This window comes from Aulostomus chinensis, chromosome 13, assembly GCF_037954235.1.
Source record: "Aulostomus chinensis isolate RoL2024-O1b breed Wild chromosome 13, RoL_Achi_v1.0, whole genome shotgun sequence".
Lineage (NCBI taxonomy): Eukaryota > Metazoa > Chordata > Actinopteri > Syngnathiformes > Aulostomidae > Aulostomus > Aulostomus chinensis.
In genome coordinates, this window is record NC_141332.1 from 25,222,898 (window position 1) to 25,294,986 (window position 72,089).

At 43.6% G+C, this 72,089-nt stretch overlaps 1 protein-coding gene across 3 annotated transcripts; it reads right to left on the reverse strand.

Moving 5' to 3' along the window:
- Positions 1 to 9,267: 9,267 nt before the first annotated feature.
- On the reverse strand, positions 9,268 to 46,912 carry ankrd50 (ankyrin repeat domain 50). 3 transcript variants are annotated; one of them, XM_086222286.1, is made up of 5 exons: positions 46,560 to 46,912; positions 43,873 to 44,995; positions 31,004 to 31,236; positions 11,885 to 15,429; positions 9,268 to 11,764 (listed from the first exon to the last, which is right to left on the reverse strand). In XM_086222286.1, the coding sequence occupies exons 2-4, from the start codon at positions 44,376 to 44,378 to the stop codon at positions 11,888 to 11,890; spliced, it is 4,281 nt and encodes a 1,426-aa protein (XP_086078412.1). In that variant the 5' UTR covers positions 44,379 to 44,995; positions 46,560 to 46,912; the 3' UTR covers positions 9,268 to 11,764; positions 11,885 to 11,887. The 3 variants fall into 3 exon arrangements, with proteins under 3 accessions (XP_086078412.1, XP_086078411.1, XP_086078410.1); XM_086222285.1 differs by having other exon boundaries at positions 9,268 to 15,429; positions 43,873 to 44,463; positions 44,682 to 44,995; positions 46,560 to 46,911; XM_086222284.1 differs by having other exon boundaries at positions 9,268 to 15,429; positions 46,560 to 46,911.
- Between the last annotated feature and the right edge of the window lie 25,177 nt (positions 46,913 to 72,089).

The following is a 72,089-nucleotide window of genomic DNA, read 5'->3' on the forward strand; positions in this document are numbered from 1 at the left end:
AATGACCAAGCCAAGAAGAGCCAGCGACAGAAAAGGCCAGAGAGAGGACAAATCCTGAAGAATAAGGGAGGATGGGGCTTTGCAAGGGCCAAAGAGAGATGAGAACAGACTCCAGGAGAGAGATAAATCAAAATGAAGTTATACTGGGTCACTGGAAACACAGATAGAGTTGCAGATAGAGCAGAAACAATGGCATGAAGAAACAAAAAGACACTGTAAGTAAGAAAAAACTGAAGAGAGAGACAGACAGACAGACAGGTAATGAGAGGTTGCTGGAAGGAGAAGGCGAGACTTTGCCAACTATGTGAAATTTCCTCAACAACCGTCGATAATAGCTCGACATAATAAGCCGATATAGAAGCTCAGCACCAATAAAACAGGCTGCCAGTGTGCGCTCTCTCAGAACAATGCTGTGTTTAAAGCAGCGTGGAATCCCTCTGGATGTGTTATATATCTGTCTAAAGCTGGGGGGGCTCAGAGGATGCAGGTGAAACAGTGACTGCGTTTACATGCATTCCTTATTCTGATTAATATTCTGGTTCAGCTAATATTCAGAATAAACGTTAGTTAGCATATTCTTACTGAACTATCACTGCAAGCTACAGACGCAATGAGCCTCGTCCTCTTCCAGGTGGTCACTCAGCAGCCACCCTAAACTTCTGGTTCACATAAACTATATTAAACACATTCATGAACAAAAATATGGACATAGCAGCCTCATAATTCCCATCACGGCCAAAGGCTTGAAAATGTTCGCTCGCCGACTGAACACAGACGAAAAGTAACCTTCTGTTAGGGGTCAGTTTTATTACATGACCCAGTTTTCTGGTTAATACGGGAATATGCCAGCTGCCTTATTCTAAATTGAATAATCAGAATATGAGCTTAACCGCAGGAGTTGTCACGACGCGTCGTACGAAATGTTGTCTTCATACAGGAATGCAGCGTCATGGACGCCATGTGGAACAGGCTATGTGATCTGACCGTAGAGAAGCAGTCGTTCTGGGGGTATTTTACTGTTGCTGCTACTTTCCAATAGTCAGAAGCTAACAAGCGTCTCAGGACAGACTATTTTCATAGCTGATCTACTCTGAAGTTTCAGAGTTTGCATGTCGTTTCAACCACGCCCATTTAAAATACAAATCTAGTGGAACAAACTCGCGTTTCTCAGGTGCAAGAAAATCAGAGAATGCATGAAACAAACACCTCAGAGACCTACGAGAGTGCAATATAGGCCGGTTAAAATAAAGTACATTGAGTTCCAATTATTGTTCTTTTCCTTCTGTGCAATAAGAATTCTCGCTTAAAAATAGAATGGATGACCGAGTATAGCAGCACTGGGGTTCATAGTGAAAAAGGCTCGATAAGAACGCGGCATTAAATGAACATCTTTGTGTTACATATGTTTTAGTGATATTTAAAACAGCAATATTAGGGTCCTCAGTTCAGTGTTATACTCCCACAGCATTATCAGACTTAAAAATGGAGGTGTTTTAAAGAGGATGTAAATTAGTGCCTCAGAACAGAAGATAACTTCTTCTTTAAATGTATTTATGCGTTCAAATCCTGGCGCCGGTACTCAGCCGAACATGTCCGCTGACGGGAGATTTGGCTGTGTTACGTAAGAGGCTGCTGATGTAGCGCTGAGCCCTTCGCCTCAGGCAGAGATGAAGAGCGGAGTCCAGGGATCTGGTGGTCTCACTCCGTTCTCATCAAACCTCTTTTCTACCTTAACAAACTCGTAGTCTTCGTCAGATTTCACACAGGTCCCGCTGGAGCTCATACAGCTGTTTCCACATCTGCCCTCACACTCCCCAGCACCTGGAAGAATACTTTGATTTCTAAAACGTGAGGAGTTTACCTTTAATTAGGGCTCTGGTTGATTAAAGTCGGATGCAGGTGATTCGGCCGACATCCAACACAGATGCTTAACAGACTGCTGTTAGGATGCGAACGTCTCATGAATCTGAGAGCCACTCGTCAATCACAAGGTAAAGCCTGGCCTGTTTTATTGTCTGTTTACTCTCAGTGGAGCCATCATTTGAGCCCCAATGAGCATCATGCCGTATACCAGGGACCATCAGCTCATTAGGAAAAAAGGTTTATTGAATATAGTAAATCTAACAATCACCTCCCTCTCACCAGGGTCTGCTCACCATTGCTTGCAGCTTCAATCAGGACCACAGAGCGAGCGCCAGGGGCCCAGGGTTGGCCCGGCACGGGTCTGTGCTCTCAGAGTTCCTTCTAGTTTAATATTTGAAGAGTTGCAACGTTAAAAAATTGAAGGATTGAGTTCATGTAGCTTGGAAGAAGAAGAGAAAATGAAGGCCAGAATGAGTTACCAGACTTTCATTTCTTTTTCTTCGATGGAGACGGCAGAGAGCGTCACTGGAGAACGCCAGAAACTGTTGTTCCATTTCTATCAGGTTCACATAAATCTTGCCTGGAGTGATGAAGTTCGCATTCACACTTAAATCTCTCATTGCTTGTGCTCTCAGGGCTTCTCACTACAGTCACGGTTGTTGCAGTGTCAGCTGAGGTTTTCATCAGTCAACACTAACACATGTTCAGCACTTCTCTTTCCATCTTAATCGCGCACGTTGAACTGCCAGCCGTCACTGATAAAATCCTTCAAAGATTAATAACCACTCTTGTTGGGAGGAAGCTTGTTATTGGGGTTTTTTTTGAATTTGTGCTATTAGTTGTCTTTTTACATTTCCACATATATAAACCAATGAAAAGTGTCCTTATGACTAACTCGACTGCATCTTTAAACAGCGTAACTCCGCCTACATCAACCACCACACACACGCACGCACCCACACACACACACCCACACACACACACACACACACACACACAAAGCTGAAGTTAAACAACTCTGACTGAATTCAACTTTGGTAAAGCTTCAAACTAAGAGGCAGAGTGGAGTTTCGGGAGTTTCTGGCAACTTCACCAACTTCCAAGGCGCCTGGAGAATGACAGACAACTTGGAGAGGTCAAAGCACTACTTTATGAGGCCGAGGCGTTCGGGCCAGAGGCCTTCATCAGCATCATGCTTGCGTCCTCAAAATTGATCTTTTGACCAAGTGGAACTATCGCTGTCCCCGTAAACATCTTTCCCTCCTCTGTCTGGAGCCAAATGTGGAACTCCAGTGGGGGGGTGAATTTGAAAAATCACATCTCACAAAATGCGAGATGCGCAAAATGGCAAAATGTGTTTGCGTGGTTAAAACAATTTCAAAAAGTTCCTGAAAAGCTGCATCTCGTAAAATTCCAGGTTTGTAAGTTCAAGTGGTCCAGTGGAAAGAAAGCAAATGGGTTGTTTTAGTCTCAGCAGAAATCTTCCGGCCTGTGGAGCTGCAGCCTTCTCCTCGTGTTGAGCTCAGGTGCTTTTATTGTTCTTGGCTTCAGCCGCAGTGATTAATGATGCATCGAGTGACCGTCCACTCCACCCAGCTCAACAGTGTTACAGTGTTTTGTCTTTACATGGACAGATGGGGGGAGGTTCTTATCTTGCTCTGTGTTTAGTGAAAGTGGAACACCTGCGTGCATGCTGGGCCACTGTGTTGAGCTTCAAAGAAAAAAAAGGGTTTTCCACAGAGAGCTGATGAAAGCTTTTCATCCAGGCTTCTTGATGAGGGACTGTAGGGATTATGTAAACAGGCAACAAAGAGGAATACAGTATGTATAATCCCTCATTCCCCAGCTTTGTTTGCTGTAGTGTTGTCGAGCGGACATCACCCTCAAAGCTATCTGTTTTTAAAGCGTAGGCTTCTCAGCAGAATTGAGTTGATGCTGCACCGCTGCAGATAGGAGGAAGCAGCATTCCTGAATGCACACTCATTCACTCCGGCTGATAGATCTAAGAGCCGTGGATGAAAACAAATGATGAGAAGAGACGGTTTGAATGTTTGGGTCCTGACAGGCTCGAGAATACCCCGTCTCCACCTGCTGACACAAATCCAGACTAGAACGGCCGGGTTCAACTCAAGTGCTCTGTTTGAACTGTTGCCAGTAAAGTCTATAAAGTTCAGCAGGCTGGCTGTCACCACAGCATCTGAAACCAACTTAGTGATTACTGCTTGTTGGTATTGTGGCAGTCCCAAAGATTCATTAACCAGGATTTACTGCCCCATAGCACCGAGTGATCATAATACATCTGCAGCAGGAGGATGGGGTCACTGACTGCTTCATGAGGCTTGGCGTTTGCAGGCTTTCAAGCGCACTTTGGAGGTTAGAGCGAAAGGTACAGATGTAACCACGGTACTTTGAAGTACGGCTAGTGTTGCGCAGCAGTTGGGATCCCCACACCCTCACGTATTTGAAACACAGTTAAACCCACTTTAAAACGTCAGTTGGTCCCTTTTCAGATGCCAGCAGATGAGTTTTTTTTGGTGTTTTTCTTATCAATACCTTCATGACTGCCATGCTTTCCCCAAAGAAATGACTGGTAACCATAAGCTGCTGCAGCGACCCGCCACAAGTCTCCATAGTTCATTTGCAAAGGCTAGTATATCATTCGTATCCTTTTTGGGGCCTTGTAAGGGCCATACCCACGAGGCCTCCTCTCCCCCAGACACGGAAACCTCTACCTTGGCTTGCACGGACAGAAGGGGGGAGGCCCCCCAGACAAGGTCCCTGAGGTGTAAAGGAGAGGCCGCACTCATGACCTGCACATCAGACAGAGCTGTAGCCTGTCTGAATGATGGCTGAAGGCCGGGCTGCTTCTGGGCGGTGGGAGAGAGCTGTTACGGGCTGAAGGGGGGCCAACAGCTGGGACGTGCCAAGCTGGGAGCTTGGGGTCTGGGAGCTCGGGTCTGGTGGAGGAATGACTGGTGAGTGTGGTTTAAGTATAGGTTTGCTGATAGGGAACAGCTGGGGGTAATGAGAGTGACTAGCAACACCTGGAAGTTATCCACGTGAGAATGAGGTCACGAGGACGCAGGAGAGTCACGAGCTCTGGGTGATGAACACCGTGGAGTGGAGCTAGTTAGGCACTGATCATGAATCTCTTCTCTGTGCCAATGACTTTGAGAGAAGAGATGAAATTTGACAGAGAGATTTTGATCTTGGTTTTCCTGAGATGTCACTCGCTGCACCCCATCTTCTCGCACTAGAGGCTTTACTTTCAGGGCTGTGTTTCTGAGCATGTTTGTCAGGCAGAAGCAGGGCTGGAAAAGGATTCTGTGCAGCCTCTCGTGGATGAGAGTCAAAGCTTCAAGGGCTGAGAGGGTACCAGCAATTAGTTGTTCGACAGGAAATTGTTTAGATTTTTAAATTGATCTTAATACACAGCAAGACAGGGGAAATAAAGTGGCGTCCTGGTGTTAAATTGCTAAGACAACCACAGTGATTCTGATTTTATTCCAGCTGGGACCATTTGCATGCATTCAATGTTAATCTTCCCTCATTTCCTTTCACTCCCTATAGGCCTGCTCTTACTGTAGACTGACAATGGCTCGAACACAAAGAAAAAAAAAGGGGGGGGGGCAAAATCCGCAACTGCTTTTTCATGCAAAAATGCTCAATGTTTGGAGTCGGCCAGATGGAGAGGGTATTTTCCAACGCTACAGCATTTTTAGTAGAAAATTCCCTCCTTGTTACTTTTTTTTCTGCACAGTTATTCCATTAGAGCCACAGTGGAAGGATGTGCTGTGGTAGTGGCATGTTGGTTGTTTCCTGAACAAAATGCTGGCAATAAACCTGCGTGTGACTGCCAGCACTGATCTCCTCCAGTCGGCTAACTCAAGTATATTGGCTGTGGACGTTTATTTTATGCCGTAGAACAAAACGTACCACAGACCTTATTTCAGACGTCAATGCAAGACCGACATTGACAACAATGCCTGATGATTGCTGCGGGTTTTAGGACTGCAGCTCTACATCATCGACAGAAGAACAGAAAGAAGAATAAGACTTCAGTCGACTCATTGTTAATCTTACAATGCAACACTTCAAGACCGGAGCAGTGGACGTATTTAATAGCCCATCAAGGTCATTGGACCACCAAGAATCTCCATTTAAAATACTTAAATTGCAGCAGTTTCGTCTCGCTGATTGTCATGTAATTGATGTAAATTCAGAGAAAAAAAATTCAGCTCTGTCAACGTTTGAACAATGCCCCTACACTGGCACCTCATTTGAACCCCGGCATGATAAAGGGCTTTGCATGGCTGCACTTGTGTCATTATAAAAAAACGGATAGGCAGATTTAAATATCCCTTTGTAAAATCCCTGTGTGAGCCTGCCACTTGGCTGCTTCCTCGCCAAAGCACTGGTGGCATCGGTCCACAGAAGTTGACTATTTATGGTTGTACGGACGCCAGCTTCCCAGAACACCAATTAGCATTTGAAACTGTCTCGCTCATGCAATTTAACCGTGGGGGTTGAAGAATGGGTCTATTTAGCGAAATTATATGTTATAATAGCTTATCCACAGTTGAATTACAAAATCAAATGCATCACAACACCTGCCTGATATGTTAAAATTCAGTAACATAATAATAATAATAAGAAGAAGAAGAAGAAGAAGAAGAGGAATAAAAAAATAGAGTATCTACTGTTGTTGCCAGTCAATAACAACTGTAAAATCAAGAATGGGATCTACAAAGAATAGCATGAAATGGCTCCTGAGAAAACATTCAGGTTTCCTTTATGTTTGCTCAGTGATCGCACAGATTTGTTCCACTGGACTGAGGTTTTTAATGACTGACAAAAACCCTGGCATGTTTGGAAAAAAACAGTTCTTACAATGTAGGTTTACAAGGGCTTAGTATTTTAGTTCTGAAAAGAGAATATTGTGTGCAGTGTTTTGGTTTTGGTTTCTGCAGGAAGTTAATTTGTTTCCAGAATGTTCTTTTAGAAGGTCGGATAAAATTCTGTTGCAGGATTCTAAAAATAGAGGTTGAGGCAGCCAACTGTTCAATAACTTCCACAAAACATTTAGCAAATGTTTATTTTTTAAGAATAAGATGCTCATGATGTTTTATTCCATAGACAGAAATGTTAAAATGTACATGTCATTCTTGCGCCACGCTGTGGCACAGTCAGATTTTCAGCGTTCGTCGCATTCTCGTAAAGTTGATTCTTCCTGGGAAAGTCGGGAAGACTATTCTTCACAATTACACAAATCCCCAGCGTTGCTGCGCTGAGCCGGCTAGGAACATCAGCGGCGTACTTTTGTTGAGAACTTACAGTTGTTCCTGCTAGCTTGACCTCAAATGTTCTAATCAAAGAAATCTTGTGCTGAAAGGTTTTGCTGGAATGAAAATGAGCTCGTCTATTGCTCCCAGTGGCTGATAGATGAAGGCCATTGGTTAAAAGTCACTTCTGGAACAAGTTGGCCACAACTGCCTGTCGCCATGTTGTGTGGAATTGTGTTAGCGCAGTATCCAAAACAAGGGCATGGGTGGAGAAGAACCAGATGTGGCCACTGGCAGATTCTTCACGAGGAAGCAAGCTTGGACAGAGCAGCGTACATGACATCAGCACCAGATGGTTAACTTATTAACACCCACCCTCTCAAACATACAGAGGCTGTCCTGAGCTCCGATTTAGCTGTTCTGATACACACCAAGCCCAATGTGACGACGGTCTTCCACAGCTGACGCTGAAGATGTATAGGAGGCCGGGCTTATTCACAGGGGCGACCAAGGAATCCGTTATGACATCAGAAGTATGGGATATTTTATCAAACATGTATTAAAACTTTAAAAACCCTCTTGATACTGCCTCCTCCAGTTTTCTTGCAGCGCGCTTTTGTCTGACATGAACCGAGTGAACTGCTAGGGAAGGGGGGGGGGGGGGGCAGTATTAACACACTAGTCAGCTGGATCCATGTGTTGTGATGCTGGCGGTGTCCTGGTTTGGCCCAGCACCATGAAGCAGGGCTGGAAAGAGGATTGTTGCATGACTGAAACATGACTCAACTACAAATAGAACTACTGTTAAAAAAAAAAAAATACTAGAGTCAAAGTTAAAGTTTTAAGTTCAGTTTATACCACAATTAATCAAACGATGCAGCATTAGAAGAACGAGCTTCTGCTTGTGTATTATTGATATGGCTGGCTACCATGGACGTGACCGTCATAATCTTGAACTATGAAATTTAACGATGTTGTCGAATTAAATCATTTTCCAACAGCGTCTCAGTACAGTTCGGTTCCTTCTGTCCCTGAATGGAAGCCCATGCTGGTCAGTGGTCACCTCTCCAAATCTTTGCATGCTGCAACTGTTTGTTTTTTCATCTTCATCTTTTTCATTGGCCCGTTTGCAATCAGCTTATAGTGTTATTGGCTACAAAAATGCAGATGAAAGGTTTGGATTTGCGCCCACATATAGACAGCCTGGGACCCTGACGGATCCGCTGGCTCGTAGCGTCGGTGGACCCGGTATTGTTTGGCATCATTTGGCTACATTGTTGGCTTACTTTGTAGCAATGTGATTAAGAAGTGAAGTCGAATACATAGTTTAATGCTTAATTAGGTAGAATTAGGGTTGAATAAATTTAATAATTATTATAAAAATATTCAACAAATGCATGTACCTCCCCAAAAGAGAGACATAACTTGAGCAGCTGTAGTGGTTTACATCCCAGACATTCGCCATCCAGCACTGACGTGAGCAAAAACTGCACAACTTCAGTGGATAACAAAAGGCCTCTGGACTCATCAGTTACACAACAGCTGTGTTTCTGTTCAAGTAAACTTTGAAAATGTTGCGCAAAGAAGCATCTGAGGGCGCCACTGGTTTAGGCTAAATCAGCTCTGGCTACGCGAGGCATATTTAAGTCAGAGGACGGCAGCGTAGGCAACGTTCCACGACTAGCAGAGAAGAAGTTGTTGTTTTCTGTGTTTTTGATTTGTCGTCCTCATGAAACATTTTAATGCTATACTTCGAAATGCGTTGACAGACACAAGGCTCATGTGACCGGGACAGGAGTTGACCTCTGTGAGCCTAATCACTAACTTTCTTTGAGAGACCAGGCCGTATAAATCAAAATCTGTTAGTTACTGCAAATATCAGTGCCTATAAAAGCTTCTCTGCACCAAATGGTACATCAGTCAACCTTGAGTACTGCAGCTCTGGAACTAGGAATAGACTTAAAGTGAATAACCGTGTAAAAGGTAACACGCCAGATATTAAAACAAGTCTAATAAGTATAGCGCAAATGCAGTGCGTCCCAATGTTTGCGACTGATTTGTGCCACGTCACACCTCCTGTTAGTATTCAGAAATAAGCTCCTTCAAATAAAGTTGCAAACTGTTAATTTTCCAGCAGTAAAGCAAATATGTTTATTAAGCATTTTAATATACATCAGAAAATTCCACTTCATATAATACAGGAATTCTTTTTTTTTTTTTTTAAATGAAAGTCGAATGTACATCGTAAGCTATTTACAATCCAACCACTGACAGTCAAATCAAAGGTGACAGACAAAAACACAGTTGAGACAAACCAGATAACCGCTTAATAAGACTATACAGTATGTTTTCCAACTTTTAGGAGACCCGATTCTGCCTTGAATCCTTCTTTTGACCCTTCATGGTATTCCTTTGAGCTACTGTTGTACTGTCGAGCTGAGAGCTTTCACTTGGGCTTAGAAGTGTTTGTACATGCGATATGTTTCTACTCCCCCAGATCCCTCTTCTTGGCAAAAAATAGCTCACTGTTAACATTAAGGAAAGTCTGCAAAAATATGACACAGCCTGTAAATGCTAACGCAGCTCCACGCACTTCATGAGAAACAGATGTTTTCGTTCCCTCACAGTTGAGCACCTCCTCCCCCCACTCTCCTGCCGGTTTGAGACAACTGATGTGTTCAGCTTATCACAGAGAGGAGGTGCCACGGGTTGTGTTGTTTCAACTTTGGCTTTTTAATTCTGAATTCTCTGACAATGTCACAAGCAGCTACAAGTCGTCCTCGCGGTGGAACCCTTTTTTGAGCCGTTTTTACGTCATACCCCTGAAAAATCCTGCAGGAATTACAGAAAATTAACCACTCGACAACAAGTAAAGTACAGAGCCCTGGAGTGGCCAGACAGAAGATATCGCTTGAGACCACCAGCTAGAACTGGTTCCCTCAGTTTAATTCATTTGTGGCCATGAGATCCCTCCATTTGGTTATTTTGTATGCACAAGATAGTACTTGTTCCCACACTTTAGTTATTTTGCAGCAACAACCGATAACATGCTCCCTCAATTCGATTATTTTGTGGCCATGAGATCACTTGTTCCCTTAATTTTTATTATTTTGAGGCTATGATATAACCTGTTCCCTTAATTCAGTTATTTTGAGGCCACAAGATAGATCTCCCCTCTCCAATGTAGTTATTTTGAGGCCACGAATTATAACTTGTTCCCTCAGTTTAATTTATAGGCTGCCACCAGAAATAACCTGCTGAAAAAAAACAAACCCAAAAAACAAGGGAGGGAACAATGACTCATCGCCTCAAAATAACTAAATCATGGGAAAAAGTGTATATATATATTACACACACATATATACGTATGGCTTTTCTCTCTCTCTCTACAACCACAAATACTTTTATCTTTTCATGGCCACTCCAGGCCTCCATACAAATCAAAGCTTGGATCTTGTTACTTGCATTGCAGTAGATTATACATGTAACTCCACAGACAAATGCATTTTTTTTTTGAAGTCACTGCTTTCACTTGAAATTGCTGCATATAGCACCAAACTTTTGCTGACGGTACACAATGGATATATTTAAATATTTCTTTTTTTTAATGCACACACAAAAACAAAACACACAAACAAATGAAAAAAAAAAATCCCATAGGGACAAAATGTTTTTTTTTCCCCATTTTCAATGAACCTCCCTCTTTCTTACGTATTTGTAATCATACACAAAGCCAACAAAATTGGGAGTCCAAAATAACTGCAGGCAACTTCTGAACACAGCACCATGATAGAGCGTAATGCAACACAAAGTGCAGCAAAAGTGGCTTTCTTCCAAAAATAAATATACTTGTATATACTGGTGAAGTAAATTGCCATAGCTATTAACATATTACACACAACATAGGTTTAGCACACTGGTCAAGGTGAACAGATTATTTGGGGTTTCTAGAAAGGCAGACTATCAATGCGCTTCAACTCACACCATGGCGTCAGTCACTGTTATGTCCTCGGTTTGTCACAATGTACTCAGTGGTACATTGCTGTCAGTGTGAATAAGGAAGTCAGGACAAACAATATAAAATCATAAAAAAAAGCATTGGTATGTTTCTCTCAATTACTTTGATAAAAATGGATGGGATACAAAGTAAATAGAACAAATGCATGTCTGTCATTTTACTCTTAAAAGTGCATACACTGTTTTATTAAATAGCATTATATTAAATTAAAATGATAGTTTGCATGAATACATGAAGAAGGCTGTAACAGATGTAGGCACGTTGAGTATCAGTTCACAAAAGCCTTAGGCAGCAATCAGCAATCTTCCCTAGGCATTATTTTGGGATCTCCCACTGATGAGAACATGTATTTTTTTTGTACGCAGATGAAAACCATTGCTTTGGCACATTCCCCTTTTATGTCTGCATGACGAATGGCATTCAAGACATCTGACATAGTATAGGAATTATTTCGCTGAAAGTTTTTTTCTGGGAGGAAAAGAGTCTACTTATCCAGAATGAGGCATTCTTCATGCAAGTCTGATTAAATCCAACTAACGAGGGTTCTGTTGAGTGCAATCCAGTAACAACCGAAAGTCTGTATGGTCCTCTGTGCTAGGCGCTGCAAATGAACAGAATAAGTGTGCTGTCAGTCTGACCTTACTTTCAACTTGGAGACAAATGCTATTTGCATCTCAACAAGAGCACATACTGAAGGGTTATTTTGAGAAGTATCTCTTACCACCTACAACGGAGTCTCCTTTTTGTAGTTAAACCCAGGATCAGATCCCTCAATCTGCAGTTTCAGGGCTTGTTTAAGGCTTAACTCGGTTTCCCCTATGGGATAGTTCTCAAGAACATCCTGGTGGCCTCTGCTCTGCACAGTCCGAGGAACTGATACCCTACCCAGAAAAACCTGGTTACCCTGTAGATGATAGTTGGGGTTGGTCATGATGCCATTCCTCTTCTTCTCAGAACAGCTCTGCTGCTGGATGAAGAACTGGTCTTGGCTTTGCCCCTTTTCCAGCTGAATCGAACCACCAATCATAATCTTACAATGGGGATCCTTCACTGCAATGTTAGCTACCGATTTATTGAGGGCGATCCTCTTGTCGAACTGGGTCATCTCATACTCCAGAACCTGACCTTGGGTTGACGAACTGTTCTTCATTTTTTTCTTGTCTCCCGGTGCCCCTTTGCTGTTTGATGTCCCATTCCCAGTCTTCGTTCCCTTTGTCGACTTGAGACCGGGTTTCAACAGAGACCAGTCAAAGTCACTGGAGGGAGATGGTGGCTGCTGACCCACTGATTTAGTCGTAGAGGAAGGGGACACAATAGACTGCCTGCTCCGGCTGCGAGGCAGTGAGTGCTGTTGGATTTGTTCTGTGAATGTGAGACCATGAAAGCTATCGATAGGCACCGTCTGTGCAGTGGCTGTGGAGGACGTGGTCCTCAAGGAGGAATTCTTTGAACTCTTGAGGGAATTATTTGACAGGGAGGATTTCTGTCTATCCACTGTGGAATCTGGAGATTCTGATGGAGAACTAAATGCATGAACAGGCCCGTTGGTTAGACCACGTCCAGCTGACTGCGCGTCTCCTACACCAGTGCTGCCAGAACTGCTTGATTTAATGGTGAGGGACTGCATTTTACCTGTCACAGCCAATGGTGTTTTTTCCTCCATGGTGTGAACTGGGGATGGATTGCAGCCATTTAGAGTTGTTGCGCCATACTTTTCCAGAAGTTTTATGATCATTGAATGCCCACCTTTTGCCGCCACTCTCATAGCTGTGCGTCCAAACTGGTCAGCGTGGTTGGGGTCAGCACCATTTTCAAGAAGTATCTGCACAACATCGATGTGACCCTCCTGAGCAGCTATGCCTAGTGCTGTTGCTCCCTGGTTGCACGTATGATCAACATGTGTGCCGTTCTCTATCAAAAACTGCACGACTTTTGTGTGGCCTTGCCATGCAGCCGACTGGAGGGCAGATCGCTTCTCATTGTCACAGGCATTCACATCAGCATGATAGTTGATCAGCAGTCTCACCATTTCAACATGCCCTTGCCAGCAGGACACATGCAGGGCCGTTCTGCCCTCAGTGTCACTTGCTTCCACATTTGCTCCATTTTCAAGGAAATACTCTGTCATGGCAAGCTGATTTTCAAGTGCCAATATGTAGAGTGTTGGGCGTCCGTCTGCATCTTTGTAATCGATATCAGCGCCATGGCTCAGCAGCAGTTCAACAATATCCCTGTGGCCTTCAAGTGCAGCCACCCTGAGAGCATTCCTCCCATCGTATCCCCTCTGGTCAATGCATGACTTGTTGTCAAGAAGAATTTGAACACAATCGTAATGTCCCTCTTGTGCAGCCAATATCAGCTGTATTCTACCATCATTGTCTACCTCTGTGCAACGAGCACCTTGCTCAATGAGGGCATCACACACTTGCCGATGGCCCTCAAATGCAGCCATGTGTAACGGGGTCCAGCCTGCATCATCCCTGTGATTCTCATCCAAACCTCTGTCCAGCAGAGTTCTGACCACTTCTACATTACCCTGAGCAGATGCAATGCTCAGCACAGTTCTCCCCTCACTGTCAATGCTATCAACAGCAGCCCCCCAGAAGAGTAAGGTGTTGACAACAGAGGCATGGCCCATTGATGCCGCAGCAAGAAGAGGGGTGCGACCGTTATTGTCTGTGTGATCCACATCAGCGCCACCTTCCAAAAGTAGATCAACTACATCGACATGTCCTTCATAGCCAGCCACAAGGAGAGGGGTCATGCAGTCTTTGTCACAGTGGTCAACCTCTGCTCCCCTGTCAATGAGGAGGCTCACAACGGAAGCATGGCCTTTACTCGCAGGTACACAGAGAGCAGCGACTGAGAGGGCTGTCCTACCATCCACGTCTTCATGATTAACTTCTGCCCCGTGGTCCAAGAGGTGCTCAACAATCTCTCGGTGCCCCATGTACGCAGCAGCAATGAGAGCTGTTCTTCCTTCATTGTCTGCCTTGTTGACCTCAGCACCATGCTGAAGAAGGTTCAACACTATGTCCTCATGCCCTCCCCAAGCAGCAGCTCTCAAGGCAGTTCTGCCATCAGCATCTGCACAGTCCACTTTGGCACCAGCATAAAGCAGAGCAGATACAACCTCTGAATGACCGCCCCAGGCTGCTGAGCGGAGGGCAGTCCATCCATCATGATCTGTGTGGTTTATGTTGGCCTCACAGCCAATTAGACAGTTGACCACTTTGGTATGGCCCTGCCTGGCAGCAAGAGTAAGTGCCGTCTGTCCGTGGTTGTCTTCTAGCTCCATGTTTGCGCCTCTAGATATGAGCAAGTTGACCACATCAAGGTTTCCACTGTATGCTGCGTTGGACAACAGAGTTCGCCCACTTGAGTCACACTGGTTCACAGAAGCCCCGTTGTCAAGTAATGTCCGTATTGAATCTTCCCTTTCCAGGGCCTGCTGCACAATACATGAAGCATGGTCATCTTCATTGTTAACGTGAGCTCCAGCTTTGACCAGAAGTTGAAGAACCTCCTGCTCTCTTGGTATTGAGGTGGTCAAAGAGTCTTTAGCAGGAGTTCCATTCCAGACCATCCAAAGAGCCAGATTAAATGGCTCAATCTGCAGATTAGAATTTACAAGGTGTAGTGCAAATTCCTGCACTTCAAGTGGTTTGAGCTGCTTTGCCCGGCATGTGTAACTCATTGCCAACATTCTATGTCCTTCTGCTGCATTACACAAGTACTTTTGTGTGCAATGCTTTACATCCAGAAGCCACTCAGCGAAACTGTAGTGAAAAAGGATTTTGGTACTCCCAAGACCATCAACTAACAATTTGGAGAGAATGTCCATCTTCTTCTGAAATTCCTCCATTGTCAGCGTCATGTTTTTGGTCCAGACTGCATGGTACAGTTCCTTGACCGTGAGTGGTCTGCATGTTGCCAGGATTACATTAAGGATGGGCTGGACTTTGGCAAACTGTTTTCTGACAAAGAGTCTCTGGCAGAGCCACAGGTAGAGGCCGTTGAGGGTGCCAGGGATGTCACGGATCTCACGGAGCATGATGAAGCTCTCGACCACACCATCCAGCACACGCTCCAGGTAGAGAAAGCAGCCGCTGCTTTTGATGTGGAGTTGGTTGAGCATCTCAGCAGTTTCCTTGGTGAGGTGCTGTCTCAGGGCCTCCTCCTGGTCCAGCCTATGGAGGATGTACTGTTGTACATCCTTGACAATGTAGGCCTTGCGCAGATCATCCAGGCTGATTTTGCGGAATCCTGGAAAAAAGGAAAGAAAAAAATAAAGGACATTAGATGATGGGATTTCAGGATATAATAGCAAATGGTTCTGTTTGACTTTCAAAAATAACATGGTGATTATTAGGGTTCTGCAATACTAATAAAACAAGATATCACTATTTTTCCCCGTTAAAGATACTGTATCAATTTTCCAGCCCTTGGTATTGAAAAGGTACTGTAACAAAATATATTGTGATAAAATTGTACACATGGCCCATGCATGTTACAGCAGCTCTATTTCAGTGTGTTCAATAACAGAGCACTTCACAATCCAATAAATCTGAATGTAAATTCCGAATGTCCACTGAGTTATCAATATAATGTGATGAACATATTACAAGACTACTTGTGTAGTATAGAGCAAGTCGTATTTTAAGCCACATTTTCAGTAAATTATGAGTATTGAAATATGTACTGTATCCCAATATATTGACAGAATCGTACTGTGACAAATTTCATATAGTTGTGTTATTACACATAAGTATATGTCAAGTTGATGTCAAGTATAAACTTGAAAATAGATTGCTGTAATTGCAAAAGAACATTATTCATGCTAAGTAAGCTACTTTTTCCTACGGTGAGTCTGTGATTGAAATCATGCACAGCATTTATCCAATCATCTTCTACTTTTTTATAATTAGGTTAAGCCGCTCTTTAATGTCCTCGGGCATAGGATAATTAACAGCCAAGACGTGTTGTCAAAATAAAACCTTTCAGAGGAATTGAGAGCATAACCCGTCTGTCTGCTGGCAGCAGATGTGATCCGTAGGAGTTTGCCGAGTTCAGCCTTTGAAGCACTGAGGAAAACAAATTCAAGGCAATTGGCACTCTATTATTGTGTCTGAAGCAGAGGTAATTTCAACTGTACTAATGAAACAATGCTGAAAATCAGTATATCTGCATGGAGTGTACCTTCCCAAATACAATGAAACATGACAACCCAATTTGCAAAACAACAAAGGCAGAAAAAATATTCCCCTGATGATATAAAAACTTGCCAAGACATGTAATTCCTTTTAACTAAATGCCCATTTGTTAGGTCAGTCAACCAACCCATTCCATCTAACAGTTATTAGAGCTTAAAGACCATGAGCAAAGCTGTGGTCGGGGCTGAAGATGTACTACAATCAACATGGAGGACAGCAAGGAAGACATCCTTTCCTTGCCCGTGGCACATCAATGGCCTGTAAAACATCTCTCTGCTGCCTCACTTATTTTCACGCTTCATGCTTCCAGCATGGACCTTCAGGAAGCCTTCTGCAAAAATTATCACAGTAAGTCCTAATGAATATATGGGAGGGATTTCTTCCAGAGAAGAGGGATGATGGCTAAATAATGGCCTCACCTAATGTGCAGACAGTGAACTTCTCCTACGTTGAATAAATCTGTTCGTAATGTGTGTAGTCTGGAGCCTCCAGGCAAGGAATGCATACTTTTGTGTACAATTCCCATGGTCCTCAGGGCTACTCCGGCAGGGGGGAAAAAGTCAGTTACTTACATACTGCATTTCTAAAGGAGCAACAGGCCTTGTATAATGAGAAACAGTGCATTTTGCTTCCTTAAAAGGTGCAGGTTTAATTTCCTGTCTTATTGTTGACTATGAAAATCTACACAATTCAGCACCAGAGCAGTTATCTGTAACTTTGATTGCTTTCATTATATAACACAAGTCATGCCTGTGTAGAACATGAATCAGACTGTCACCAACCCTGAGGCAGTGCTCTCTTCATCTGGCTGCTATTGTGTGGGTAGAAAAGGCTGTGCAATCTTACTCCACACAAGGACCAGTGGAACCACACCTGGAAGCCTGATAACAAACATGAGGAGTTTAACAAGCAGTTCCCAAGCAGGTACTGAAAGTTTGGACAAGGGATCCTGGCAAACAGAAGGAGGGATGTGTTTCCTTTATCATCTGCTTCTGTGTTTGTCTAAGATAAGCACACATTAATGAACGGTGGCTCACAATAATCTTTTACTTGTTCCTTGAGACTGTTGTTGTATGTCAAACTTTGATAAAAGCAGTTCACACCACAGCTGATTATGTTCTACATGGTAGACAATAACAGTCAGACAAACTGACCTATTTTACCTTCAGTCAATCACGCTGTCAAATCCAATTTTACCCTTCATTCTTGGGCAGTGTTCAGCTGTTCTTTTTATTTTCAAATCAGCTCGGAACTTGAAGTTTTGGATTGTGCAATAAGGCAGGCCTGCTTCTTCGGTCAGTCAGCAGTAAAGACGTAATTAGTAAGAATGCATAAAAACATCCCACACAGAAAAAAGGTCTCCCAAAATTTTTTTTTTTTTTTTTGCATGGTCACCATTGCTGCATTTTGAGCTTAGCAACGCCCACATCAACACTGATTGGCTTACAGAGACAACAACCAGTCAGAGCATGTATTTTCTTCTGCAGCAGAATGATAACAGGTTGGGCCACACAAACAGAGCGTGGAGGGACGGACGTGAAAAAAACTGACAGGCATGTATTGTGTTTACAAGCTAAGATACATTAGTTCTCAAGCTTGAAAAAAAAAAGGAACCTCTCTGGCTCTGCGCCACCTCAAACCCTCTTTTCTTCCTCCATGACTGTGTGGCTACGAGGCTGCTGGCTTGAATTTATTCATGCTGAGGAAAGTGTGATCAGTGACAACTCCAGATTATACACAGACAACTGCTTCAGCAGCTACAAGATGAGCTTTGTCTCTCTCTGATGGAAACCACGATGGCGTCAGTGCCATCATCATCTACGGTATGACACCCTCTGGATACGCCCACTTTCCATTGTTCCAAAGTTTATTCCCTGCCTTTCTCTCCTGTTTCACTCAGACATGCATCACAATGCAGAAGATTGACACTCTTGTCCTTTAAAAAATACCTGGAATTAATTATTTCATGGCAAGAATGGCTATCTCTGCTAAACAGCAAGTCATTCTGGTGTTCCCTGTGATAGGAATCACAAGGGCAGAGTTTAGACACACAATCACAGTGACATGAGAAAACCAACCTCTTGATCAGAAGAAAAAACATCTTCCAATTCTGTGACTATTTGCGTCTTTAATGTAATTTAACGTATAACAAAGCAGCAATTGTGTGAGCAGTTTAGATGAAGTATCCCTCCGCAGCGTAACACTGTTATTTCCCCTTTAAATTACAACAACTCAATGACCCTAACCCACTTTCAGTCTGTCATTGTTCGACTGCACTGTGCATTTTCCTCCCTCCCTTCACCCTCTTTTCTGTGGCTGCTTGACCTTTTGTTCCAGCTCCCACTCCAGTCCTGCAGGAGTCAATCATATCACCAGGGCTAGATGCACGGGAAGATACTGGAACCACATCGAAGGCGCTCAAGCGTTGCCATCTGAGAGTACTAAACCATTAGAGACTGTATATTTCCAAGCTTAATTCCAAAAAAGCACGAGAGATTACTCATTTGGAACTGTAATGGGCCATTATATGAGTCTGGGCACTATTCCCTCCAGTTATATATCAAAAGATGCAGGAATACTTGAAGTACCACATGATCCTGAGGTGCACTCCGGTTCTCCTGCTCCTCTGGCTCAAACGGAAACCATCTAGGATCAGCTCTCCGCCCGTCATGCTACCGTGAAAGGATCACTCGCTCGTCCTCTCTGCACTCCCGCTCGCCTTTTGTCACGACTTCTCGGGTTGTTGATGTTCTTTTGTTGAGTTTGAAGAACCTGACTAGATGGTGTACGAGTTTACTTTTAGGCTCATTTTGAACTATGAACTCATGTTGATGGATGCACTTGTGCCACTGATGTCATGACGCCATTTGCTTTGGCATAGTTACGCATTTCTTGTTTGCAGCAGCTAATAGTGTTGAATGAGCACAACGCCTCACGCACGGCAGAGCCTGTGCACCACAACTTTGCGCCAGCTGAGCTAGCTACCTCTGGTTGGCTCTCCGCTTACAAACGTGAAGAGAAACTTTAACCACCTCCCCTTCAGACTTTCCAAATGGTTTCCGTGAAAATGGATTAAATTGTCAGGGTGAAACAAACCGTTTTATAACAGTTGTGTGATGTTCAAAACAACTTAGCCACTGTTTTTAACAATGTTAGTCTATTAGAAAAAAGTCTTTTGAGGCCCTAATGTGTCACAAGACGATTAAGGGAAAATGAGTCAAATGTTTTTTTTTTTGTTTTTTTTTACTGGAGAAGAAAAGATAGGGATTTTTATGTTATAATATTCAGATGCTGATGTTTTATTTTGTGTTTTACATGTATCAAGAAATAAATGAACGATTACCAAAGGGACACGAGATTAAAGCTGGGAAAATATATTTTAATTTTACGGGGTCTCCATTTTTGGTTTATAGATAGACCATACGCCTGATGTGGTCCCCTGTCTCTGGGACTTTCTGGGTCTCTGACGTCACAGACTGTTCGGCCTCCTCTTTCTGGTTGGACCCGATCCTTCTTTGGACATTCTGGAGTGGCTCCAGCTGGGACAGGAAACCCACTGAGACGGAGGAAGAGGCCATTAAAGGGTGAGAACAAGGACCAAAAATACTTCAGAGGACCAAAAAGAAAACAACACATTTTCAGCTCATGATTCAGCGAACCTGTAATACTTTGCCTTGATGTTGATTTTCAACTCTCTGAGGGAAAAATAACAGCGAAGATGTTACTGGAACAAAAGAAAAGGGCTCCTGTGCTGCTGGTGATAAACTCCTACATTCCACAGTAAATGACACGCCAACAACGAGGATTCAGTCATTTGGGGAAGGCATGAGAGGGAGGAGGAACCAAAGCCGCTGCCCAAATGACTTTCTTAAAACAATGTCAATCTGTGTAAGACAGAGACAGAAAAGAAAACACCAAAAACAACACTTTCTTTGAGCCGCCGCATGTGGTGGGAGATGACTTGAAGTTTCCACTTTAGTCATCAGCAGACATCACTTAATAAGGCTTGGATGTCAGCTGTGAAGTCATGGCATTATTACTACCCTGCTCCTGCAGATAAAGCACTAAAGCAACCGCAGCGGGACGAGTCATCCAGCCTGGATTTGATGACTGTGGTGTAACAAGAACTACTATTGATGCAGAGCAAGAATGCAAGAACTTCCATTACTACAAATGCCATAAAGCCTTCCATCAAACCATTGTCTCTCTTTCCAAACCCAACAGTCACAAAGCTTTTGCACCATTTGAAGCGGACTAAATGTAGCTGAGTATTTATGAGATTGACGATTCCAGACCCAACAATAGATTACTAAACAAGCAACAAATGACACATTCATGTGGGTGAGGGATGCAGCTCCAGAGCGCGGGCCTCTGAGCCAGCTGCTGCTCGTTACTGAACTGGATACCGGCCACAAGAGACAGAGCCCGTGTACAAAAGAGGGACTGTTTGCCTTCTAGATTAATTTTTCAGATGACAAATGAGGGAGCACGTGCGTCAAGAAACTAGTGGTGCGAGCCCATCAAGCGGGACTCTTAAGAATGGCAGCTCCTCAGATTCAGCGCATTCTTCGCGAGACTCCCTCGTAGGTTATCGGATTCCGTAAAGAAAACAGAAACTCAAGCCTCGCTGCTCTCTTCTCGAGCTCTTCAGTAAACCCGCGCTTGACAAACGTCTGTTCGACAGCTGCAGTGATCCTGGCTCTGAGAAACACCAGCGCGCCAACCTCCTAAACACAAGTATGTGGAAGAGGGTCAGCTCCAACCGTCTGCAGACAACAGTTCTTTGAAAAGTGTGCTGAACTCTTCTTTTCTACTCAAACGGGTAATTAGAGGCGATATTTCATCTGGGATTATTCACAAGTGAGAAAAACTCAGACAAGCACAAATCAGATATTTTATGCATATCAATCCTGAAAACTTGAAACTGAGCCAATTCTCCTTTTTCCACCCTGCTGCTACCACACATAACATCTCCTCTCTCTGACGGCAGCTTCATTCATACACACACACACACACACACACACCACTGCATGATCACGGAAAAGAGAAGAGACACAAACAATCCCATATGCAACAAAGAACAAAAGATGTTGACACCACAAATTTAAGTTAACGAAGCACCCGAAGGACACGCCAAAACTCTGTAAAGATTTAAGGGAGGTTGGTGACAGCTCCCATTTCAGCATCACTGAAGCATTAAACAAGATGGCCCAGTAAACTGTTGTTGAGACGTTGTTAGCCTGACAGACATTTGTGATGCTCAAAGCTAATCCCCCTCGGAGCCTTCAGACCTGCACAATCTCACACCGCAGACGCCGACTGTGGTCAAGACACAAATGAGCCTGGATGCTGTTGTGCTGAACACACAATTCCTGGCTCATTAGGTGCTTATTTTGAAGGCCTGGTCAGATGAGGAAAATATAAATTTCTTAATAAAGTGTGACGTTGCCCTTCGTTGAATTTCTGTTTAGATACAGAGCATCGCGTTAGAAAAAAAGGTCGGCGTGAAGCTTGGTCAGTGTTGATCAGAAACATCAGCCTGTTTGAGCTGCGGGAGAAGTTGTTGTTGTGAAACCTTGCACATGTACAGTAGAAGTACTACAGGCCACAAAAAGGTTTGAGAACTTCCTCTGGAGCCACGTCAGCTCGCTTTGAAGGGTTTCATCAGACTGGTGACTCCATGAATGCAGTTTGTCTGTCCCGTTGACCAATCAAAGTGCAGTCATGACTTAAACTAGTAGAGTCTGGTCTTGTTGGCGCACACATCTGCCAGGAAGTGTTACAAAGGTGGTTGCCGGGTGATTTGAATACAAACTTTCAACAACTAAATTGTACAAAGAAAATCTGCGAGAGAAAATTGCATATAAGACTACATTTTCTGTCTACTGTAATCTTCCTGCAACACTCAGCGGCCACCAGGTGAGACAGCGCAACGATGACTTTAACAATTAATCCACGTTGCGCTGGAGGCCAAGCGCGTGAAAACACCCTTGCCCTAACATGTTTCTTGCTGAACATCAAAACGGCGTGAGAAAGGGTTTCCAGTCAAACCTGTTGTGGTGCAACTGAATAGAACCAAGGAGGTAAGGGGTGGGGCACGGGGGGGTGAGACTGAGGTAGACTCAACAGCCTACCTCAGTCTCACCTACCAGCACTAAAGTGAAAGGTGCTTCTGTCATATGATCATCTACGCTGAGCGCAGGGGCGATGACTAATTTGATTCTATGAAGAAGCGGATTGTTCTTGTGATTGTTGAATGACAGAAGCTCATTAAGACCAGAGGAGACGCGGAGGTATACGGCGGTGCACCTGGTCTGCCGTCATCAGTGTATCCTCTAATGGATATCTACTCCAAGACTTGTCACTATAAATCACGCGGCCAGCTGCACACACGACTGGAAGTTTCATCCAAGTGAAAAATTGAAATTAAATCCTGCAATAACCGAGTGTTTCGACTCTCCCCCGTACTCCGAGTACGCACACCAAACATGCCAGACATCAACACTAGCAGCCACATTCAGGACGTTTATATAGTGCTGTATTCATGAGATGAGCCCTATTTTTTTCCCTACTCTGATTTGCAAATTTAAATTATTTTATACCCTGAAAACATTCATGATTCAACATACCATGAAGCACTCAAAAACTGAGAAATTTACAAGACATTTTAAAATGTTCCTTTGCAACAAGACCCTCAACAACCTTAGGGGAAATGAAAAAGTATAATAATAAGAGCAATAATAAGTAAGTATATTAATCATCACCCCCTGAACCAAACAACAAGACAGAGACCGACCCTTTCCACCCACTACCATTGACTGTGCTAAGCTAACTAGCGGTTGGCTGGTTTCAGTGGGTCTGTTTGTCCTCCTCTTCTGTTGCAACACAACAATGATGTTAGCTTTGTTTACTGATAGGCAAAGGTCAAGGTGGTGGAAATATTTCAAAGCGCCCCCCCCCCCCCCAACTACTACCTAACTACTTCAAATGGGGTGATGAGTTTGATGAGTCCCCCCCTCCCAGATCACATTTCCACACATTTGTTCATTATTGCACTTGCTGACCTCCCGCCGACCTTATTTAGCCACATGCTTCGGTCTAGCATGTCAGCCACGTTTTATTAGCCATCCATTCACACAGACCATTATCTGCTATCAAAATGCAGGGCCAGGAAGGTCTGGAACCATTTTGGGGCTTCACAGGGGAAATGTCCAGGCAACAGATTGAGCATTAAGGAAAGCTGTGGCAGTTTGCTGTGGAATCAGGTACTTGAAAAGTTATCCTTGGCATGTAGGTTAAGAGGCAGAGTGGAATGAAAGAAAGAAAGAAAGAAAGAAAGTAAGAAAAAAAAGAGATCTTTACTTTGGAACCGTTTACCACAGCAGCAAAAAGCAGGGAAGAATGTGAAAGGAATTCCACTGCAGTTACGCCAACTAAAGTCAAATTAAGACACAATTAAAACACCCTTCAATTAAAGCAAAAACTGACACGTCTAACTTTGTACCACAGACTTGAAATAATAAAAGTCTATAAAAATGTGGCAGGGGCATGTCACATACCAGAGGGCATCGGTTCAGGAGGAAATCATGCTTGTCTGCCATGTTCTGAATCCTGTCACAGCAGTGCAGCACCCAAGGTGCTAGAGATATGTACACAGTAGACCTGTAATTTGCCCAGCTGTCAGACTGCATGCTGGTAAATTACAGTATTCAGGGAGGATTACGGTCTTCAGCTCATCAGAAGTGAGGCTCAACATGCAGCCTCACAGACGACATCTCGTACATGAATATGCACAAAAATGGTGCAGAAGTTTAAGCCGATTTCAAGAGAGGGGTCCAGGCCATTAATAAAAGTACTGTTGGTGAAGCATCAGGGCTTTGAAACAACCAATAGTGAAAACAAAAGAGGACAGCAAAATTAATTTTCTGCAACAAAGTGCCTTCGATCAGCTTTTCTCTTCAATACCGAAAAGCCATTTTGTCACTTAATCCCTCAAAACATTCAAATTCATCCGTTGCTTTCCTCCATCCAAACTACAATCAAAGAGATGCCACAAAGTGTCATTTACAGGCGCTTCAGGAAGCAGAGCCATCTTTGTTTCTCTTCAGGGAGCATTCCATGGTCCCGGGGAAATAAACCACCCCGGCTGCTTTACGACTGTTTGGGTTGTCAGCGAGCCAGAAGATCCCACAGGTCCCACAGTTGTTGAAAGAGACTGCATATGAATAAATAAATAAATAGAATAACACAAATACAGGGAGATGTAAAGAGTTTTTTTGACCTTTCGCTGTGACCGAAGGTGTCCTGTCTGAGATTCGCCCCACGGGCCTCGGGACAAAGAGCTGCTTTGAGAGTAAGAGGAGGGCATACGCTTAAACTGGCCTGCTCTTTTTCTTTGTGATCACTGGTGGTAAATCAGTTCTGTCTCTTGGCAGCTTGGGCAAAGAAAGCCCCATTCATGGCGGGCACAGCGAGGTGGAAGATGTGGTCTAGAGCATTCCCAGGGTGGGCTAACCTCTCTCCAGTGGGACGCAATGGCAGGAAAGAAAAACACAGACCCACCCCAGAGCCACATCATGTCCTGACAGAGCAGCTTTTATGATACAATAGCTGCAGAATATGTAGTGACTTATCTGTGACTTATCACAGTCATGACTGATGATCTAGAAACCGCGGCATGAGGAAGCAGTCTAATTACTTCTGGGTCAAAAAGCTCCAAACATGTGCAAATGTGTCATCTTAGGAATTAAATGAATGGCCGCTTCCATCAAGACGCCTCGCGGGATGAGAGACTGAGTCAGCAACACAAGTATCTTAATTACAGCTGTGATCCAGTACTGAGAGGGGCTGCTTTGAGCTGCTCTCTGCATTTGTTCAAACTTGGACTCCTCTCATCACTGGGAGAGCGCATCCCGACGCCAAGGAGGACAGATGGATACAGAATATCTACGCATCATCGATATCCATCCATCCATATTCCTCCCCGATCCAGAGTGTGATTGGTACATCTGCAGGGTCTTCATACTCATTCTACAAGTGAGCCGCCACATTCGTGTGCACTTGCTGTAGGTCAAATATTGCATCTCAAGGTCTTGGAGCTGTTCTCTTTTTGATAAAGGGTTTTTTAGTCTCGTCATTCTGGGGAAACTAAAGGCCATTTTCTCAAGATGCCAAATAAATTAAATCAGCACCTCAAGAAAACAAGCTAATGAACTCAAGAAACTGAAATCTGGTTGTCTCAGGACAACCGAAGCCAGCATATCAAATTAATATCAAGGCCCAATTCAAAGGAAAATTACAAAATAGCAAAAGAGGAGAAATAGGCGAGTACATCTCTTCCTGCTAGTTCTAAACAAAAACTACATGAACAGAGTCAGAGTTTGGACTCACTAGTCAACAAAACTTTAATCCAACCTCCCTGAACAAGATTAATTCCCATGCAGCGCTCCATGCAGTGCTCCACACTACCTCTAGGGGAAGCGCCTACAAAAATCAGCAGCTTACGCACGCTTGCAAGCATCCAAACAAAGTTGTGCAGATGGAAGTCATTACAGTTGAGTGACGCCTCCATGAGATAAGAGGATCACACACTAGGCTGGATCGAATGCTTGGAGGGGCTCATGATTCACACGAGTCTTTGGTTTTAATGAGGCTAATGATGAGACCCATGGAATTAAGAGACATTTCTGGAAAACAATAGAAGCCTCCAAAATAAGTACAACTTCTATCAAACATGTTAATAATTTACATTAAATCGGGCTCAATCAGTCAGAATAAAGGATCATCACCTCCGCTGAAAATGATTAGACGCTGAGGTTCATGAGGAAAAATGTCTGAAAGCTCAACCCCGCCTCCATCCCGCCCTCTCTTTCCCCTTCCATGGTTCTGCCGGAGGCCTTGTTTAACTGGCACACATTCTTCCCAGCTCCCGACCAAAATCGCTGCCTAAGTGTTTCCACTCCGCTTCCCCTATCACGGCCTTACAGTAGCACACAGAGGTGGCAAGCGCAGGAAGAGCAACGTTTTCCCCGTAGCTCTGCAGTCACCTGGGGCGCTGCAACAGAGCGGCTCTATTTCAGTTTGCAGCCCTTATTTAAATCTACAGATTGAATCAGTCTAGGTCCAAGTTAATAAAGGGAACGCTGAGGCCTAATCAAACCTGAGTGATCGTATAACGAGGGTCAGCCAGAGAGAGAAAAATGCGTGTTCCATACAAACAGAACAATCTTTGTGAGGCCTCGGCTGAGCGGATGTGAATGAGGCTTTCTGCTGCACAAGTCAGAAAGCTTCCTCCTTCCTGCTCGGTCTCAGAGGTGTTGAAAACTTCCCAGAGAACATTCCAGCGTGGGACAGACACAATGAATAACAATTTAGCAAGAAGAGGAATTCAGACTTGTACTCCTGAGGGGAAGACATCTCTTTTAGAAAAGGAAAAAAAAAAAGGTATTACAGCTGATGCAGATACTATGTGTCAGACTTAAGTGAATTACGCCAAAAAAAAATCTAAGGCAGCGGGAACTTTTCTTTTTTTTTTTTTTTCCTCAACGGATCTTGAACTCTCCACAAATATATCTTGGAAGCTTCCGAGGCCTGGTGCAGCCTGCAAAACAGTCCTGGTTAAAGGTCATTCCTCAAACTTTATCAACTCTATATTCACAAAACCACAAAGTTCACATCAACTCAGACCAGATTTTACTGGGAAACCCACACAACCTCCATCCCTGAAGAAACGGGCCACTCGTACAAAATAGGACTTGGCTTAGCACAGAGCATGAAAGTGGAGTCACTTGGCAGCAGGTCATTGCCATCTCGGACTTGTAAACAATATGGAGGATATTTTTAGTGGACACTTGGCTTTAATGTGATACTCTGGAGCTCCTTGGTCTATTTTAGGTCCAGTGCTGCATGAATAAAGAGTATTCTCACAGCTGTATTCCCGATACAAGCTAATGGAGCACCCAGTAAGAGTGTGTGTGCGCATGACCACATCCGTCTACGAGCGAGACAAAAACCCGAGACTCGCTAAAGAATTGGCAGCGTTGAACTAAAAGCGGAAGACTGAATCTAGACAAAACAAAGACGCTGCTAAAAGCATCACAGAGGAAAAAGGTCAAGGCTCATTGTGGGTCTGCAGACTCATCTCAATGAACAAACTCAATAGCAGCCAATGAAACGCTGCAACACAAAGCATTAAATCTGGAGCAGCATGCTCACACAAACACGGGCAGCTCCAGAAGAAATCCTAAACAGCGTACTGTACGTCCTCCACCGCTTTCAAATGATGGCATCACATCTGATACAAGAGTTTGGCTTCGTTCAAAAGCAGAATGGTGTTTTGGCCGTTCTCCTCCGTTCAGAAGGAGGCTCGTCTTTTAAAACCGCTCGCTGGGCGACTGGAATATGAGCCTGACACAAACGCTTGGCCACCGTCAGAGAGGCTCTAAAGAGGAGAAGCAATGAGAGGCAGTCAGAGAGAAAGGAAGAAGAGAACTGCTGTTTATCACATTATTCCAAGATGAAACTCCCTTTTAAACCAGAACGCACACAGAATTAACAAGAGGGGCCCTATGTTAAGCAGCTCCAGCATCGAAAACTTAAAATAAAAAAATAAATAAATACGCTTTTTTAGTTTCATCAAACATCAAATATTGTACTGCAGATGTCAATGATAAAGGCTTATTCTAGTCAACATGTCTGAAGTTACAGATGAGTCGGTCCGCTGAAAAAATGTAGGCCGATGTAAATGGAATATGGCAATTAAGAGAAATTACTTGAAATCTGAAAATCAATAGGGTTCACGCTAGTAACAAGCTAGCAACCGCACCTTGGATTACTACTTTTACTGTTGAGTGACATAATATAGATGATAAGGAGGATTTGTATCAATATCATGAATGACAGGGGAGCCCGATGATGCAATATGGTAATGCAAATTGCTGCCGAAAGGAAATCAATCAACCAATCGATCAATCAAGTTATATTCATAAAGCCAGAAAACAGGAATCAGAATGCGGCTCGATGGGGCTTTCCAATCCGAACACAGCCCCACTTCCTCTCGGTGTGTGTCCGTGCTGTCAGTTGGCTCAGACTGGATGAAGCTGCTGTGAGGAAGCTCTCTACCAGGTGACGACGACGACGATGATCCAGACTCTCCAGGCCTGGATGTTCCACTAAAGTGGAGGCTGGCAAGACTTTGCCTCTATGAGACCAGCAGCTTGCATCACAGTTGGTTTGCTGAATTAGTGCCCCCCCCATCAGAGCTGCACTCATCTAAACAACACTTACGCCGACACCTACAGTTAAAGATGACCCACACTGCAAACCATCATTACAACCTACTTTCCAGCTGTAATGTTGATTTAAGCTGTAAACACATGATAAGTGCAGGCAGGTGCTGTGATAATGCGGACATTGACCTGCCTCCTGAAATTACCCATAATCCATCAGCAACTGGCATGAAGAGAGCAATGAACTGACTGACCAGACAACTAACAGATCAATGCCACCTTCCTTAGGCGGCATTCACACAATTTTTTTTGTACTTTGAATATTAAAAGTCTTCCTGTTTTACACAGAGGAAGACAGGGAAGAGTATAAAAGTATTAAATAAGAAAACAACATAAAAAGGTACCACACTGACGTGATCTATGAACCTGGATCAGCTGCATATTAACAGAAATGTTCAATATTTGCTGCTTCCTGTAACTAATCTGTGAAAAGTACGACTAGACTAGGACCACAGGTGCTGTCGTTCTGTTTGCCGGATGAATCAGAGGTGGCTCTAAGTGAGACATGGAGATATGAGAGAACTCAGGTTGAGGGACAAGCAGAAAGATTTGCTAACTCATCCGAAACCAGATCTGGATCTGATAACGCCATATTGACAAAGGGATGCACTCTCCCACAGCCCTTCAAGCTTGACGCCACGATGACACTAACAGCTATTCATCATATCAATGTTTCTTTTAGAAAAGGTGTAAATGAATGACTTGTTTGGGATCCTAAAGGCTGCAGTCAGGTTTACTTTAAAGGATTATTTTTCATTTCATTTTACGTTCATGCTTTCATTGTCATGTCTTCAGAGCTCAGGATTGACACGTGAGGCCATATTTGAGTAGATCTTGGTAACTTGATAGTATAAATGCCATTCATGGTGTTGAGGGGCGTACATTGTCTTATACTGATTGCAAACCAGGTCTTCAAATTCAGTTAAAATTTGTGGTACATCTGTGCGATGGTCCAACTAGCTCCTGATTCTGTGCCGTAGGGAAAAAAACAACAACACAACTTTGCAAAATGATAATATATTCCACAATTTGTATGAATATTACAACAGTTCCATTGTACTACACTGGCCCAGGTTCTGCAGTGGAATGTGAAGGAACAAAACAAATGTGTAACTCCTGTAGCCTTGAACCTGACCGTTTGCATCTCCTGAGTGTGGTTCAGCTCAGAGACGGCCGCTCAGACTGCTGCGATGTTACATAACGCTTTAACAGGAAAGCAGAGGGCATGACAAGCTCCCACACTGAGTGGTTTTGGAAAGGCAGAGGTACACACAGTGCAGTGCGAGCCTGCAGAGGAGACTTCCTCCCACACACTTGCTTCTTGATTAATGCTTTGCCAGCTCATCACCACCAAGTAGGCTGCTGGCCTGACAGGGAGATAATAGCAGCTGGTATGGCACAGTGTCACGGGGCATCAAGAAGCGCTGCAGCTCACACAGAGGTCTGCAGTGATGAGCCTAATCTCTGTGGGCATGTCGTGATGCTGGAGAGTCATCGCCTCTGTAGTATTGGAACAGACTTGACAGGAAAGGAACCACACTGCACACTTTGTTTGTGTTTTCAAGTTAAATGTGTTGTCTTAAAGAAAGACGCCAACCTTTTGGGAAGCGCGCATATTTTGCCGTCCTCCGCAGAGCCAGACAACAAGATGGATCCCCTTCTCTTCTTTGTGCTGCACTAGCTGAGACCCACACAGACCAGCTGGCTGCTAGTTAGCTTAGCATAATGAATGGTCATGGATGAGCTCAGTCAAAAGTCAACAAATGCACTTTTCTCCTGATCAGTATATAAAAAAACCAGGGGTTGTGTATAACTGTAGTCACGAAACAACATTTTAAAATGTGAGACACCATAATTTTAGCATCAGATACAAAGCCAGAACTATTTAAACAACAACTAGAGCAACTGCTGCTGAGAGAGACGGCTACCAGTGGAAGAGAGGATGAGGAGGATGACTTCTGGACAAAACAGCATCTTTAACGATCTACTTTTTTACATCGGTATGCTAACACTTCCCATCCACTACCTTTCACTTTGCTAAGCTAACTAGCAGTCTGTGGGTCTAAGCTCCCTAATGAAGTATAGAGAGGGGAACCGAATCTACTTGTCAGGCTCCAGGGAAAATGGACCAAAAGTTAACATGTTCCTTTAGGACAGAAAATTAACTGCCAGTGAGTGACATACGCAAAGAGCTTAACTGACAACAACAAATGTTTATGTCACTCAGTTCTGTCGTTTACAATATTGCAACCATTTAATCGGTAAATATTCAACATCTTTCTTTGATACATGAGACCTTAGCTCTCACACGATAGCTGAGGAGCAGAGCAGGAAATCTACCTGTGAAGAGTTTGGTGATGGCCTTGTTCTGTCGGCGTGCAGAGCAGATGAGTAAAAGCCACGGAGGCAGGAACTCATGATGGCTGGCCAGGAGCTCTGCGATGGTCCTGGGGGAGCCAGGGGAGGACCTCTGCTCCCCCTCACCCAGCTGACAGCCCTCGTCGATGGAGTCCACGAGCAGGAAGAGAGCCTGCGGAGGAGGCTTCACGCTCAGGAGGGGCAGAAGGACACATCTGCGAGGAGGAGGGACAGAGACATGCATCTTAGAACTGACTGACACAGCCTTTTCATTTTTGTCCGACATGAGAATATAATCTCACAGATTACACTGAAAGGAAATTAGCTTGTTTTGGCCAACCAAAAGTTTCAAACCAAAAAATAGTTCTTTTAAATAAATAGTCTTCATCCAAACCAGGAAAGGCATGAATCTGCCTCTAACCAAAGGGACTCCTGTTATTAGATTGATAAAACACAGTTTATTGGTTCTAAACTGTAAGAGTGAAGCAAGCTAGCTATCAGCCAGCTTAGCATGTTAGTTAATTGAATTTAAAGAGCCGTTTAAGCTTGTCCGGTTTATTGTATGTGCTTCATTAACTAATCATGTCATGGTATGTGATAGTGCCCAATTACCTTAAAGGCAGGGATAATTACACGTTAACAAATCCCAATCAAAGGCGTTTAGGAGAAGACAGCGTTCCTGTTGTCCTCCTCGGGAGGCCACAGGTTTACCTGAGGATAAATCTGCTGCTTACACTTGGTTTGCCACTAAAGTGACAAACAGTCTCAGGAGGGATTTTCTTGAAGTGAACTAATCCCTGTTCATCAGTTTTAACGGGAAGAAAGAGTGGGCGTTCAAATACGTCTCTCCGTCTGACCCAAACTGCATCAATTATCAGACTCACAGCAAATTATTTGACATCTTGAGCAGTCATTTATAATTCAGCGGGCCTTTTTGTTTGATAAAAAACTTTGCCCATGAGCTAAATGTTCAGCCTTGAGATCATATCAAAAGATGTGGCGCAAAGGGAGCGAAGCACTCTTGCTTCAACGTTAATATTGATGTCCTTGTGTGAACAGCCATTTGTACCAGCCTTATGGCATCATGCAAATATGATGTATGGCATCACAGCAGCACTAAGCTGAGTGGAAAATGCTACATTAGCCCTTTATCAGCCGCTTGCTCCACCGCTCAACATCACACATCCACTGAAGCAAGACCACCAACAAATGCATTTATGTTGTGAGTCGTTTAATCCGCTGAGACTGTCAGCGATTTTGTCGTCGGAAATGTCTCCTGAAACCAGTTCCAACTCGACTGTTGGTGATAAAGAATCCCAGGATTTCATGTCGGTGATATTTTCATCAGAGTTAATTAAACATTTAAGGAAGGGTTGAACAAATCAATTAATCAGAATGAAACTTGATTTGAGACAAGAGACGGCTTCGGGGTATCTGAGGCTTTTCATGAGAAGCCGTCGCACAGCTAAAATCGGTCACCTTCCGGGTGATGGGACGGTCTCTTTAATTACCACTCTTCCTTAATGGAAGTGACATCGCTTGTAAGCTTTGTAAGGTAACACTAAAATACTGTTTTAATGAGACTTCCTTTGGATGCTCAACAGTCTGTCACTAACCCTGCACCTCCTAAAACCATTTCATTTTTGAGTATATTCCATTTAATCTTGCATGTTAGCCCGGCTTCATTATCTTCCAGCACACAGGAGCTGAAATCGCTGGGGTGATGTCCAAAGTAATGAGACTGAGACACGCAACCGAGGCAATTTGGGATTTTTCATTTGCTACCACGGCACAAAAGTATTAACACATAAATTTTGTTGACTATTTCATACAATAATATTTACTTTGTTGAGAATAGTTTGTATGACTGATGATTGGAATTGAAAATGGTGTTAACAGCCACACAGCATACATTATTAGCTTGAAGCTAATGGAGCCCGGCTGCTGACATGAGTAAAACTAACCAAAACGCTGGTTTATATACTTTCAAACACATTGTCCAGCATAATCAAAGGATTCTTTATCCTTCTGGATGCTCTATAATCCACAAACACTTTGATTTGAGCTTAGAAATAAAGAAAGAAACAAGAACATTTCGGGTTCAGCGTTACTGTGAATGAGCGTTCAACCGAATGCTAACGCTAACGCTAAATGCCAATTTTGAACAGTTTCTCTGTTGTTCGCTCTCAGTCTCCATTAGCTTCAAACAAAACAAATTGTGTCAGGCATTTTCCAAATGCTTAGGTAAACAAAAAGTCATGCAGGAGGAGAAAAAAATCTATGTGTGGGTTCAAGGTTGAGGGAGGTTGGATGAAACATCCCTTCGGCTCTTTGCAGCGTCTTTTCAAGTGCCTTCCATTGTGTAAAGAAATCAAGAGCTACAACATAATGTCAATGTTCCAGTGGGAATGTAGAAACCTACAACTAACCTGTCTGTTCGAATTTAAAAAAAAAAAAAAAAAATGGACGATGGTTACTGTTCCCTTCAGTGCCTACACACAAAAAGATGGTTCCAAAACTTCTTCGGCATATAGAAATGAGCTCGCTCGCTCCCTCTGACGGCTGCAGCCCAGAGAAGCTGCAGTGCCATCTGGGAGCTTTGCCAAAAGGAAGGTCCATCCACAGGGGTGAGTGTGTGTGAATGGTTGTGTCTGAGGCCACGTTGCCTACTGAGACAATCAAATCCTCAGTGACAGCAAGCCAGCAAAACAAAGAGCCATTCTTCTCTCTCAATTCAGCTACTTTTGGGCTGTCAAAAAAGAGTCAAAGGATAAGAGCTGCAGACAAAGAAAACTCCACGGGGCTACGGCAGATGGAAAGAAACCAATTGCAGCAAAAGCAAATTTGCCATATAAACATGCAGCATACCTGAGCCAGAAAAATCTGAAGTCAGCCACTCACTGTGGTCTCGGGACATTTGTACTGACTATTTGGTTCTCGTCCAAGTCCTCAACATATGCCCAAGTTGATGCCAGTTGCTACTCAAGATGAGAAAAAGGAAGGCCGGGTGTGAAATGCATCTAATGCACTTGCCATCTGTCATGTTGTGTTTGCAACTACGGTGGCCGTCGCTCCCACCAGCGCGTGCAAACTGAAGCTTTCACTGTGATGTTTAGTGAAGATGTCTGGGCTGACAGGGCAGAACCGGGCGCCACGCCAGCTTCCTGCAAATTTACACAACTCATTTCATAGAGCAGGTGCATGCAGAGCGAACACTGACCAGGGTACAGCTTAAAAACACCAGCCATGTTCAACCTGACCCCGCTCTGTTAATGTATGAAGGCCCAGCCGAAAAGCCTGCAGGTTCTCTTTGCACCACGAGGGAACAGACAAACAGGTCTTTTCATTAGAAGAAACCTCATCGCTCGAGCCAGTTTGGAGGCAGCTTCTTAGAGTCCGGACAGCCCGGTGGAACAGAGCTGACTCACGCACCGCCTCGTCCAGAGGGAAGCAGTCGATTCTTACAACATGCAGAACATCACTCTAATTGTCTTGTTCAAAGTAATCACATGGACGAGGACAGTAAGAGCGGCTGGTGCTGAGAACAAATGCTCCGAACATCCGGTCTCAGATACTTTGTTATCATCTTTCTCCAGCTTTATCTGATTGGACATAAAAATGTGAATCTAAGGCTTCATTACCCCTTTTGTAAGTGCTGAATAAAGCTTGTTTAGTGAAGCTTTTTACAAATTAGGGGTTGGATGCAGAGTGGTGGACGCACGGGAGGGTATGCTAGCAGAGGAAGGACAACGTTTGTTTGTGCTGAGAGCCTTTCATTACATAGACGAACCCTCTCAGGACATCAAACTTGCAGTAGCCCATTAGTTATTTTTCAAAAATACAGAAATGGTCATTACATTCATTTGTTTAAAATGACTGAGCAGAGATACGGGCAGTGATTCCAAACCTTTTTAAAGTTTAAATAAGTTCATCAAATGACATCAAATCCAGTCGGACGTAGAGTGACGTCGCATGTCTGAGCGGGTCGGTCACATGTGGGCTTCAGTTTTCAGCCCTGACTGCATTCAAGTTCTAAGCCGTTCTGCTTCAACCAAACCGACCAAAACACAACCCAGGGTCCGATGTGCATACGGGAGCTACATGATTTCAACTCCATTGCAAAAGGAAATTCAGGTCAGAGTGAGTGACAATGCACTTTCTGAATTAAACCTCAATAAAAAACAAACAAACAAACCAAGCGTTTGTTGAGCTGTTCTTCAAAACTGGACACAGCTACGTGATTCAGGAGTGGTAGTGGGATTCCGTACTGGATCCAGATCTGATACAGAACATTTCCCTCCATCGGGGCCAGATTTAAAAAAGAAATATATATTCTTCGAGTATCGTGCCAAACTCAGGAACCATTCTGGTGCTGCTGTAAAAATGTCTCTTTCTGAGCTTGAATCTCCCGAGCACGTCCTCATATAGAACACAGCCACTGATGTTCAAGCAGCTGCTTCTAACACACATTATCTCACTTAATGACAAAGCTCATCAGCTGAAAACAAAAAAAACAAAAGAAAAAAATCCTGCTGGACAATGAGAATTGGATCTCCACTTAATGGATCTGCACAATCAATTCTGTGCTGGATCCCAAGCAGACAAATGCCTGTAGCTGTCTGCGAGACAAAGTCCTGGAGTCTGCTTGGTCAGGAGGAACTAAAGAGCGAACGAGTGCCAAATCAAGGTGACTTGCACTTTAAAAACAATTCTTACAACACCTCCTCGTGTCTCATCCTTGAGAAGATGAACTGAAGTGAAATGGTGATGATGTTTTTGGTTCTAGACTCTGATCACGTCACATACAATCATCACATTCTTTCTGAGACTGAAAGTGCCGGCTGTCTCCTGAGACTTGTCCAACCCTTCACTCCACCCTTCAGCTCAGAAGAATAACTATGACTTCTCCTGGCCCGTTGTTGTGCTGCAGCAAAGATTTCTGAAGTACCACAGAAAAGCACCATAGCTTTGGAAAACTGTCTATCAGTTTTCTAACTTGCTTGAGTTTTCTTTTGCAGTAAAAGTTAATGTGCAAAACAGGGGATAGATAGAACTCTTTTAATAAACTATGAATCAGTGAATCTTTAATCTCATGTGGCCGACCAGCTGTTTCCACTGCTGGCATCTTCCCAGATATTCCCAAACTCTGGTTCGTCCGTCTGTTGCCTCTGAACAGCATGAAACATGGAGGAAAAAAAAACAGCGGACAAGGCCTCTAGTGTTGCACCATTTGGTGGAAAAGTCATATTGTGATTATTGTGTACAACAAAGCAATTGTGATAAAATGTTATGATGAGCCTACTTGTTTTATTACCAAGAAAAATGAAAAGTAAAGCATTTCACAACTCAAACATGTATTACATAGCATAAAAAAACATTGTTTTGAAAAATAAGGCAGACTCTGCAACATTTATGCAGTTACAAAATGACAAATACTTTTCTTTTTTGTTTCAACGGCTGTAGATGGGTGCTCTGCTCCTACGTCTGTGTAGCTGCCATGTTTAGCGGAACATGTCACCAAACATACCTCAATTGCGTTTCATTTTTTTTGTAATATCTGATTTTAGCTTAAATTTCACTTGACAAGTACTGAAGGTGAAAGTACCAAATATCAAAATGGACTAAACTATTATTTCAACCTTTGTAATGAAACCTAGTCGTGATTTGCAAAAAGTGTAAACACAGTGCACCTTCTTCTGCGGCCAGCACACATACCTCAGATAACTACACCAAATCCCCCGAGCTCCTCCCAGCCCAGACGAGGTGTGCATTCCTGGCCAGCTATCCAATACTGTCAAGGGAATCTGAAATTTCATCCGTTTCAACCCCCCTCCCTCCACCTCCCCGCTGACACTGCTGCCACAGTTTGCCTCCAGAACACACTCAGCTCTACTTGTGCTTTCCTCACACCCCCGATGGCGCGCGCGCGCACACACACACACACACACACTTTTGTCAAGACTTCAACAGCAACTGGTAAACCTGCAAGGTGTCTTTTGCCGGCCAAGGCGGGATTATGTACACAGCTTTAGTCCAATTCAACAGATTTAAGCGAACAAAGAGAGCATTGTGGGTTGTTGGGCACTGCTTCATAGTCAGCTCTTTACTGTGAATGTTGGGGTCCTGCATAAACACAAACAAGTATAAGCAGTTTCGGGCATTTCATTTTGCTTAAAAAGACAGTGCTGCATATTTCAGAGCAACAATGAGCAGAGTTGTTGCTCATTTACAAGCTGAACAGGGCTTCTTACCTTCATCTATGCTCTTTAAGTCTGATTATGGCAAATTTCTACCTCGTTATAATTTGAAACCAAGGTTTGAGCCTTTGTGAATATGGAAAACACTGTTCTAGCTCCCCAAAACTTAAGGATTCTTGTTTCCATCGTTCCGACCACTCGAGCAAATTCAAGTCTGCACAAGAAACTGAAATTCAATCAAAATTGCGAATCGGCCCACTGCAGTTTTCCAGTTGCAGGAACATGCAATATTTGCACAAGGCAACTTGTGTAAAGAAAACCAAAACATCTTCAGATCCCCACAAAATCCCACCGTTATCATTCGAATTGTGTTTTCAATGAGAAAAAAGATGCAAAAATGAACATTCCTTCATTCCCTTCATACAGCAATTGTAATATCAGTCAGAATAATTAAAATTTGACTTTTTTCATAATTATGCAGCACTTATCCTTGGGTTTTTTTTCCTTCATTTTTTAATATGCCACAGATTTAATTATTATCCACAAAGTTACACGAGTATGTTGCAGCATCCAACTTGTACCAAAACTTTTTCTATGAGCTGCGATTATACAACTTCATAAATGAGCCTCATTTATGAGGACAACAAACAAGCACATGGGCTCATCCACACACACACACACACACACACACACACACACACACACACACAGAAAAACCCTTGCATAAACACACACACCATTCGGCGGTGGTGTGGAGACAGAGGCTGGCCACAGATTGCTGAGTCACCGTTGCAGCCACACTACTGCTGCTGCTGTTTCTCCTCATTTGCTCAATTGGAGTTGATGCGTCACTCTGGGAGTCTTTCTTCTTTTTTGTACTAAAACGAGGCCCTAATCTCCAGCCAGCTTTCCACAGCCGTGCACCACATGAAAGGTACGGGCAGCTTTCATTTAACGTCCCTTGACCCCAATAACTAGGACCGCCCGATGTGCAGCAGTCAAAAAGTCAACAGGGGAAAAAAAAAAAAAAAAACCCAATGGGTTTGGTAATGTTAGAAATCAGAGAAAAGAGGTACCTGACAGAAAAATCGATATATTCTTCTCTATCACCATTTCCTACAATAGCAGGAGCCAAAATCTGGAATTTACTGTGGAAAATGTATCTCTACTGGAAAGCTCCCAGCTTCCCACTTAAATCACACTTGCGCTTGATTTGATTATAAATGATCAACTAGAAAGCACTCAGAGAGCACCAAAGAGGCTGCGTCCTGCCAACAACTTCAGGATTTAACATCTCACGCAAAACTCCGTCCATGGTAATATTACCTCTCTTTCAACCGTATGTCATCCAATTCTCTGCATTTGTTTTTGTTTTTTTTAAGATATCCTGCAAACAATATAGCTAGAATGCACGAGAGCACACGCCTGGCATCAGAGCCGGAGGAATTCCAATATCTAAAATCGATCAACACTGCAACACCAGCACAGAAATGGAAACGGTCCCAACAGCATGAGGCATATTAGGCTCAACCCAACGCGCAGCTTTAAGTCAAGGTTTTTCATGCTAACAGACTATATCAGGTATCAATGATATATAGAGAAGCAACAAACAATGCTTCACACGGAAATATTCAACGCAGCTGTGACACTTTAGTTGTACAGTATAACTGAACTGCAGCATCAACTTCTATCCAAAAAAAAAAACACTGCCAGAAACCTCAAATCTTGTTCACAAATTTAAACCCTGGCCATTCATCATTTCTGAAAGCTGTGCCCTTTACAAAGAAATAGAACCGGCTACATTTGAAGGTGAAGGCACGCTCGACGGAGAGCAGGCCCACTACAGATCCATCTAAAGTCACACCTAGACCAACCGGCGGTTTTGTCCCATCAGCAAAAACAAACCTGATGGAATTCGTTTGCCCCACATGACTGGGTTAATTCCACCTATTTGAAGCCAACTCTTTTGTCCTGAAGGAAAAAGAATGAGGCATGTTGGAAGGCTGGAGGGTGACTGGCTGTTGAAAACACAATAAATCATTAAAACCGGCGAACTCCAGTCAAAACAAGGCAGTGGCCTTTATAGAAGGCTGAGACAGAGACGACTGCAGATGTGACAAAAATGGAGAAATGCACTTTGGCTTCGTCTTCAAATATGAAATGTGAAGATAAAGCCAAGAAAATAGTGCCTTCAGTGATGGCAGCGACAAGAAAGGCAAACTGCTTTTAATCGGGGAAACTGTGACCTTTGCTGTCACCCATCACATTACTTTCACAGTCCGGATCAAATGGAAGCCGCAGTGCTATTTTCCTCCACATTTCTCAGCTTTCCTGTCAAAATCAAGTGGATGGAGAGAGACTTGCTGCAGTGGCCGATAGTCTTGCCATCCACCAGTAAAGCCAGAGAAGTGACTGAGCTAACCTCTCGTCATGGAGCCCTCGCTGAACATGATCGCTCAATTGCTACAGCAGCTTACGCGCTGAGAGCTGCACCAGACACAGCATCTGAGTCAGACCCCCGATTGAAGGCAGTGTGACGACTAGGTCGAACATACCAGGTGGTTTTCCTGGCCTCTCGTGGCTGAGTTGGTGTTAGCTGCACAGCTAACTGAGCAAACGGCCGCTACGACTACGACAAGTGAAGCTAACAGATCATCAGAGAACAACATAAACCAACTTAATATTAGATTCCTTGTCATCTTATCAAAATAAGCTGTTATACTGAAAGAAAATCCAGTTTTTCTCCCATCTCATTATAAAAACATTCAGACAATAACTGAGGCAAAATCTCTGCTGGGGGGGTGGATTCATGGTTCACTTCATTAATCTGACAGCTATAGATTTTAAATACTGCACAAAGGATAAGCTTGTAAAACAGGATATATTGTTACAGATTAAACTACACAACAGTATAGACGGAGCAAATTAGCTCTTTAATCTGACACATAATAACATGGATATACAGTAATAAGTACTGTGAGAAAAGAGCACATCAGCAGCGCTCGTTCTATCAAATAAGCACTTTTATTTTTCATCCAGTAACACATTTTGATATTTTCCCATTATGATCCTGTATACACGTTGACCTTGCAGCTCTTCTGTTGTGTAAAACGCGGCAGACCAGAAAATGTCGGCTGCCATTGTTTACAGTAACCATCGACAGAAATGGCCACTCAGTTTCTTTCGTGATGTTAATTTCTCACATGTCCTCACACTGAATATGACAGTTCAGTTTGATTATCTCCTAACGAGTTGATGACACGAGATAAAGTCAAGGACACTTTTAATTTATTAGAGTGTCCAAGCAGAGACTCAACCTCCATCAGGATCTGATAACTTCAGTGTGGTTCTGTCAGACCAGTACTATGTGTTCTAATGTGTTTTATTGTTTACTGACATCAGATTACACCCCCTTATCAACCCACAGCCTCCTCAATGCAATGAACACATTATGTGAAACAAATGGAACAGACCAAGGTTTCATGTTATCAGGAAATTTCAGATTTTACACTCAGTTAATTTGGACTGTTGAGCCATTTTTGAACCCTGGAACATGAGCAGCACCCTAAGTGCCTCCAGACACCTCCGATCAACTCCTTAACCCTTTTAAAAAAAGGTCACAGCAACGGCTTATTGCTTCTAAACGTGATGAATTTGTGAACGACTTCAAGGAGAAGACGGCCGACACAAAGCCTCAACAGCTGAAGCATCAGTCGGCGCACACGTGAAGACCTGCTGCTAACACAGTTTGCGGTGCTGAAACCCTGAAGAGTTTCCTCCATGTGAACCCCAATCCCAACCTCCTTGTTTCAAATTTGTGAGCAGGTCTTCATCATTTCGTTGTTCTCCACAGCTTCCAAGACTGCACTTGTGAAGCAATGGTAAAATAAACAGAAACAGTCACCTACGCAGTAGGAACCTGATCTGACATCAGTCCAGCCGGTGATCTGAGGTTTGAGCTTGACGGCTCCTGCAACCAAGAGAGTTTTGTAGCAGCGGCCACAAACTGTGACAGGTGAGGTAGTCGAAAAAAGAAAAAGTCAGACGCTAAAAAAGGAACGGAAATAAGCACTGGTCCAGAATCCAGGACCTCCAACTGCTCCCGATTCAATGCACACCTATTTTGTTATTAGACATATTTTTGTCTCTCTTTATTTTACCTTTTTTAATCTAATTGATCATGTTCATGTTATGTTGTGCTTCGTGTGGTTTGTCTGTTTTTTCTTTTCCCCCATTGATAAAAAACTAAAGTACAATAAACGTGAATAAAATTTGAGCCTACAACGTCAGGGGTCCGGTGAGTTCCTGGTTGCAGATGCAGATGAGCCAGTTGTCCAGCATGGATGTAAACCGGTGTCTGAACCAGTTTCACTGTATTAACACACGACTGGTGATTACTATCAACAAACAGACTTGTTTGTCTTTGACTCGGCTAAAGAATTTGGCAGGGCCTCTTGCAGGCAGTCACTAGCTAAAATCACAGCTGGAACAGGGGCTGGTGGAGGTTAAAAGCTCCCCGAAAAACCTGTGTTGAATAAGACTCTTCACCAAATGAGGCTCTTACAACTTTTACTGAGTTAAACACAGCGCTGAGTGTGTTCAATCCAAACCGGCACACCTGTCTGAGAACGTTTAGGTCTGATTTAAATGAGCTCACACAATCAAGGAATAATAATTCAGGGTTTACGTCCCTTCCATTCCGTGCACTGTTTTTATCTTCCTGTGTCACCGTCAGATACGGCTGACACTCAGAGCTTCCTGACACCAGATAGCATCTATAACACCAGAGGAGCTGTTAAGATTATTTGTGTATAACGGTGCCTGGGACGCGTTTACACCTGAGATGGCGATAAGGCATTCACCGAAGTGCTTAGTTGGCTCAAAAACAAAGCAAGCTGTGATGATAAGCCTTGTGTCTTTGTTGCCGGCTGATTTAGAGCCCAGAGGCTTCAAGTGCTGAAGAATATTTGTTTCGTGAGGCAAAGTCTGCAAAAGACCCTCTCGACATCCAGCGTGACGAAGTGCAGAGCTGAAATGAAAAGTACGTCCTCGCCGTGTTTATGTTTCTATGATAACCTGCCTTTTATCTGCCAGGGTCAAACTAAAGTCAGCGTCGTCGGTAGAGGCTGCACGATTACGAGCAGATGACAAGACAAGCACTCGCTTCCTTGGGAACGAGTGTGGCTCGAGCTGTTGACTCCGGCCAGTCTTTAAAAAAAAAAAAAAAAAAAAAAGATTTACCTTGCTGAACATTTGACCTACTTTCCCCCTCCGAGTGTGATGTTGAGATGGTGCAATAAGCGTCACCAGATGGCCAGACAAGAAACGTGAGAGTTCAGTGCAGCATTCCAGCCTGTGTTGCGCTGACTGCCTGACCTCTACCGTGTAGACAAATCGTGCAAGTCACCCACATACGCGGCTCCTTTCAGAGCCTCCACCTACAATAACAGTCCATCTTCATCACTTTACATGCCCGGGCAGGACGCCGGACCTCCACAAGCCTACTGTGCCTCGGTTTCACATGTGCGCTTCATCTATCTGCAGCACTGTCACGCAGGACAGCCAGTGGCAGTTCAAAGCCCAGTCCTCAGGAGTCCACCTGAGCTCAGCCGCCTGCCACTTGAAAATATCCAGCCTTTCATGAGTCAGAGGCCGAGGCGGGACAGTCCCACCCAGAATGCCTCACCAGGGGGGAAAACCAACACAGCCATGACATCAAATAAATAGAGAGGCTGCTGAGGTGGAGCTATGCAATGAGTGTGAGCAACCGTAAAAAATGGGGGAGGGGTGCACCAGGGTCAGGAGGTGGAGAGGGGAAGCAGGGGGAGGGGCTGGCTTTGCATTTTACATTTCCAGGCAAACCAAATTCCTAGATTTTAAACATTACCTGGAGGAGGAGGAGGAGGAGGAGGACAAACGCGTCGAAAATATGACATATAACAGTCTTAGAAAAAAAGCTCTTCAACACACAAACACGCATGAAGCTGCAACAACTATTTAATTACAGTTACTCACTCTTTATTCATCAAAAGCACCGATTGGGAAATTCTTGGCCGGTATTGATATGTTTCAAATAATAGTTTGGCTCTTAGATTTAAAAAAAAAAAAAAAAATCCCCAGAACAGTGTATAATGCTCCATAACAACTAAAGCAGTAGACAGTCACAGTTGAGAAGCTGGGACCAGTAGATCATAGCCAGTATAATTACTCTAAAACCAGTAAACAACAGATTATCAAAACTTGCTGTGGACTCATTTCCTGTCAGTCACCCAAGTGCTGAGCACGCGTGTGGAATCATCTCAACTCTCTAGTTGAAGCTACTTTATTTCTTTGAAACTAGATGCAACACATCCAGACCCGATGTGACGTCAGTGTCATTTATCGATTTGTTTTTTTTAAATATGTCCTGGACAAAAGAGCAAATGCAAGTCATCTTGAATAAAAAAGCAAAGGTCTGAGCTTTTCTTGTTTGTTATGTCATGATTCTCTTACAGAAGCAGAGAAATAAAGGCTTTAGTTTCTTTCAGAGGACCCTCAGGTTACGGGTTATATTATTTACAAGAATACATCATGGTTTTCTAGGTGTGTTTTTTTTTTTTTAAGGTTCAAACGGGTTCAAGAAGGCGGTGGAGGAGTGGATCTGAGTGTCCTTACCTCTTGAAAGCCTCTGTGGGGTTCCTCTCACACTCTCCAGGCTGTAACACTCCCTGCACCGCTGGGTCCCGCACCTTCTCCTCATATCCCGACACCAGCCCGCTGCGGCAGATCTGACCCACCAGACCTCGAATGAACCCGCCAACACACAGCGTGTCCGAGTCATCTGCCCGGCAGAAGTGGAAGGCCAGGCTCTGTTGGTGCAGCCCGCGGTGGGCTCCCTGGCTCGACGTGGGCCATAACAGCTCAGAGCACAGTGCAGTTTTTCCACTACCTGGACCTCCTACCAGCAACACCCCCCAGGAGTTACCGGCTTTTGTGGGACCTGATGTCAGGCTGCCGGGGTTGGATGCACCCCCAACAGGCACCAGCGGGGGCTGCTTACTGGGAGTACTGGCCACTCCACTCAAGCTGTTGGTTTTCTCCTGGAGGCAATGCTGGATCTTATGGAAGACCCATTCCCGGCAGTAAAAGCGTTTCCCCTGCAGCAAACTGGTTTGGGCCATTTTGATCTGCTGTTCCACCTATTCCTCCTCTTCATATGGGTCCCTTCATCCTGCCGCTCACATGTTCAACTCCAACACGGACAGGCTGTAAATTTCAACATCCATTACGTCGGCTGCAAAAGAGCCTCTCAGAAAGCAGGTTGCATTTAGCTGTACTTGCCACTAAGAATCCAAAAATGAATACAGTTAAAAACAGCAGCTGGAAATGGCAGGAAAAAGCGGCTGAGCTATGGAGCGTTGCAGAAAATCTAGGTCAAAAAAAAAAAAAAAAAAAAAAAGGGAAATCAAATTTGAGGCTCTAACCATAGATTTTCCACCAGCTTTTTCCACAGCTTTCCCTCTGGTTGAACTGAGTGCTCCTTGTTATTATCGGTGTGTTGCTTTAGCATGGCGTTTGGCATGGCTGGGCACTCGCACCGACTCTTGAGTGCATCCACTGGCAAACTCAAGCCACCGCTTGATACACTTAGCCATGGGAGTTGCTGATATATTTCCAGTGATGCATTTCAGATGCTACCGGGGGGAACCGGAGCGTGTTTCCATTACAGTAACATGGACAAGACCGCCAGTGCTGAGTCAACTCCTCCAATAATATTAATCTAAGGCTGGCCTTTCCCCTGGAAAACACAGACAGAAATGAGGGCTACGTTAGGACAGGAACCAAACACAACCGTATGCAGTAGCACAGTTAACTGTTGAAGGACAGTGACTGAGACGGTTGATATACGTCAGTTCAAGGGATCGATCCCTCTAGGAACTACCATTAAAAAGGGGACCATTGTTTGTATCTCCTACTTGCTAGGGCTTTGACCCATACTGGTTTGGTACTCCTATGGGCCCATCAGGCCGGCGGCCTCTAGGATCCGCGCCAGTTGCAGCTGGTAACGTCATCTCAATGCGCCCAAGTCTACTCGTCCTGCCGTGCGAGGATGTAAGACTCTTCTTTGCGTCTGTTATTACGTGCAAGAAGATAGAAAGCCGGTTCTAAATCAGTCGTGCAAGCCGGGATAAGTGGAATTACGCTAAAATAACGAGGGGATTAGCCAAGCTGAATAACAGATAATGTGGATTATTTTATTACTGACTTTCTTGGCCGGGAATCGGATCATTGCTGGATTATATCCATCCCAGTGCGGCAGAACCAGGAGGAGACGGCTACCACATTAGGTACCAAAGTTTTGTTTCGACAAATTGTGTGTGGTGAGGCTAATAATAGTATGCATGCCATTTGAGTCTGGCATTTCTCAGTTTTCTATTTATAAGTGGTCTGGTTCAGTTCTGAGTGGGGCATTTCTGGGTCTCCTCAGGTTCTGGCATGAGTTCTTGGACCCGTGAAAACCTCTCCTCAACACTGCTGTGACAGCATTCTTGGAAGCCAACGGTCCAGTTTCTCTAGTTGACCCACTGATCCCCCTTCCTTCCTACGAGGCTGTAAACCTCAAACAGTTCACATCCGTCCTGAACTGCAGAGGGGAAAAACTGGAGGAATAGACCCCCTTCCTGCACTTATTGGGGGTCTTTGTGTGGAACTTAGACCCCACCTCAGTTTTAAAGGATTTTGAAACTGACCAATAAGATTAAATAATAATATTATGGAAGATTTTTATTTCTAATTAAGCTTCTCTCGATTTGATTGAGCACCCTTGTGCCCCCCCCCCCCCCCCCCCATCCTCACTGCTGCTTCTGGAGCAAATGCAGCCTTTCCAGCCAATACGCGCGCGCGCGCGGACACACGCACACGCAAGTCTTTCTTGTTACTTTGCAACGCTGCCAAATAACAAGGTTTTGCACAGGCTTTCCGTTGCCTCCTCGCTTCTGTCCGCGCATCCCACTCAAAGCTTTCCCATTAAATGTTGCATTATTCTATCAAGGGGTGTTTTGAGGCGGAAGGCGACAAAATAACCAGAGCAAACGACACGAATCACTCCGGTGACTGAGAAGTCTTTTGTATGGCCAGCCAGACAAACCTCACCCATTTCAGATACAATTTACACCTACCGGGGCTTTAAAAACCCCGCACGGACGAGCTCACAAATGCATGCATTCAGAGCCAAACTGCAAATACACAAACCAAGCCTGTCGTGCGTCTGCAGTTCACTAAACTGTTCCCCGAACTTCAATTAAGCCAAATGTGGAGCCTTTCACTATTTTCGGTACAGTTTCAAACGCAGCTCCTCTCACCTCTCGTCGATTCCTCTCGGTGTTCTGCCGGTGGGTTTGCCGGGTCCCCAGTCACAACCCTCTCCGTCCAACTTAAAACCCTCACCATGAACCATTCGACCGGTGCGATTCAAAGCTCAAATTTCTACATGCCGAGCAACGTTCACGTCTTTCTTTGAATCGGGCTTCTCCGTCGGTAGGTCGGTCGGTCGGTGGGTCGGTCGCTGCGAGCTCCTCCTGCTGCCCGACGCAGCTCCACAGTCAGGGAAGCCGACTGACTGACTCTCCGCCTCCGAAACACTCGACACTTCTCACTGCATGCAGAGCACACGCCAGAGAACGCCGCAAGGCCTGCTGGGACTTGTAGTCTTAACGCCAGGTAGCCATTAGTGTTCTCGAGGGGGGTTTAAGGCCTGGGTCACAAACTTCACGGACTTTTAAATGTGTAATATTGATAATAAATAATATTGTTTTCCTATCAGTAAAGCGTGTAACTTGTGGTCTTTTATTGTCTACAAATTTCATGGTAATTTTTGCTTTACATAACACTAAATTGTTAATTAAATATATTTACTTTCATGGATGAATATCAGCTATCAGGCTGATATTCCTACATATTTTTGTTTTAAAATCACCCGTATAACCACCATCATTATTATAATAGTCACCAGGAAGGTGATTCACAAAGGAAAATACTACATAAACCAACAATCAATCAACTGGACCGAGGAAGCACAAACAAAAAGAGGTTGAATAAAAGCAAGTCCAGAGAGAGAGAGCTGAAATATCTCAGGATGTAAGAGTCTCAGTTCAGCGAGATCCCTTCAAATAGAAACCAAGAAAAAGTTTGAAAACTCCAGAAATACGGCCTATGCTTCTGAAGTGGTCCAATATTAATTTTGTATTATTCATTCAACTCTTAGCTGCACTGATTTACTGTTCAATTTAATCTTGCCCTTCTCTAAATCTGCTTGCAGTAACTGACATGCTGTTGTATTACAGCAAGACAAACTCAAACTCCTGGCAATACCGACTTGAGACAATTGGTAGTAAGGCGTGGCGAGCCAGTACCTCTTCCCCATCAGTCCCGTCTTTTAATACATCGTATTGAAAAAAAAACCCCAAATATCTTATAAGAAAAGTTGAATAAAGTTGAAGAAGACTGACATTCAACTCTTGCCTCAGTGACGCACCATCGTTTATAAATTGCGGGCAGTCAAAGGCATTTAACCTCTGCAGGGCCATTTACACCTTGAGAGTTGCTGAGGTCACCTGGGGGTCACGAGTCCACCTGGCTGTCATGTGAGAGTCATAAGTCACGAGAGTGTAAAGAGGCATGAGAAGGTGTTAAATCTCTGGTCACTTACGAAACACCAAAGGTTTTAATTAGACGGCCTCATATCCACGGCAGTAATTACCTCCAGGATTCATTCCGTTGTTACTTTGTGATATTTTAATCATTTAAAGAGAGGAAAAACATTTTTGTATTTCAGCTAAATTTGACGAGGACGCGCCAAACCTTCCAATTAACGAGATTTGTCCCCGTTTGATTGACATTTTTGTGAATGCAACTTAACTTAAAGTGCAATTGATGAAACATGTTGTTGAGCTGGTGCTGGTAACTGTGTAGTCATCCGTCTGTGTAACAGCTTAACGTTAGCTTTGCGAATGCTAACGAATCATAAACTTTTTTTTTTTTTAACTGCAGAGTTCATTTCCAGCAAAAATCCAAGATCCAGAGTAAACATCAGACTGGCTTCGGTCGAAGGAACCCATGATGACGCCAACTTTTCATTTCTGCGACAACATGGCATATTTGAATGAAACTTGAGTGGGTAAGGATGTGCTCCGTTACACGAAAACGCTGAAACACGCAGTTCCTCTCATCTATCTTCATGGTGATCTCAGAGACTTTAGCACGGACCTTAACAGAGGTCTCTCGAGTGCACGTCCGCGTAAAAATGCAACCATGAAATCTTAGAACTTCTGTTAAAAACTTTAGAACTGAAATAGTCAACAAGTAGGCGCAGCCATTTTAAAAGGGATTTCTCTCCTTTTCCTCTTCCTACCAGCGGTGGTGCACCGGGGGAATGCAGCTTGATGCTTTTTGATCAAACTGAAAGCTGCTGATCTTGGAACGTGTTTATCACTCCCTCAAGAATCACTTCAGAGGAGATCCTCAGTGGAAGCTGCAGTCGGTTGTTAGAGCCGCTGATGTTGTTTGTCACAAGAAGATAATTCACTGTTCTACTGAACTCTCTTTCCCCTTTCTATTTTGTTCCCAGCTAGCCTGAATGTTCTGGGCGAAGGGTTTGGAAAGGTTAACGTTAGGTTGTTTGGCTTCAATTGGGATTAGGATTAAGGTTTGATTCGGGTTAAAGTGAAGGGTGAATACAAATCGATGGGAGACTTTAACCCAAAGACGTCAAAGGCCAAACAAGCAGATGTTTGGGGACTAAAAGTCTGGGAGAAAACAAACCTGTCCATGAGAGCTCTGCTCGAACACGATTTAAGATTCTGACAGGAAGGTCGATCCCCTGCACCACCGTTGCTGTAGATGACGCAAGTTTTGACGTGCAAGTAAGGTGTTGAGGTATTTTGCAGTTTATTCAATGTAGGGGCAGCAGCATTTCCGTGATCTATGACAGATTCAAATAATCGTTTCTGTGGTGATGATTCTTTTGGCAGTGTTGCAAGGAAGTAACTTATCAAGTTTCACGCTCACCAAAAGATGTATTCACAAGACCCTGCAAGAAGAAAAAGAGGAATTCATCTCCATACACGTCAGCGTCAAGAAAATTGAACTCAACCACTGTAAAACATCATTTTGGCCGGTCTGAAGCGCAGACCGTGACTTTAAAACCACTGGCTATGCAGTTAAAACTGAGTTTAGTGAAACTCTTTATCTGTAAGCAAGGTAAGTCTGTAAGTCTAAATTTGAGTAAACTGTCCAGCCAGGTGCTGAGGTATTTATACCGAGGTACTTTCTCGGGTAGTGTGCCATAAGTGGCAGAAATGTGGGCGAAAAGTGTCTGTTTAGTTTGAGTTTAGCACCAAATTATGGTTAAGTAGCTGAAACTGAAATAAATCAAATGAAGACATTCAGTGTCTGCTCAGGGAAGCAGTCGAATGCACGATTATGGCTAATATAAACCGTAAGACATGAGAACCGCAGGCCCCTCGTGGGCAAAATCCCATCAGCTTTACTGCTAATGTCCTTTATTATTACCTAACCTTTCACTTTCCCTTCGCTTTAAATCATACACTTTACATCGTTGACATTTTATTTTAACATTTGCTCACAAACCCCTGCAACCCCCTCACAGATGAACCTGGCAATGGTATAGAGTACTACACAGTTTACTGTATTATTGATTAAAAATGCAGTTCTGAAATGGATTATTCCTAATTGGAATATTAAAGGTAATTTATTATTATTATTTTCTTGGTTTTATCAAGGAAAAAATTTAAGCAGTGTTGGAAACAACCGATCTTCCTGCAGGTGGAGGTGAACATTCTCCCAGCCACCGTCCTCTGTTAGCAGAGTAGTAAATGTGATAGCCTGTCTGTCCTCACTGAGAACATCCTTGTTTTTGCCTTTGAAGGCGTTGCTTTAAAGTCTCCATCGATTTGTATTCACCCTTCACTTTAACCTGAATCAAAACCTTAATCCTAATCCCAAAAGCAAACAACTGTGAGTTAACCCTTCCAAACCCTGGCCCGGAGCATTCAGGGTAGCTGGGAACAGGACAGGGAGGGGAAAGACAGTTCAGTGCAACAGTTAATCATCTTCACAAGACATTTATGGAAGTAGCGATTATTTTTCTGTAAATAATTTAATGATTTTTAATTAAATTGAATCGACTGAAATAGATTAAGAGCACAATTTCCCCAACATTAATCATAGACTCAGAAGTAAAGGTGTAAATTTATTTGGAGCCAAAAACCAAACAATAATTCATTTCATTTCAGATTAAAAAAAACAAAACAAAACACATGTAGAAGAATAAAACCGCATTACAAACAGACAAATACATAAGCAAACTAAACAAAGCAAAAAAAAACAAAAAACAGACAAACAAACAAAAAAAAACAACTTATTTTCTCCACACCAGCCCTTCCATTGATTTGTGTGCTGACTGCACACGGCGCTGCTGGGAGTTGTGGTTTTTATTTATAACGGAGCAAATCGTTGTTCAGCTCCACCAGAAGAAAGCAGCTACCTGTGGATGGTTCACCAGGCTCTTAGCTAGCTCACTCCTGCCGTCCACTGCTCGGCTAGCTAATTTGTGTGTGCGCGTGTGTGTGTGCGCGTGTGTGTGTGGCTCGCCTGCTCTCTGCTGGTTTTGTTAACTTTTACAGCAGAAATTACCTTTCACGGGAAAACTTTGTTTTTCACAGCTGTGCTAATTGGCTAGCAGGCTAGCTAGGAAGTTAGCTTTGTGACAAGCTAGCATGAATGACTTAAATTCATGGTTTTCTGCATACTTGATATACTGCATGCGTCCTTCAGTTTACTATCGAGTTCGATTACTTTTGGTACATTCTTTGGAATGTGTGGTTATGATTGGTGTGAGGATCATTGGCGGTTGAGCTATTTCTTTTAGTGTCTGTTGCTAAATGTCCAAATGCTGGGGTCTGGCTATCATGAGAGCAGTACAAGCAGCAGTACTCATTGTATTAGGACACTGTACTTAATACTATATACTTGATATCATATATATATTAATATATAGCAGCTTCTTATATTTTTACTGAACTGAACATTGGTATCATCATTTGTGACGGGGAGTCGCATTCCAATTTGACACTATGAAGTTTTAAACTGTGTATCGTGTGTGTGATTGACTTCTAAAGCTGTTGGAGGTGCTGAGTACAAACTGAAATCATTATGTTAGAAAAACTTTTGTTTTGTAAGTCACATAAATTCAAGTTAGAAGCAGCAGTTTTTAATGTTCAACTTGTCTAGATGTCACTGGATTCTAAGCTTTGGCCCTTTTATGTAGCAGCAACCAGCAGGACGTTAACATACCTTAGCAAAGAGACTGGAAGCTGCTCGCTTGGCCCTGTTCGGTGTTAAAGTACACCTCTAGATCTTAAGTAAATCCAATTTACATTCAACTGGCCTCCAGTTGAATGAGCACATTTCTATTCCACATTGTAACCAGACACGAGGGCTCAGCGAAACACAAGTACTCTCCCGTCTGTCTGCCATTCCAGAACACGAGCCAAGTTACAAGCTCGACCCTCTCCAAAGGAAAACTGCAAAGCCTCATGTCGTCGTTCATTCCACTTTTTCACACTGTGCTCGATGTGTATCCACCACTACCACAGCCGCGTTCACCCATCTGCCGAATTCACATAATTACAGCAAGTTTTTTTTGTCCCCGTGCCGACTAAACAGACGTGGTCCAAGTGGGTCCTCTGGAGGCAGGATCAGCATGAGACGCCGTGATTATTCTCCCCTTTGTGAACATTCAGAAATATTCTCCACGTTGTTATTAACGGTGTGATGACGCACGTTTGGTGATTGGGGTTTGGCTGGCTAACGCTAGGTATGCTTTAGAATATTGAGTTGGACTGGTCCATGTCTTCTCTGCTTTGCGTCTCCTCTTCTCCCTGACTTGGCGCCTGCTCAGGAGTGCTGTAACAAGTCAGGAATGGAGGGACGTTATTGTGGTTGTTTGAAACTTGGCCTCATTCTGGGTTTAGTTAATTGGTTACGTTATTAATGGCATACAAAGGGATTCATATTGTCTCTGATATTCTGGAGCTAATTGATTTATATCTAATTGCTGACTGCCCGCTGTTTTTTCTTTATAAATGGAGGTTCATCCTGGGTGTTGCACATTGCTGACAGAACCAGTACCTCCTGAGTAGAGCTGACAGAAGCAGAAAGCGCTGGAGGAGTCAGCGAGGAGCTTAAGGTTTCTAAGTAACAGCAAGCAACAGTCAAATAATGATGACTAGGATGTCCAGCAGCCTTTGTGTTTGTGTTTCCTCAGAATACAGCACGTTTTATGAAGCATGAAAAAAAAAGTGTTTTTTTTAGCCTCAGGTACATCATTGTTTGTTGTTTTAACAATGTTAATCTGGCGAGGCAACTGGTAGTCACTGGCAAAGGAACAACAGATGCATAAAATGTCCAAAACCTAAATAAGAAAATGTGATTTTGACTCGCCATTCCCCTGGAGACCGTGTCCACGTGTCCGTGCAGGACAGTGAACCCCTGCTAGTTCCTGGTGGGTCTGTTGGTACCTGCACGGCAGCTTTCATCAGCAGTGTGTGAGTGAACGTGTGAATGAGTGAGTCTCTTAGAAAGAGAGGCACTACGAATTCAGTCCACTTACAATTCTACAAAAAAATTCTGGATTTGGAATCTCAGTTTAAAACTCCTCAAAAGTTATATGATGTGTATGCGGACTTTGAATTCGCAATGTAAATTTATATCATTTTTAAAGAGAAAAGCCCTTTATTTTTTGCCATATTTTTTAGCTCTTAACTGAAGCGACGCAAACAGATGGATTGTGGCACAAAGAGTGGTCTTAAAGGTGGTGGGATTTTAAGCACAAACAATTGAAACATACTGAAGTGTTGCAGGTTTTCTCAAAGGAAGAAAATGGAGAATCAAGGCGTTGCTTCTCCAACTGCATTAGAAGAAAGCAGCAATTCCTTGATCTTAATGGCCAACGGGACACACAGTCGGGTGAGGAAAATATGAGAGCGGGTTTAATGACATCATGCAAATGTCGCGGTCAAACATCGCTGAAGTGCTTTTGGTGAGATTTTCTCCAAGCAACAAACAGTTGTTGAGTAAATACCAAGTGTGCAGTGACAGTATCTCTGCAGAAAAACACAAAAACCATGTGCACGATTCAGGAAACACTGACTGATAGGAAGTCACAACCAAGATGGGGAACAATTATTACATTTACAGAATAACTGGCTCACACTGAAGAGTTGAGTTGAGTTGAAACCCAGTCAATAACTAAATATTCAGGTCACAGAGGCAAATATGTGTGCGTGAATACATATGAGGGATGTGTGTGTGTGTGTGTGTCCTGATTTGACATGATGTAGTGGGCTGACACTAGAATAGGGTGAGGAGACAATGCAGATGGGGGAGGGTTTCCTGTCAAAACCACCAGCCACCACCCCTCAGAATGTCTGTGCACGCTGCAGAACTGCAAATACTGCGTCATATTAAAGGAATGACTTCTGCACAATGACAGGCAAAATCAATATTTCACTACCCAGAATGATAATGTGGCAATAATGAACAATGAGGATGCTGAATGTGATAAGTCATGCGACAGCACTTCACTTGGTCTCTGAATAGAGGCTGAGTAAAACATAATTGGTAATCATGGAACCCGAAGCTACAGGCCTGTAAGCATTAATTTGCGAAGTATGGGGCAATGCTGCTACTCCACGAGTTCCCTGAGTGTGTGTGTGTGTGTGTGTGTGTCCCCAGCGTGCTTATATGGGAGAATTTCCTGCGTGTGTGTGTGTGTTTCATGAGTCAGAATGCAGAAATAATTCAGATGCATGATTAATTTCTGTTACTGTGAGCGATGATAAGCTGCATGAAAACAGATGAAACTTGGCGTGTACCTTGGTAGCGTTCACAGCCCATTTATTTATAGCAGCATTATTTTGTTGAGGTGATTTGAGGTGGCAGTGTTCAGCTCTGCTTAAGCAATACTGTGAACCCACCAAGGAATTGCACTGCAAAAAAAATCTGATAACCTGCGTCTTTGAGATTGCATTTCCTTAAAATAAGTGAAGAAAGAAGCTGCCAGCTCAGTATGTTCAAACTGAAGGTCAGCCTTTATTTCCCTCCAATGAACTACTCTTATAGCGGTACGCCGACACCGATATTTGAATGTCTGGATAATGAGCAACAGCAATGACACACAGATCATCTTCTGATAGCATCTCTTAAATCCTTATTTATAAGGTGGAAAAACAGAGAATTGTTAATGAAAACAGAACCTCCTCTGCGGAGGTAAAATCAGGACTTCCCCCTGCTGTCACAAATGATTCCTCTTAAACTAACAACATCTTTTTCATAGTATTCTGATTTGTGATCAGCTTCTCCACCGCCTCCAAGCTGCCAACGCCGGCTCCTGCACTGCCACGTGAGCTGACCTGGGGGCTTGTGGAGGTGCTTTTCAGTGCGAGAAATGACCTCAGCGCTCATATTTGGAACCATGACAGAAGACAACATCTATGAAGGAAGCTAGGAACAGTAAGCTAACATTAGCTGTTAGCAGTAACGACGTACACAACATGACATCAGCAGTCGTGGTTATGGGATCAATCATCAACAGGAAGGATGTCACTGTCGAAGCAACTTCACAACAGAAAATATCCCAAATGCATCATGGGGTTTTGGTTCAGGTTTTGAATGGCTGTTGGCAGTATTGTTCGGATTCATGGATCAGTCATCACCAGCCGCAGAAGTCTCATATCGGTCAGGCCCAAGGGAAATGCAGCATATTGGCATGTAGCGGTTCGGCGTTGGTGCAGCAGACTCGTGCTCGGTCACATGTGCAGCGTTGAGAGGAAGCTGCACCTGCTCTGAAGAGCATCAGGAGACAGCTGCTCATCCACCCCTTTCGGTCGCCACTCCAAACAGTGTTTTAAAACCATTATTATCCTCCAACCTCAACAAAAGTCCTTCCTCAGCTGCAGTGTTTCTCCTTGTGTACATGAGGGACTCTAAAGAAAATAATGTTTTTAGGACATTTGTTTCTCTTTTTTTTTTCCTCCAAAAATGTCACTGTAGCTTCCTTTGAAAGATTAAATTGCCGCGATGCTCTAAGGTGGCTGCTTATCAATGGCTGCACCACTGAATGGAACTATTTTGTGTGCTTTTTCTTTGCATATGTCGGTTTTCAAACCACGCTGTCTCTCCATGATGGCAGTAGAGCCCTAAGCCCTCTGAGATGAATAGAGATTTCCTTTTTTTCCCTGTCAGATTGGACAAGTCCTCCCTGCTCAGTATCCTCAGGCCAAATTCAAAGAGTTGACAGGCAAACTCCATGATTCAGATGAGTGACCCGTTGGAAAATGAGGGAGCACATTTGGCAGTTTCAAGGCTACTGAGCTGTGCGGAATTTGAAAGCAGAAAATGATGTTGTGTTTCACAGCTTTCCTGAGATGAGAGACACATGGTAATAAATATGTCAGGCATTTGGAGGCATATTTGGGTTGGGGTTTTTTTCCTCTTTGGTGGAAAAAAGTGATACGCATGCCGAGACAAAGAGATGCATTTCAGTTAGATTCTGGTTCGTCTGATTAACACATTGCATTGCAGAATTCTCTTCTTTGCGCCGCCGCTCGCACCTGTGTACATGCAGTTTTAAACACTTGCTAACCTGCAAGTAAAACCGACTGAGCCCTTTCATATTGTTGTTCTGTGTTTTTACCTTGGTGCACCACATTCAACGTCACAAAAACCGTCAACTCATTCTATCGGTTGGTTTTCTTTCATTTTTGCACAGTAAAGTGTGTTTGTGATCAGTGAAAGACGTTAAATCTCCATTATTATTAATATTATTATGATTATTATCGTCACTTCTGTAATTCTGCACACCGCAGTTTAACCACTTGAGATCCCTGGCAGTTTAAAGAGGAATGACTGTAGCTCTGGAGCCTCGTGTTTGGATAGTTGTGGTTGAGTCTGCATTTTTCTCCTGGCAGCACAAACAAAGCATTTACTTAATCATCAGCTCATAAAAGCTCTTTCAGCAACATCGTCCCACGTTCAGCCGCCACACACAACACTGAATGGCAGTGAGTCGTCTTCAGGGAACGACATGCTGATATTTTGACCATGAATCTTGATTGGATGCTATTTTGGTTTTAACATCTGGCATCTAACAGGGCCAGTTGGTTTGATGGAAGTCAAAGGTCAAACGGAAACCAATCTGAGAAGACTGACTTGTTGAATAGGTTAAAGTAAATATACAAAAGCAGCTATCAGACAGAGGCCAACCTGTCCTGCTCCCTTTTATGTATTTTCAAATGTTTAATTTCCTCTGGACACAGCGAGCTATGAAATCATTAAGTCCGATTGCTTTTATTGACTCGTCTCTGGGTCATGATCTGGTGTCTGTCTGCTGGAGGAACCGGTGTTTGCTCTTTCACTATGGGCTCGTCGAATCCAGCAGACTGGAACTAAAAACAACTCTCTGAAATATTTATGTCCCTGGAGAAGGTGTGTGTGTGTGTGTGTGTGTGTGTGTGTGTGTGTGTGTGTGTGTGTGTGGGGGTGTATGGAAAAGTGGCACAACGAAACATCCGACATATGCACTGCATTAAAGGTTCCTCCCCGGTGTGCCTGCAGGCGGCTTCTCTCTCTCTGACTCTCCATGATACCTTGACTTCTGTTGACTACTGAATTATCAGTGACACAAAATTAGATTCCTTGTGGATTATGTCATGGATATTCAAAGGGATTTGGTTTTTGTTGTTGTTCATTTTTATGTCCTTGCTGTGTTGTTTTTTTTGCTTCAAGAGATTCCAAAGAGAGTCAGAAAATCCCAACATATGGCAGCATCACAAAATCAGATGAGACAAGACGAGCACAAGCCAACAATGTAACCAGATTATTGAAGCCACAATGTTTGGAACCAAAACTGAAAAAGTAGGTCAAAGATGAACCTAGAAGTTGCTCTTTAAATACGACAGGTGTTGGACATGAGCTTTTGGGTGCTAATTTGGGGATTTTTCTGTCCTTTTATCACGATAGCTGCATAATACAATCTGCTAACATCTGGATTTAGTTTAAGAGGATGCAAGGAAGATGCACGGGGAACAAAATGGGATGTTGTCTGGCAGACAGCCCTCAGCGTCCTGCTTGGTACAAAACGCTACCATGGGAACCTTCCCTCCCTCCCTCCCTCAGCCACCTCCACAGGGTCTGCTTGTAGAAGCAGCACTGAGTGTCTCACCGTGTCCCTGAGGGAGACGCCAGCCGCCCTCCTGAGGAAACACCTTTTGTCCTCTTGTATACAGGATCTTGCTCATTTCGTACCATATTTCATGACCACCGATGAAAGCAGGAACAAAGACTGACCGGTAGAATGCGATTCGAATTACAATTAAAATCTAACGTGGAAGCGCTGGCATGGGCGCAGGTCCTGGAGACGGCTGTGAAAGTCGGGGCTGTGTGAGCCTCCAACAGCGTTTAATCACGGTCAAATTCAAACATGGCTGATGATGCAGAGACTCCCCAGGATGAAACTCTCCTGCCTGGTTCCTCACCAGTAAGTGATCCTCTTCCTCTGCTGCACTTCCCAGCCTCTTGTTCATGAACTACTTCCTCAGACTTTGTCTCAGTTTATCTGTAAAGTCACAAGAGATGGAAAGCTGCTAAATATTAAACCAAAACAAAAGATGAATGAAATTACCTGATAAATTAATCATCAAGTGGATTCATGAATGAACTGGGGGGGGGGGACTCTACATGAATACAAGTGGAGCACCTTGTCGTGAGGTAATGGCATCACCGCACTTTTCGTTCTCAAACTGGAATCCTATCAATAATTAATAGTAAAAGTAAAAATAGGAGTCTTACAACTCCACGTCGTCTTCAGAAATCCAGGACTCGGATACGGAATCGTGGACATTGTAGAACAGTTCATGCAGCTCGTGCATATTTAATGAGAAGTCTGCTGAAGGAGATGATAAGAGGTGAGCAAGGTGTGTGATGTTTGTTCCTGCGCACAGGAGGACTGAGTTTAAAATATCCTCCTGCTGTGTTTCTGTTACATAAGAGAAGAAGATCTAGGCGTCACTCCTCTGCTCCTCTCCTGAATCCTGAGCTTCAGTGGTGCAGGCAGCTTTTCTTCCAACTCACTCGCCTAAAGGTTTGACCCACTCCGAGCTCAGCGATACGTAGGTTTTAGTTCTTTTTTGCATGAACAGGGAGAGCTGCACGCACTGATGTAGGATCAGCTTTTGCCGCGTGCTCCCCTTAAATCTCACTGGAGGAAAGCAGCCTTCTCTTTACAGACAAGACAGGAGGCGCACCAGGCTTCAGGGCTTCCGTGTCACCTTTCAACATAGAGATCCATCTAAAAAACTCATGAAGCTGTCCTCATACAAGGATGACATAACTGATTTATTTAATCAACTGTGAGGATTTCTATTAATAGCGATGAATGATAATATTGGCATGATACCTGTTTAGGCAGGTATTAGTCGTTTTAAATAATAGGCATCACTTTCAGTCTGATACCCTGTTTTGCTGGCCTTCCCTTCTTTATCAAATGATGAGAAATATGAATAAATATATGATATATGGGCTTTCACATATGTTTTGGAACAATGTCCACAATGTTTAGTATGACAAATGGTGAACGTCCTATAATCTTGTTTTCTTAAGAATTGTTTCTGTTATTTGTTCAGCACTCTAAAGATATCACTATTAAAGCCTGTATGTTCTTGACCTAAACAGCAAAGAGCAAAAAAAAAAAAAGGAACCCATGTAAAAATATACGTACTTTATTATTGTTACAGCTCAAGCAGAGACAGAAGTACCTCTAAATGAGTAGATTCATTAGACAGGTGTTTTCCAGCACGTTTTCTCAGCCCTTGCTTGGACCTCTTGAAGGTCGAGGTTTCCACCGTTTTGCAGGAGGCAGCTGAGGTTGGACTGCAGTGGTCCGGGGGAGGGGAGGACGCACCTCATCCCATCTGCAGTGCTGTAACTCTGTCAGTCAGAATTTACCAGCACTAACACAACCCACATGCATGATGCAGATCAGGCGGCTACGGACTCGTAGGCTGCTGGATCCCTCCGCTCTCACACCAAGCCTGCAGGAAAATGATTCGCTCAAAATATCAAGAGTGGCTTAATGAAACTGAGCAGAAGTTCACGCTTTACTTAGTAAACTCCATTCTCCAAAGTGACCAACTGGATGTGGAATAAATAAATAAAATCCTTTGAAAACAAACAAATATTTGTTTCTTTCGTTGTGGCCTCTGTAGTTTATTGGCCTCCAATCAACATTTCTTCCTGTGTTTAGGGCGGAGCTCTTCTGTGTGTTTTTATGACCATGAAACTTGTTTAAAGAACACACACTCACAGCTGGAGCTGCACTCTGTGTTGGCCGAGGCCGTAAAGTCAATTAGAGCAACACAGGCCACTTCCACTCTGCACGTATTTGTGCAACAGTGTTTGTGCTTTATCCACTGGGAGCATCTTGCCACCACGCGCGGTTCCATCAGCGTTGGGTCCATCTAATGGTTAGCAGAACTCATCTGTTGGACAAGTTGGTTTGGTCAGTTCTGTCACGGTTTGTAGTGTTGGAAGAATTTTCTAAAACTCAAACCAAGAAAAAAGGCAGTTGGAAAATATGAAAGTGATGTGGCTTCCAGTCTGGCGTTTCTTTCGAAATCAGAATGAAGCGTTTTTTTTTTTTGTGTCTCTGAATCAAAGATGGAGATGAAGAACGATCAGAACAGAACTACACCCCCCACATAAGTCCTGATGGTACAAAAGCATCACTGTGTTGCGCTGGTCAAGGCTGCCGATAACACAAGGGCTTTGGGGGTTGCTCTGCAGTGACCTTGCAACAAATGGCTCAATTATCCGAGGTACCAGCAGCCTGCATGCATTCTTTGGTTAACCCCTCGCTGTCACACACAGTCACACACACACTCACTCAAGTGTGCACTGGCAAAGGAGTTCAGAGGTCATCGCACTCCGTTCAGAGGCTGTTAAACTTTTTTCTCCCTCTTCCACTCGGACTAATTTGGTGACTTAATGACTGCGGTGCCTGGCAGAAGGAGTTGACTTGCAGGAGGTTAAAGGAGGGGCAAGTAAAGTATAAAGATGCCATAAAACGCACCATAAAAAAACCTCCACAGAGAAAAAAGTTGAATTAAACAAGAATCTCTTTATTCCGAGAACATGGATCATTTCTGCAACTATCCGGGAACGTCGGGCCTTGGCAAAGTATTGATGAGTTGTATCAGTACCCACACAGTATATTGTGATACCTCCTTTTGTGATCTAGCATCCACAGACTGATACCAAATATCAGTTTTTATCAGTACAGTATGCAGTACTATTTTAACTTAGTTTTCTGTGGGAAATTGATACAATAACAGGAATAAACTCCTCTTGTTTTTTTTTTAAATTATAATTTCCCTCATTATCACAGATATCAGGATGGATCGAGACACAGTGTCATGCAGTGCAATTATTACTGTAACTTCATCTTTAACCTTATCGTGGGCTCATTATCCTGAGTGCATCGTATCGCTACTCTTGCGCTGTGCTTCCATCTCGAGCGGAAACCATCATGTCTCTTTTTGGGGGAAAAAAAAGAACTTTGGCCTCACTTTAAAGTCCCATCGGAAGAGTGTGACGTGAAATGTAAATCGATCACCAACACGTTTGCTATTTAAAAAGTCCCCCCAGAGTTTCTTCCAGGCTCTCATTTCTTCCTACCACATCTCTGGATCGCTGCAATAATTTGTCACATTTTCAGTTACCTTGAGCTCAGACCACCAGAGTGCATTTAAACTGATTCTACCCATTGAAGTCACATCAGGGAATACATGTTTAAATACAAATGTAAAAGAATGAGGGGAGATGGCCAATCATCTCAGATTTACATTCAGAGAGAAGCAAACCAGCACAAGCAGCACTGAAACTGGGAGAGAGAGATAAATGTCATATTCATCCTCAAGGAAGGTGTGTGTGTCACGTCTCTAGAACTCCTTAAGGAAATCTTGTTCGAAGTCTGCTTGGACTCGAGAAAGAGCTGAAAACATTGTGGTGGTCAGGGACTCATCATGGCAGTAATACATCCACAATGCAGTATTTTTAGTTGGTATTTCTTTGAAATTAAGCAGTGTAGATGAACGCATTCAATTTCAAACGAGAGATTTCAGTTTCATGTAGTTGATGTAGTTTTGAACTCCGTTTGGACTTGAAATCTGTAAGATTTGAAGCTTTAGCCTTCAGTTTTCTTCCTTAAGAGCAACAACACCCACTTAAGTGTGTGAAATGTGTTGTGCCGGATGAGTCTGCAGTTGTCTGTACGGCACACACTCAGGGGGAGATTGCTTCAATTGACTACAGAATATTTACCACCCAAACTGATTGGACGTGCACAGAAAAAGTGGCAAATTTCCCCTTTAGAATAAATAACGTCACTTCTTGTGCTCGACACCATGAGGAACCAGAATTTCCAGGGGGATAATAAGCTTCTAGGGTGTGACTCTAATCTGTTCAAGTCCCAGATGAAGTGGCATTTAAACGGTGTATTTTTTCTGTTCAGCGAAGCTCTATGCAGTAATGTAGCTCTAAATCCCCAAATTAATCTACAAGATTGATTTAATTCCTGTAAATCTATTATGTAGTGAGGTTTCTCTGTTCCAACTATAAGAAAGCATGAGGAAATTTAACCTGGCAGCACAATTGCACGACAACAGAGACTTAATGCCCTGAGAAATATACAAATGATCTGCAACCCCATGTGTTCTTCTCCTCTTCCCATCTTTCTCCCTTCACCCCCCCAGTATGCTTTAGCATTCTACCAATGCGTTTTACAGAAGATTGCTCTGTCACTTGCTTTAAAGGTGGAGAGTCACTGCCCTCCCCACCCCCCACCCCCCAAAGTTAGCTTTAACTTTTAGCAGGTGTTGAATATTAAGTTTCCATTCAGCTGTATCTCATTACCTTTAATGCTTTAGCGTTATTCCTAAACTGGTTTGGAAAAAATCTGCCTGTTTACCCCCCCCTCCACACACACACACACACACACACACACCCTCCCATGAGGAGGATATTTTCTTTTATAATAATGCTTCATGAGTGTTAATGATATGACCCGAACATGTAATACAATCAGACTTAGCAACATGCACTTCTGCCTCCCATCGTTGCGTGTTGGTAATATCAATAAAATCTGATAATGAGAGGGAGAATATGTGTGTGTGTGTGTGTGTGTGTGTGTGTGTGTGGAGGGGGGGGGGCAGGCAGACATGTCAGAGTATGGAATTGGCAGTGGACAAATCCTATACTCTCTTCAAGAAGTCTGCTGCCCTTGTATTGTTGATGTTTTCTGCACATAAACAGCATGTGAGTAAACAATGTTCTTTGTCAGTAATCTGCTCAGAAAGCAGTTGGAACCGGGCTCAGAATCTCACTCCAGGCCTGTGCGGAGGAGGCAGGTATTAGACTGCCACTAACTGAGCCATGAATCCGCACATATTGCCTCATTAACAATTTAGTAAGGATTAAAACTGTTTTCACCCTCTCCCCAGTTGTACATCTCAAATCACCCTAGCAAGCTGTCCTGGTCATTGCTCCACCCCCTCTGCTGCTCTAGGGCAGCACCACCACAAGCTTCCTCCGTCACGCGTCACGTGGCTCGCTGCATCTTCACTCATGTTGTCGAGACCAGAACAGATACCCTCATCTGACTCCCCACCTGCACAACTGCGCCTGTACAGACGGCCAACATGGGCAACTGAACTCACAGAAAATGTTACATTACTGCCTCCTTGCTGATCCCACGATGGAAAACAATTGAACTCTGTATAAAACACAACATTTACAAATGTGTTCATCTAAATGATTGTAGCAAAAAAGCTGCTGGAGTAACTTGGAACCCGAAGGATCAACTATGATTACAAAATCTGCCATGTAACTAGAGACAAAAGAATAAAGCGGTGTGTCAACACACAGACTTCATCACGAGTGGCAACAGCGTTGTTCTCAAGCTGAAGGAGAATCCTTCCGACATGCAGACGGCTTATTCAACTTCGCCTACAAGGATGGGCCATTCAGTATTGTTTGAACTCATTATGGTGAATGTGGGCCACTATTGTCGTCCAACACACTACAGTCATTTTCAGTTTAGCCAGGGTCTTGTACTCAACAATGCTGCATTCAGAGATGCAGCGAGTCTGCAGGGGCTTTACTATCGTTTGTTTACTTGCTCTTGGACAGTGGCTCCAGTCATCAACACTGGCATGGTGGGGAGTGGATACACGCTGGCTCTAGGACGCATCTTCTGTAAAGATTGCCGCTTGTTAAATTGTGAAAAGCTGGTTCTTGTTTGAGATGAGAAAAGCTTCCCTCAAGCTGAACTGAAGAGAGCTCAGAGTGCCCAGATGGCTGCGTGTTGAGCAGTGGGAGTGCTGAGGATGTGCCAGGAGAGCTATATGAATCCATACCAATCTGATAGGAGGGAAAGCTTTGAGTCCATTTTGAGCAATTTCTGGCTCCTGTGGTTCCCTTGAGGTCATTAGACTCTTTTGAGGCTAATAGTTAATGAAGAGCACTTGAAGAGAAATGGGGAATCTCCTCTGTGTTTGCCATTTTGCCACCTGTGACGGTGGGTGGTGTCACCTGCGATGGCACAGTACGTGAAGGCATATGGGAAGCCTATGTTGCCAGATCCTATCTTTTTTTAAATGGGTTAGAAAACAGCATAAATGTAGCATAAAAATGGACAACAGTCATTGTTAGGGGGCAGCTGTAATAAAGTCCCTGTCTAAAAGTAAAAAACAGCCACAACAAAAGCCAGTGAAACCCTGTTTTTCACATTATTGTGATGTGGAGTGAACTTACTGTTTGTTAAACTGAGCAGAGGGAAATATATTTCCCTGCAGGAAGTTGTATATTTCATCATCATGGAAGAAGCCTCCATCAATGAAAGACGACAGACCATTAGAAGTCTTCACAGTGGAGAAAGTGCAGAGAGCCAGGCTGTTAGTTTCTTTCCAGTATGAAAAGGCACTTAGAATGTAAGACAGGAAAAGTTCTGGCAGACCAAAAGGCTCCAACACAATCACAACATTCAACAGCTGCGTGATTGACAGCTCACAGGGAGGGTAACCTAGCAGTCAGGACATATCCGTTTCCTCTGGGAAGGAGGACATGGAGCAGCAGGTTTGATGGGTTTAGTACTGGCTCTAATTACCCTGCTAAAATGGCAAATTAGGAATAATGCTCGTCGGGCCATAACGGTACATCTTACGATAAGAAATCGCTGTCTGTCATAATTTCTGTGACTATCTGGACAACTGTTCATTTGATCAATGTCAAACTCGCTGTGCGCATCATTGGTGCCTTCAGGAATTGCAGCACTGTGTTTGAAGTCCGGGGTCTAAGAGGGTCTGGAGTCTGGGGAGACAAATCTGATTCAGGATAGCTTTGATGTCTGTATGTGTTGATCAAAGCAGTTAGAGATCAAGGATGACAGTGTTTTCTTACTGAGCTGAGATGACAGGAAGAATGACTGAGATTAAAGCAAGAGATCAAAGTCAGCGATTGACAGGCATGTTTTTAGATATCACAACACCCATGACCTGCTCCCAAAAACAGGGACTGCAACAGACAAAAGGGAGCAGCATCAGCAAAACCTGGGAAACGCGAGCCATGAATAAAACTCAAGTTTTTTTTCAAAGCTTGCATGGTATTTATCTCTGTCAGATTTTAATCTTATTTAATTAATTCACTGGAATGAGTGCCATCCACCCATTTAATTTAATCAGTCTGATATTTTGTTAAACAAATACACATTTCTTTAGTTGAGTGAGACATCTGATACAGGATAATGGATAAATTAGTTGATTAGATTTCACTCAAGGTAAAAGCCTCAGGGGATGATGCATGAAATAGACGGTTGGCGCATTTCAGTGAAAAACATCCTGCATTAGTTTTCATGTGCCTCAAAACAGAGATGTTGAACCCATCAATAACAACAGGAAGCTGTATATAAACGAGGTTGAGGCACTCACTCAAAAACTGAGCGGTGAATTTGTTGAAATTGAAGCAAAAACTGATTGAAATCACAGACTCTGAGAGCTGGCTCAGGAGTCAGAATCTGCCATTTCTTCACACCATCTGCTAGTGTAATCTGGAGGCCTGTGGGTGATATGTATGTGAGGTGTGTGTGTGTGTGTGTGTGTGTGTGTGTGTGTGGAGGAGGCAGAACCGGGGATATGGCCTGTGACTCTTATATCAGAATAGACGGATCATGGGGAGAGGCTGTGTGTAATCATGATGAAGCCGTTAAAACAGTTCACATCCATCGCTCGTAAAAACTTCTGAATGAGCGAACGATATTGACAAGAGGCTTCACAAGCCTGCGTGGCGTTCTTCTCTGAGACCTCCGTTCCAACTGTTTGTCTCTTGGGTGAAATAAAAGGGAAACAGCACAGGAACTTGCAACAGAAAATCAGTTGCAAGTCAAGACGAAAGGGAAGGTTCAGATCAGCTATCATGTAAATATGTCACTGCTCTGAGAGCTTGGATGACGGCGTGATTGAAGCTCTTCTTATGCAAAATGGATCTTCCACATTGGAGAATGAATGATACTCAGAAGGGATTGGACTCTTTCCATTTTTGAGAGGAAGGAACTTCCCACTGTGAGGGCTTCCAGAGAAGTACGATCATGGCTTTTCCTGTCTGCATCCACACCAGGAGGGACTCTGATGGCACATGTTTGTTTGGTTTTTTTTGTGATCAAAATTGATATTTGTTGCAGGTTTTCTAAGACTTGCAATGCAATTTGCCAAATTTATGGTATTTCTTCACATTAAGAGAAAACAGAAGATGCAAGTTGAGGGAAAAAAGGTTTCCTAATGAACATTTGCGGTTCTTTTTGTGGGCGAATGAAAGGTTTTGTATTCTCACCAGAATCAGAGTGATGCTATGACGTCTCTTGTTGGTCGGTCGCCGTTTGACCGATGCGGGGAAGTGCGACAATTGGTGCTAGTGGGGAATGTGAGGATGGTAAATCCCGAGGAGTCACATGACCAGAGTGATGACCCAGTCATCACAATGGGACCACATGTGACTTAAAACAACTGCATGTATTGAAGGGTGCAGAGGACAGAATATCGACTGACTGTCGGACCTGATTTAAATGAAACCAGGTTCTATGCGGTGGAGAAGACATTTATTCACAAAGTGAAATGAACACAGTATTATAAAGTATCTGATGAGTAGCACTACTGAGGATCCGGCAACTTAACTTTTGTTGCGCAATACAACAAGACGACAAGATATGGTCTCCATCTTCAAAGATTAATAAGGCCGAAGTTTTACACTTTCAAACATGCCAGTGCAGCAGTGACGAATGTATTTGACTAATCCAGATACACTTGCAGGCTTCTTCTCAGGCTCAGAAAGTTCCTTACCAGAAATAGAAGCTAAAAAGTTCTAATTATGATAGCTTGAATTCCTGGAGGTTCACACAAACAGTTTTTAGAACTATGAAAAAGTTCCTGCGGTCAGAAGGCGAATCAATGCCTCCATTGTGAAGGATCATGTGGTGTGTGGGTGAAAATGCATGTCATCAAAAATGAGTGTTACACTGAAAGTGTGACAAAAGACATACAAAACTAGTATTCTTCAATTATTTCCAAATATTCATTCTAATCTAATGAGACAGATGACTCACTTCTATTGAGCTTTAATTAGCTGCGCTGCTTTCAGGGTGCTGTAACTCAACTTTAGGCTTTTCCTCTGTTGATGCTGCCCCTCATGCATGGAAGAGAACAACAAAAAACTGTGGAAAAGAATTTGTGTTCATTTGACAGAACTTAATCAAAGATTTTTGCCATTACTGTTCAAACGAGTCACTAAAAGTTGCTTCAAAGATGAACCTCACCATCTGCTAAAAGGCCAAAAATGCCAACAGAATCATTTTAGGCTGAAATAAACAAAATGTCAGTAAATGGGCAAAAATGTAAAGCAAGAATTCTGGAGGGTGTTGATCTTTCACCTTAAGATTCTCCTGCTCTTCAGGCATAAATTATTTAGCGGTGGTCTGGATATTAGCAACAGAGTAGGAGGTGGTCTGACTGTGGTCCTCCATCACAATACTACAACACAAATGCAGCTGAAGTCTCACCAGCGCTCCACTACGCCTCACTGGCATGTGGAGAATGTGTGACGGTTATAAGGCATTCATTGTGTGGCTGCAGCTCGGAGGCAAAATACATCAGCGTTACAGTACGAGGGGTCACCATGCTGTTAACAAAGAGCAAAATGACTGTAACGTGTGCAATGATATTACCAAGCAAAGCTGAAAAAGTCACTAAACTGTACTTTAATAACAATACTGGACAACTGGCTTCATCGTCTTGGACCTCCATATTCAACCTCAACCTCACTGGTCGTCCACAAAAGAATAAGACAGAGAGAAAAGAATGGATTAATCCTCACTGTGTTCATTTCAGTATCGACAGCGGTCTCATGCGGAGACAACAATCACTGATGTCATAATCCAGGCGGAAGGTTTTCTATTCAGTTACAGCGGCTACAATACTATAAACTCAACCTGAGTTTCCTCAACCAAAAACCATCACTATTTTTACTCTGGACACTGACTTGTAAGTGCAAAGTAGAGCAGGACTTCAGCAAGATCATCTTTACACATCAGCACCACCTCTACGACTTCTGATGCAAATGTTCAGTGACTTCCACATCACCATAAGTAGCTCAGTGCCCCCTCTGTTTTGGACCTAACGATGACACTGGGTCACATGACTGTGTGTTTGCTGTGGGTTGTTATCAATTGTCCTTCACTGGAGGGATGTTTGTCTGAGAATGTGAAGGATTTTCGTGGGAGAACTGCAACTGGCACACAAGCACACTGAAAAACTAACTAGCCAGAGGCTTTTTATATGAAACGAGGTGAAAAGAAAGAGACAGAAATCTGTCAACTTCAACAACACGGAAAACACACACACACACACACATAACACAGAGGTTTCTGCTGTCACAACAAACAGCAGTGGGTGACCCGTGAAGAAGGAAGCATCTCGGAAATCGGCGTAAAAACACTCTCCTTCTGTTACAGCCGGTTAAATCCCAAACTTGGCAACAGGCACAGAAAATCTCTGTCTTCTACTGTACCTCAAATTTCTGATAGGTGGGCACACTTTTTTGTTTTTTTGCTGATCTGAGTGGAGGGAGGAGCTGGGAAGAGACCAAAATCGACATTTAAAAAAAAACAACAACACATTTATTAAAGTGGGGACTTAACAGGCAACATGTTCTTGTGTACGGAAATTGCATGTCAAAGTAGCTGCAGGCAGATGGAGAGTTCATTTGAAACACAGACTGATATCAGCTGCCAGATACTGAGCTTCTCTGGTGAACCAGTTAACAGCATGCTAAAGGGCATCCGGGCAGAGTACTGTTACTCACTGCCTGCCCACTGACCTGATTCTATGCAGAGAATTTATAAAGTAACTTTTATGACATTAATCTAAATTCATGTACTCTATGACCTCAGATAATATCAATAACATTGGTGGACAGATGAGGTGACGCGTCCTGGTCACTGCACTCACATCTCTGGCCAGTTGGGGTGGAATGGGTGTTTGGTTAGATGCCTGAAACAAGCCAGGGACATTTTCATGTTTTGTCTGATGAATTGAATTCTGCGAGTAAATACCACAATGGTGAATTTAAAAGCTCTAGATGCTAACCAATGGCTAAACAAGACCACACGGCTCGCGAAGTCAGAAGAATAACATGAGCTTTGTACTCCCAGCAATTGCATTATGTGTCAGTTATTATGAATGTGATGTTTATTTGTATAAATTTATAGCTTTTGTTTGCCATGGAGCTTACTTTAAGCAATGGATGCACAAAATCCTGTTAATAAATGCCACTGGTTCTTGGGCGAGGCAACGCATGGTGATGGTAGTTCTCAGATTGTCAAGAATACACCCTACCTCCACAGTGTGTTCCTCCCAACACGTAACAGAGGAGGCATGTGGTTTTCTACGGCTGTGACAGCTTAGAAAACAGGGTAAACAGACAGAATATCGGGTATGGTCATGATGTACAATTCGGGAGGAAAAGGACGTGAAAGGACATGGCAAAATCAGATGTTTTAAATTTGCGTCGTTCTCTGCGGGCAAGCTTGAACCGCATTGTTTGCCCGAAAAGAAAAGTATTTATAGCTGTTGTGGTTGGGTGAAACTGGCTGTCGCGGAGAGAGACGAAACATGATTGCTAGAATAAATGGAAATGGCGATGAATATTGTTAGACAGCATCTCCTCCAAGACAATACAAAAACAAATGTGTAAAGAATGACTGAGCGCTTGAGAGACAAACATCGGCCAACTCCTGCATTAAAAGGCCGAGACTGTCAGGTTGTCACTTTTGAATGTTGTAAAAAAAAGAAAAAAAAACAATGTCAGACTCAGTTTGAGTCTGGGAGCACTTCGGGGAAGAAACTGATGTCTACAGACTTTGATTTGTTATCAGCCTATTGTCAGGAGGAAAGAATAAGAGAAACAAACAGACAGAAATAAATCCGTCCCTCGTAGACATGGTGAACCAGGTTGGAGTGACACCTTTCCCGTACCAAACAGGCGCATGGCTGGTAAAAGCCTTCCCCTGGACCCTCGCCCTGCTCTAGACAGCAAGTCAACTGTGTCAATGGCCTGCTAATGGGTGGGCGCACGCATGGCTGTATAACGGGAGCAATACAAGCTGTCAGGGGTCCAGTGACAGGTGCAGCTTTCCCAGCATGCCTTGCAGTCAAGCTGCAGAGCACGGTGGCAGCTCCTAAATCTCCGGCTGCTCTCTGCTGATGAGCCAAATGTGTCCATCTCCCACCAACACAAGTAATTAGGTTTTCACCCGGGTCTTACGCAGCGAACTGGGAAATCCTTTCACCTCCAGTCTAACTTTCTCCAGCCTTCACAACGGTCATTTTAAGACAGAGGAGGGATAGAAAGAGAACCTGAGAGAATTATGGGAAAATGAGGAACAGAACTCCCACGTCACGGTGATTTCTGATCATCCATCCATCCATCGTCATCTTCCGCTTATTCCTACACATTAAGGGTCGCGGGGGGGCTGGAGCCTGTCCCAGCGTCAACGGGCGAGAGGCGGGGTTCACCCTGGACAGGTCGCCAGTCCATCGCAGGGCCAACATAGAGAGACGAACAACCATTCACACTCACATTCATACCTACGGTCAATTTAGAGTATTCAATCAGCCTCGTCCCCAATTGCATGTCTTTGGACTGTGGGAGGAAGCCGGAGTACCCGGAGAGAACCCACGCAGACACGGGGAGAACATGCAAACTCCACACAGAAAGATCCCGTGCCCGAGCCGGGACTCGAACCCGGAACCTTCTTGCTGTGAGGCCACAGTGCTGACCACTGCACCACCGTGCAGCCATGATTTCTGATCACAACCTCCATTACTTCTCATCCAGCAAACAAACGTGATAGAAGGAGACCTTTGGCGTCTGTATGACACCCAAGGAGCCGTCTCTGAACTCTAACGTGAAGCTGTTCTCATCGGGATGAGGCATTCAGGACCACTGCTCCAGCCACCGTGTGAGACACAACAAGTTTGTTATAGCCAATATTTCTTTAATATTTTGTGCTTCAACTTAACCCGACTTTAAGAAAAGCCGGTCCAGATTATAAAGTGATTTCATTTGATTGTTTGCAGTTTTGACTTGAGCAGCAGATCCGTCCTCCGCCCAAACCGACATGTAAACAGAATGCATGAAGGCTGCTGCATCGCATGCAGACACCACCTCTCACGGTCACGTTGGACTTCACCTGGGCGTTAGAAGTGCTTGTGTTTATGAAGGTTCAGTGTCAGCAGAGGGTCATAAACAAATGCTGAGGCCAGAAAACAGCTGTTGCCAGGGATCTCAGCCTGCTACCTGCAGTGATTAGTGAGCAGCTTCCTCTCGACTCTGTCCAGAGACATTAGTCCAGGGTTAATAAAGATCGGTGCTCAGTTCAATTTATGACGGGATAGGCTTCAATACACTACTTGTGATTATTCATCCGAACTCTTTTTCTGTTAATATTCTGTGAGAACACCAATCGTCATCCCCATATGGCCCAGCCCTAATTTCCACTAAAAAGAAGAACGCGAACACACTTTTTCAGAGCCTCCGAGCACGTCTCTCAGTCTTGATAATGCCTCAGTCATCGGTGACGTAGATTGACTCCAAGGTCAAAAATAAGCGCTCGCTCCTTCACATCCTGGACAAACAAATCAATGCCAGACAAATGCCTTATGTTGCAGGAGGGCACCGTGTAAGCTTCTATCGAAGGTTAGTTGTTTTTAGGGTGTGGGGGGGTCTTGATTTGCGAGGAGGTGCATGTGCAGTCATGCAGATTCACACAACTGACACCAGAGACCCCTCAGGGATGTTGTAGTTAGGCTTTTACACAGCACGTTTTTTTGTGACATGAAAATTATGCATTCAGCAGAATCCTAGAATATCATTGTAGGCTCAGTGGAAGTCTCCACCTGGCGTCCGCACGGCTCTGGGCAGTGATTTCAGCACTTAGCTTAGCAAAATTGCATGGAAATGGTTAATATGGATCCAGGATAACTGTTTACAATCTCACATTCTTGTTTAAGAGTTGGATGGAATAAACACGCTATAGGCCTGTGCATGAGCGGGAGAGTGTGTGAATGTGTGTGTGTGTGTGTGTGTGTGTGCATGCGCTGCCCCTTCGCTAACCCATTCGACATAAGTAGGGCAACAGGAAAAGACACAGCATT

What these genes read in the sequence shown, in the direction of transcription:
- ankrd50 (XM_086222286.1), bottom strand. Translation starts at nt 44,378, where the DNA reads ATGGCCCAAACCAGTTTGCTGCAGGGGAAACGCTTTTACTGCCGGGAA. An exon ending in CCCACAGAGGCTTTCAAGAG is followed by an intron (nt 31,237 to 43,872) that starts GTAAGGACACTC and finishes TCCTCCTCGCAG; the next exon opens with ATGTGTCCTTCTGCCCCTCC. An exon ending in CATCACCAAACTCTTCACAG is followed by an intron (nt 15,430 to 31,003) that starts GTAGATTTCCTG and finishes CCTTTTTTCCAG; the next exon opens with GATTCCGCAAAATCAGCCTG.